Here is a 66,898-nt window from a genome sequence, read left to right on the forward strand (position 1 = left end):
TGCCACTTCCTCTTTATTACCCCTAGCAACTTCAAGTATCCAGGTCTATCCTGGCACTGCTCTATCCTCCCTGTTTGGCAGAGGAGAGAGCTGTTGACCTGGCTCTCTTCCAAGAATCTTACAGCAGGTCGAGCAAGCACCAGGTCTGGGGTTGCAACAGCCCTGGTCTCCACACTGGTCCCAGGGACCTTGCCATCCCAAAGCAATCTCCTTACAGTCTGTTTTTCAATGTCCTCTACAACCTTGGCCTCCAAACTTCATATATGCTGGGATTCCATTGGCTGTTCACTCTGTTCCTCAGAAGATCAGCTAGGTGTTACACCTGTGCACAGGGGGAAAAGGACTCCATTTTCACCTAACTCACCACCATCTTCCTATCTCTTTGTTTCTTGATGAGTCTAGCTAAAGTTTCATCAATCTTATTTGTCTTTTCAAAGAACCAGCTCTGGCTTCATTGATCTTTTGTATTTTTTTGTCCTCTATGTCATTTATTTCTACTCTAATGTTTATTATTTCCTTCCTTCTACTTACTATTGGATTTTCTTGTTGTCCTATTTCTAATTCTTTTAGGTGTTAATTTTTGGTCTGGAAGATCTGTTCCTTGATGTAATTGGGGTGTTAAAGTCTCTACTATGACTGACTTGCAGTCAATTTCTCTCTTGAAGTTCATCAAGGGTTTTTAAAATATATTTACATTCTCCTATATTGGGTACATATACGTTTATAAGGGTTATATCCTCTACAAAATCCATACCCAGAAATTGATGCCATTTGTATACAATAATGGCATCAACAATAATGAGCTCTGAGGAAGAGCAATTTAAAAAGCATCCCATTTACTATTGTAACAAGAAAAATAAGTACTAAGAATAAATTTAACCATGAAGGGAAAAGACCTGTACTCAGAAAACTACAGGACATTGAAGAAAGAAATTGAGAAAGATACGAATAAATGAAAGCATACATCATGCTCATAGATCAGAATATTTCACATCATTAAAATATTCATACTATCCAAATCACTCTATACTTTCAATGCAATTCCTGTTAAAATACCAATGACATATTTTACAGATCTAGAACAAATATTCCAAAAATTAATATGGAACCAAAAGGGGTTCCAGCCAAAATGGAAGCATAGGTAGAAACTCTTTGCTTCCTTCCACAACCAAAAAGAGGATAACAACCAATCTAAGATCAATAAACAACCAGAAGCACCAGAAAAATCAAACTGCATGGAACTCTGACAACCAAGGAATTAAAGAAAAATCAACCAGAACAACCAGACTGGTGCACCATGCAGAAAATATGGTCCAAATGAAAGAACACAGCAAAACCTCAGAACTAAGTGATGGGGACATTGCCAACCTAACTGATGGAGAATTTAAAGCCCTGGTAATCAAAATGCTCACAGAACTGATTGAGCTTGGTCAAAAAATGAAAGATACCCAAAATGAAATAAAGCAAAATATTCAGGGAACCAACAGTGACAAGGAAACCAGGATTCAAAGCAATGATTTGGAACAAATGGAAGAAATAAACATTCCACTGGTGCAGAATGAAGAAACAAGAATTCAAAAAAGTGAAGAGGGACTGAGGACTTTCTGGAACAACCTGAAACATTCCAATATCCAAATTATAGGGGTGCCAGAAGGAGAAGAGCAACAGCAAGAAATTGAAAACTTATTTGAACAAATAATGAAGGAAACCTTCCCCAATCTGGCAAAAGAAATAGACTTGGGAAGTCCAAGAAGCCCAGAGAGTCCCAAAGAAGTTGGACCCAAAAAGGAACATCATCATTAAATTACCCAAGATTAAAGACAAAGCAAAAATCCTAAGAGCAGCAAGAGAAAAGGAGACAGTTACCTACAAAGGAGTTCCCATAAGCCCTGGCTGGTGTAGCTCAGTGGATTGAGCGCGGGCCTGCGAACCACACAATCTCGGTTCGATTCCCAGTCAGGGCACATGCCTGGGTTGCAGGCCGGTTCCCTGCAGGCCAGTTCCCAGCAGGGGATGCACAAAAGGCAACCATACATTGATGTTTCTCTCCCTCTCTCCTTCCCCCACTTCCCCTCTAAAGATAAATAAATAATAAAATATTAAAAAAAAAAAAAAGGAGTTCCCATAAGGCTATCCGCTGGTTTCTCAAAAGAAACCTTACAGGCAAGAAGGGGATGGAAAGAAGTATTTGAAGTCATGAAAGACAAGGACCTACATCCAAGACTGCTCTACCCAGAAAAGTTTTCATTTAGAATGGAAGGGCAGATAAAGTGCTTCCCAGATAAGGTCAAGTTCGAGGAGTTCATCATCACCAAGCCCTTACTATATGAAACATTAAAGGGACTTATCTAACAAAAAAAGTAGATAAAAATATGAACAATAAAATGAAAACAAACTCAAAACTATCAACAAATGAACCTAAAAGAAAAGAAAAACAGCAAAAACAAAAACAGCCATAACAGGAACAGAATCAGAGAAATGGACATCACACAGAGGGAGTTCAGTGGGGAGGGGAAAAGGAGGAATATGGGGGAAATGGTACAGGGAAGAAGAGGCATAATTAGTAGGCATAAAATAGATGGGGAAAGATTAAAATGGTATAGGAAACAAAAGGCTCAAAGAGTCCTTATATGTACAACCCATGGATATGAACTAAGATGGCGGATGCTGAAGGGTTGGGTGGACAGGGTGGAGGGGAGATAAAGGGGGAGAAATTGGGAAAACTGTAATAGCATAATCAATAAAAATACTTAAAAAACACACTGAATAGCCTCAGCAATGTTGAGAAAGAACAAAGTTGGAGGGATCACAATACCTAATATAAAATTATACTATAAGGACACTATAGTCAAAACAAGCTGGTACTGGCATATGAACAGGCATATAGAACAATGGAACAAAATGGAGAGCCCAGGAATAAATCCACACCTTTACAGTCAATTGATATTTGACAAAAGTGGAAAGAGCATTCAGTGGAGGAAAGACATCTCCTTCAATAAATGATGTTGGAAAAACTAGACAGGTACATGCAAAAATAAAAATAAAACTAGACTGCCAACATACACCATACACAAGAATAAACTCAAAATGGATACAATTTTTAAATGTAAGTTGTGGCACCATAAGAGTCCTAGATGAAAAGATGGATAGTAAAATCTCATATTCAACATAGCAATACTCTTGCCAATATATCTTCTCAGGCACTGGAAACAAAACAGAAAATAAACAAATGGAACTACATCAAATTAAAAAGTTTCTGTACATCTAAAGAAACCATCAGCAAGATAAGTAGGAACCTACTGTAAGGGAGAACATTTTGTGCCAATGATACATCTGTCAAGGTGTCTTTAATCTCCAAAATATTGAAGAATTAATACAACTCAAACTCGAGAAGACAAACAACCTGATTAAGAAATGGGCAAAAAACCTGAATAGACACTTTTCTAAAGAGGACATACAGAGAATCTACAGGCATATGAAAAAATGCTCACCATCACTAATCATCAGAGAAATGCAAATTAAAATCTTAGTGAGATATCACCTTAAACCTGTCAGAATGACTACCATCAATAAATTGACAAGTAAGTGTTGGCAAGGATGTGGAGAAAGGGGAACCCTAGTGCACTGTTGGTGACAATGCAGACTGGTGCAGCTACTGTGGAAAACAATATGGAGGTTCCTCAAAAAATTTATAGAACCCTTTTGACCCAGTGATTCCACTTCTAGGAATAGACCCCAAGGATCCCAAAACTCCAGTATAAAAAATATATGCACCCCTGTTATAGCAGCGCTATTTACAATAGCCAAGTGCAGGAAACAGACCAAATACCCATCAGTAGATGAGTGGACAAAAAAGCAGTGGTACATTTACACTGTGGAATACTATCCAGCAGTAAAAGAGAATAAACTCTTACATTTGGCAACAACATCGATAGACTTGGAGAAAATTGTGTTAATTAAGTCAGTAATTGAAAGAAAAATACCACGTGATCTCACTTATATGTGGAATCTAGTGAACACAATAAACCAATGAACAAAATAATAGCAGATGCTTTAGATACATAAGACAGACTGACAGCTGCCAGAAAGGAACAGGGGTGTGATGGGATGAAAGATGATGAAGATATTAACCAAAGAATATTTATACACAACCCATGTACATGGACAACAATATGGGGATGGGTGTGGGGTGGGGAGAGGGTAGGACTGGGTGGAGGTGAGGAAAGGGAGAAAAATTGGGAACTGTAATAGCATAAACAATAAAAATATAAATTTAAAAAATGATAAACTTGCTGGATGGAGTAATTTGGTTTCAGATTCTTTCTTTTCAATACTTTGAATATTTCATGCCATTCCCTTGTGGCCTGAAGTGTTTCTCTTGAGAAATCAGCTGACAGCCTTATGGAAACTCTCATAGGTAACTGCCTCTGTCTTTCTCTCCTACTGCCTTTAAGATTCTCTCTTTGTCTTTAATATTTGCCATTTTAATTATGATGTGTTTGTGTGGGTCTCTTTCAGTTCATCTTGATTGGGACTCTCTGGGCTTCCTGAACTTGTGTAACTTTTTTCCCTCACTAGGTTAGGGAAGTTTTCTGTTATTATTTCTTCAAATAGGTTCTCTATGCCTTGCTCTCTTCTTTTTGTGGTGCCCCTATAATGTGGATGTTGTTTCATTTCATGTTGTCCTAAATATCCCTTAAACTATCCTCCTGCTGTTTTTCTTTTATTATTTTTTTCTTTTGCTACTCTGATTGAGTGGGTTTTTTTCTACCTTCTCTTCTAATTCATTGATTAGTTCCTCTGCCTCATTCAACTTACTGATTATTCTATTCCTTCCAGTGTATTCTTCATTTCAAACTGGTCATGTTTTATCTTTTCTATGTCCTTTTTCATGCTGTTGGGAATCCTTATAACCATTAATTTGAACTCTGGTTCTGGTAAATTGCTCACCTTCATTTCATTTAGCTCTTTCCGGAGACTCCTCCTGTTCTTTCATTTGGGGCCTATTTCTTTGTCTCCCTATTTTGGCTGCCTGTTTGTGTTTGTTTCTATGTATAAATAGAACTGCTATGACTCCTAGACTTGGTGGGGTGGCTTTCTGTAGTATAACTGTCCTATGGGACCCAATGGTGCAGTCTCCTTGATCACCTGAACTGGGTGCTCTAGAAATGTCCCTTGTGTGGATTATGTGGGCCTTCCTATTGTAGTTGGTTCTTGATTACTGTTGTCTCCTCTGTGGGTGAGCTTGACCCTCAGGCTGGTTGATTGTGAGACTCAAACCCAACTACATCATGCAAATTTTTTTACAAGTGTTCAGCATATTGTGCCTGCTGTGACCAGCCTCTGGATGTTCTGATTGTGAAGCCCCTTTGATCCTGCTCCAGTGTTGTCCAAATCTGGCCTCTGATTCTTCCCAAGAAGTTTCTCTGTCAGGCCTCCCAAGAATTTCTCTGTTGCAAGCCAATATCAGATGCTGTTGCTGCCCATCCCCCAGCAAGCATGTCAGAGAGGAGCTTCTGGCAGACCAGCTGGTGGGGCCTCCTGGCCCAGAGGTTGAGTCTGCTTCTAGTCTCACCCTTTGAATGTCCCATCCATTAATATTTTAAATTAAATTGCCCTGAGCCCTTGTAGGGGAAATTTGGCTTTCTCAGATCTTCTCTGGAAATCCTCAGGAGGCTAATGGTCCAATATCCCCACTTGCTCCAGCACCCTATGCTTTTCACATTCTCAAGTTGGCTGTCTTTTGCAATAATTTCCACTGCCTGCCTGGCTAGACTCCTGTGGACACCTGACTCCTTTCCCTTGATCTGCAGCATCCTCCCAGGCTGCTGTGCATGTCTCACTTTAACTGAAAAGTAGAGAAGGTTGGGTTTTATAATGAGGGTCTCTCCACTACAGGCTGCTCCTCCCTGGTCACTTTCTGCCCCTCCTCCCAGCTTCTTGCTCACTGATGTTCTGGTGCACTGCATGTCTCCAAAGGCTGCCCAGAGTCCAACAGCTCCCTGTGCTGTTCTGGCCTTCCCAGACAGGAGCCCCACTTTATACACCCAGAATCTCCCAGCATGTTTTCTTTCTTTTGGGTTTTTTTTCTGTTTATTTTTTTAATTTTATTTTTAAATATATTTTATTAATTATTCTATTACAGTTGTCCCATTTCCCTCCTTCATTTCCCTCCACCCTCAAAACCCCCTCCCACCCACATTCCCCCCCCTTTAGTTCATGTCCATATGTCATAAGTTCTTTACCTTCTACATTTCCCATATTATGCTTGACCTCCCCCTATTTCCTGCCTACCATCTATGCTATTTATTCTCTGTACCTTTTCCCCCTCTCTCCTCCTCACCCTCCCCTGTTGCTAACCCTCCATGTGCTCTCCATTTCTGTGGTTCTGTTCCTGTTCTAGTTGTTTGCTTGGTTAGCTTTTGTTTTTGTTTTAGGTGTGGTTGTTAAAAACTGAGTTTGCTGCCTTTTCACTGTTCATATTGTTCATATTTTTTACCTTCTTTTTCTTAGATAAGTACCTTTAACATTTCATACAATAAGGGCTTGATGATGATGAACTCCTTTAACTTCACCTTATCTGAGAAGTGCTTTATCTGCCCTTCCATTCTAAATGAAAGCTTTGCTAGATAGAGCAGTCTTAGATGTAGGTCCTTGCCTTTCATGACTTGGAATACTTCTTCCTAGCCCCTTCTTGCCTGTAAGGTCTCTTTTGAGAAATCAGCTCATAGTCTGATGGGAACTCCTTTGTAGGTGACTGTCCCCTTATCTCTTGCTGCTTCTAGGATTCTCTCCTTCATTTTAATCTTGGCTAATGTAATTATGATGTGCCTTGGTGTGTTGCTCCTTGGGTCCAACTTCTTTGGGACTCTCTGAGCTTCCTGGATTTCCTGGAAGTCTGTTTCCTTTGCCAGATTGGGGAAGTTCTCCTCTATTATTTGTTCAAATAACTTTTCCATTTGTTCTTCCTCTTCCCCTTCTGGTACCCCTATAATTCAGATGTTGGAACATTTAAAGATGTCCTGGAGGTTCCTAAGCCTCTCCTGATTTTTTTTTTTAATTCTTGTTTCTTTATTCTTTTCTGTATGGTTGTTTCTTTCTTCCTTCTGGTCCATTCCATTGATTTGAGTCCCAGTTTTCTTTCCATCACTATTTGCTCCCTGTGCATTTTCCTTCATCTCACTCAGTGTAGCCTTCATTTGTTCATCTAATTTGCAACCAAATTCAACCAATTCTGTGAACATCCTGATCACCAGTGCTTTGAACTGTGCATCTGATAGGTTGGCTATCTCTTGGTCACTTTAAAGTATTGGCTCTGGGGCTTTGATCTGTTCTTGCATTTGAACCATTTTTAGGGGGGGTCTGGTCAAGCCTGTTATGTAGTGAGAGGCAGAGCCTTAGGTGTTCACTAGGGCAGGACAACCCAGTCACTGGGTTGTGATTCTGTATGTGGGGGTGGGGTCAGAGAAGGAACAATGGCACTTGCTCTGTTCTCTCTTGGATTTCAGTCTCCTCTGCTGCTTCCCACAAGCAAACTGGGCCCTTCTGGTGCTGGTTCCCATGTGGGTGGGTCTCCCCAACGAACTCTTCTGTGAGGCTGGGAGTCTCTCCCAGCACCTCAACCCTCACAAGTTTTCAATCAGTGCTTTTAGGCTTTATTTCCCGCCACTGGGGCCCTGGGTTGCACAGTCTGTCTCGCTGCCTGTTTTCACCTCTTTATCTGCGTACCAATGTGTGACCAAGGTCTACCAGCTGCCTTGTGCGCCTCACTAGGTCTGCTTGTTGCCACTTCATGCCCAGGGTCTGCCAACTGCTGCTTTTTCCTGCCATGACCCCTCTCCACTGGCCACCCACTCCATTCCTCTTACCTCTTCACTGGCCACCCACTCCACCCCTCTTACCAGTCTGGATGAATGGTTGTCGGACTTACATACAGTTCAATTTTCTGTTCGTTGGTTGTTTTTTTGTTTCTAAATTTTTGTTGTCTTTAGTTTTGGTTGTACAAGGAAGCCAAGTGTGTCCACCTATGCCTCCATCTTGGCCAGAAGTCCCCAGCATGTTTTCTTAAACAAAGACTATTCTTGCTGAAGGATGAATTGTGTTCCAGCTTTAAAAAATATTTCATCCTCTTTATTTTTAGTAGGAATTGATAGATTTCCCCTGTTTCTACTCCATACCAGCTATAGTCACAGAGCCCATTACTTAAGCAGGCACCTAGCTGCCTATATAAAGACTACATTTTCCAGCCTCCCTTAAAGCTAGGAATGACCATGTGATAGAAGTGTGGCCAATGGAATGTGAACCAATGATGCACTGCTTCTTGGTTATGCCCTTCAAGAAAAGGGGTGTGCAATATGCTTCATCTTATCTCCCACCCTGTCACACAGACCATGGGCTTAGCACTTGGGGACCATCCTGGGTCATATGGATAAAGGCATCACACACTTTAGGAATTGCAGAACAACAAAGTGAAAAGAACCTAGGCACTGATCCCCTGTGGTCCCCAATGTTGCTACAGACCCTCACAATGTTACCAGAGAGAGAAAAATAATTATCTGTTTGGTTCAAACCATAGTCCATTTGGTTTTGTTGTTGTTAATAAACATCCAAATTTAGATCTTTACCTATAAATTTGCTCTATTAAAATGCACCCATGGGCCAGGGGTGCATGCCCAGGGCCAGTAAGTTGTCATATGTCAGGTTCTCCTAGAAGCAGAGCATCAGGCAAGGGTCAAGGTGTCAGTACTTCATAAAGAAAGTTCTGGCAGAAACCAGTAAAGTAGCAAGGGAAATGGCAGAGAGCAGAAGCCAAGCAACCTGGCATTTGGTCTTGGCCAAGTCTTGATCCCAGGGAACACTGGTGTGTAGATTATACCTCTGAGTTTGTGCCATTTTAAGGCAATGGGGCTGGGCTTTCCTATCGTAGTACTTTCCTATCGTCTCCTAATTACAACACTATCTGGGCATTGTTCAGGTTTCCTCCTGAATCAGACCTCCCCCCAAACTATTCTCGCTAATCTCAGTTAATGCTTGTTGCCTTTTATCTTGAAAGGACCTTATATTTTTAACTTTACAAAATGGCAGAGAGTGACTACCATCTTGGGAAGAAGTCATCGGAGGGGTTTAAGCAAGGGAGAGATGTGATCTGATTTACGTTAAGTAGCAAAGGCTCAGCCAGGTTCCAGCACTACCTGAGGTCCCCCAGACGTTGAGGCAGACCTGGGCGCCCTAATCTGTGCCCCACCCCCAAGTTTTTCTCATTGAGATTCACTGATATCAATCAAAGAGGCAGGCTGGGGGAGGGGGTATTTCTCTCCACTCCATTTCACAACCAACAAAACTGTGCTTTGAAAGAACTGGGGCTTACTTAAGGTCATGCATTAATAGAGGAGAACAAAGGGGCTCCAACAGAGGGTCGGACAACCAGGCAGCCTCTGCCTTTGCTCTTGGGACCCCAAGATAGGCAGGTCTGTACCCACAGTAGTCTGTGAAATATTTCAGCCCAGGAGAGAAACTGAGACCAGGGCTTAAAAGGCAAGCTCATCTTGGCCACAGATGTGCACACTAGGGGGACCACAGGGAATGAGGCTCTGGTTTGAAAGCAACTGTGTGGAGAAGAATGAGTTTGGAGCCTGAGGAACAGAGTGCCTAATGCTCATCATTCACTCTCTGGCACTGCGCATACCCAGGAGGGGTGCTGGAGGTCAGGAGCCAAAGGGGAAAATTTATTAACTGAGTACCTACGGTGTGCCAGGTCTATGATGGGTCTTTGGGTCCTCCAGTGTTTTACTGAAACCATTTGTAATCCTGTCAGATCAGTGTTAGTACCCCTGATTTGCAGGTAAGAAAACTGAGTTTCAGAGAAGAGCTATGACATTTTCAAGGAGGGACGGAGTCAAATCAAGGATGTCTGACCCAAGGGCTGGGAATGGGGGGTAGAAAAAAGCTTCATGTTGGTAGGGGCATGGAGCAGGATCTGAGGCAGAAAGGCACCCATTCGCTTGGCAGAGAAAAGAACATTTCATACCAGATGGCAGAGAGTGACTACTCTGCAGATCAAGGTCCTAATCTGCCTCACCCAAGTTTCTCTCACTGAGACTCACTGAAATCTCTGAGTTTCTGGGCTCACACAGGTCTGCCTCACCATCTGGGGGACCTCAGGTGGGGCTGGAACCTGGCTGAGCCTTTGCCACTTGATATAAATCAGGTCATGTCTCTCCCCTGCTTAAAACCCTCTCATGACTTCCCTTATGCCTGAAAATGAAGTGTAGAGTCTTTGCCATGGCCTGCAGGGCCCGATGTGATCTGACCCCCAAGTAGCACCAGGTTCCCTCCTGCCTCAGGGCCTTTGCACAGGCTGTTCCTGGCATGCTCAATGCACTCCTTGCCTACCTAACTTCTGCTCCTTCTGTTACTGCCATCCATCCTTACACAGAGGCTTCTGAAGCTGTGGGCTATCTACCATGCCCAGCACCTAATAAGAGTCCCAGTCTACCATGCCTCCTTTTCCTTCATGGCACTAAGTGCAGTTTATAATTTTCTTAGCCATCCATTTTCAAGGGAGGCAAAAGTTTGTTCTTGGGAGAGTGAAAAAAACTTAGATGGTACATCTATATGACATAATCTTATTCCTTAGTATTGTATTTCTCATAAGAAGAAATTAAATTTAAATAACTATAATTAAGTTTAATTAATTTAATTCAATTTTTCTCCTTGGGGAGTTATCATTTATTTTTTATTTTTTAATCCTTACCTGAGGACATATTTTTTATTGATTCCAGAGAGAGAGGAAAGGGAAGAGAGACAGAGAGACATCAATGTGAGAGAAACATTGATTGGTTGCCTCCAGTATGCATCCTGACCGGGGACCAAACTCACAACCTAGGTATGAGCCATGACTGGGAATCAAAGCCGTGACCTTTTTGTTAATGGAATGATGCTCCAACCAACTGAGCCACACTGGCCAGGGCTGGGGTTATAATTTAAAAAGTGAGAAATGCTTTATAAAGCATTTTGTGAGTTCACTTCTACTGCAGCTGACACTCTCACATCTGCCAGGGCAGATCCAAGTCTGTCTTAGTCCTTTTGTAGCTACAGTTCTAGAATGCTGCCTGGCACACAGTAGATACCAAATAACACCTCCCATGTGCCAAGCCTTGTAAAGCACAATCCAGACAAGGCTCTGCTGCAGAGTCTATGCTGGGTCTTCTTCCCCTGAACCCCTGGGCATTGGGGACTTTGGGAGTTTGGGGAGCTAGGAAGGAAACAACCTCCAGGGCCAGTGCATCCTCAACCAGAAATTGAAGATGTTGCTGCCTCCCAAGCCTCCTCCCTCCGAGTCCTACCAAAGATGGGTTCAGGACAGGAACAGAGCAGCTCACAGCTTCTGCAAGACTGGTGGTGATGGATGCAGCTAAACCTGGCTGGGCAGGTAGCTCACTGAGCTGGGTAAGGCCCAGGCTGGGGGTGGGGATTGGGATAGGACTTCTGGGTTTCTGGGCTCACCCAGGTCTTCTTCACAGTGTGGGGGGCCTCAGGTAGAGCTGGAAACTGGCTGAGCCTTTTCAGCTTTCAGAAGAACGTGACCGCCCTGGGTATGAAGATATTAATTATCATATTATTTTCTATACAAACAACTGTAAACCTATTTCTGCTCCACCCTGACACATTGACTAAGCAATGATAAACATAGCACAGCCAATGTGTACAGGGTGGAGCAGAAGTAGGTTTACAGTTGTTTGTATGGAAAATAATACAATAATTAGTAAATAATAATACAAGAATCAACTCTGTATTTCATGTACTCACAACTGTAAACCTACTTTTTCCCCACACTGTTTGAGACCCTCCCACTAGGTTTCCAAGAGAATTCACAACAGCTTTCACAAGAAGCAAAGACATGAGCACTTAGAGTGCATTGGAATTTACACATGAGTCCCTCATATCACAGACCCTGGGGAGTAGAACCAGGACAAGAAGAATCCTTGATTCCCCCAGGAACCACAGGTCAACATTAGGAAGTTGCTGAGCAGAGGCAGCAACCCCTGGTGGGGGTATGACTGGGAAGGGATCCATGCCTCAGATGAAGGTGTAGCCAGATGCTGTTAAGTCTTTGCTGGGAAGATACTTCCAACCAAGATGGGGGCATAGATAGATACACTTTGCCTCCATGCACAACCAAAAGAAGGACAACAAATTTAAAAACAAAAAATAACCAGAACTGCCAGAAAATAAAACTGCATGAAAGTCCAACAGCCAAGGAGTTTAAGAAGAAACATTCATCCAGACTGGCAGGAGGGGCAAAGACAGGCAGTCAGGGTGGAGAGCACTTGCAGCAAGGTGGCAGCTGAAGGAATAGGCAGTTCCACATTTGCATGCAGATAAACCAGGAGGAACAACTGGGGAGCAAGAACGACTGCACAACCCAGGGTTACAGCTCAGGGGAATGAAGTCTCAAAACCTCTGACTGAAAAAATCTTTGGGGGTTGTGGTGGTGGGAGAAACTCCCAGCCTCACAGGAGAGTTCATTGGAGATACCCACAAGGTCCTAGGACTTACACAAACCCACCCACCAGGAATCAGTACCAGAAAAGCCCAATTCACTTGTGGGTAGCAGGGGAAATGACTGACAGCCAACAGAGAGCTGAGCAAGCAGCATTTTTGTCTCTGAGACCCCTCCCCCACATACAATGCCACAACACAGAAACATGGGCTGCCCCACACTGACAAATACCAAAATCCCTGCCCCTTACTAACCAAAATCTCTGCCCCTTACTACATAACAGGCATGCCAAGACCAAAAAAAATACAGCCCAAAAGAAAGAACAGATCAAAGTTCCAGAAAAAAATATAACTAAGCAATGAACACATAGCTAATCTATCAAATGCAGAATTCAAAACACTGGTAATCAGGATGCTCACAGAAATGGTTGTGAGCACACAGTAGACTGCAAAATAGATGAAAAAAATGAAGACTATGAAAAGTGAAGTAAAGCAAAATATACAGGGAACCAACAGTGAAGGGAGGGAAATAGGGACTCAAATCAATGGTTAGGAACAGAAGGAAGAAATAATCATTCAACTAGAACAGAATAAAGAAACAAGAATTCAAAAAAATTGAATCTCAGGACAACTTTAAATGTTCCAACATCCAAATCATAGGGGTGCCAAAAGTGGAAGAAGAAGAGCAAGAAATCGAAAACTTATTTTAAAAAATACTGAAAGAGAACCCTAATCTGGCAAAGGAAATAGGCTTCCATGAAGCCCAGGAAGCTCTGAGAGTCTTCAAAAGTCTGGACCCAAGGAAGCACACACCAGGCACATCATAATTACTTTAGCCAAGATTAGAGATAAGGACAGAATATTAAAAGCAGCAAGAGAAAAGCAGACAGCTACCCACAAAGGAGTTCCCCTAAAACTATCAGCTGATTTCTCAAAAGAAACCTCACAGGAAAGAAAGGGTCAGAAAGAAGTATTCAAAGTCATGAAAGGCAAGGACCTACATCCAAGATTACTCTATCCAGCAAAGCTTTCATTTAGAATGGAAGGGTAGATAAAGTGCTTCCCAGATAAGGTCAAGTTAAAGGAGTTCATCATCACCAAGCCCTTATTATATGAAATGTTAAAGGTACTTATCTAAGAAAAAGAAGATAAAAAATATGAACAATAAAATGACAACAAACTCACAACTCTAAACAACCAAATCTAAAACAAAAATGAATGAAGCAAACAAGTAGATCAGGAACAGATTCACAGAAATGGAGATCACATGAAGGGTTATCAGTGGGAAGGGGATGGAGGAGAATGGGGGGAAGGTACAGAGAATAAGAAGCATAAATGGTAGGTACAAAATAGACAGGGGGGTTATGAATAGTATGGAAAACGGAGAAGTTCCCCATACTTCCCCATTTCCAAAGAACTTATATGTATAAGAACTTATATGTATGACCCATGAACTTACATACTTATATACATACTTATATATATGATCCATGGACATGAACTAAGGTGGGGGAATGATGGTAGGCAGGGGCAGAGGGGAATAAAAGGGAGAAAAATGGGACAACTGTAATAGCATAATCAATAAAATATATATTTTTTAAAAAACTCTCTGCTAGGGGGGAGATGACACCAGTCCTGCTTAGTCATTGCCCCTATCTGCAAAGCAGCCAGGGACACGACCAGCAAGAGACAGATGTGGCTGAGGGAGGTACCTGCTGGCCCCTTCCCCCTTTCCTGGGCCAGTTACCAGACAGGCTTTAAAAATTAAGCTGGGGTGCATTTGGTCGGGTGTCATCCAGCAAGGCAAGTGGTCACCAGTTTGATTCCCTATCAGTGCACATGACTGGGTTTTAGGTGTTGACCCTGGTCAGGGTGGGTACATGAGGCAACTGATCTATGTTTCTCTCTCACATTGATGTTTCCCTCCCTCTCTTTCTCCTTCCCTTCCCTTCTTTCTTAAAAACAATAATAAACTAGGGAGCCCTGCCTTCAGACACAGAGAAAGGCTACCCAATGCTTGAGAAACCTCGACCACTTGGTCATTCATTTCTCAGCTTTGGTGCTGTTTGCTGTGTGGCCTTCAGCCAGTTGTTTCCCTTCTCGGAGTACACAGTCCCTAGTCAGTACAATGAGGGCTTTGCCTTGCTCCTGGAGAGCCCTCCCAGGACTGAGCTGCAGAGTAAACGAAACTACAGCCCCCACCCCTGCCTCCAGCTGAATCTTGGTATGGTTCAGGCAGAACCAGATCCCTAGGCCACTGCCCTTGTTCTGCACTTGGTTGGAGGCTAGAGGACACCCTCCCGCCACTTGCCATTTCCTCTGTCATAGCCCACTCCATGCCAGGCTCTGGGCAAGACAGACTCATCCTGGATCCAGAAGAGCTCCCAGTACAGTGGGGAAGGTGGTCAGTAGACAAGAATGTAAATAAATTGCTGACCTAAAAATAAAAGTGTTGTAGACCGCTCTGCCTGGTTTTAGGAATTGTATCTCCATCCCCTGTGGCTAAGGGCCAGGGACGACCTTTGGAATGCGAGCCAAGCCGCAGGAGACAAAGCTTGTCTCTGGTAGCAAAGACTGCCTCAGTTTCCTCTCCCTACCCCCAAAGCTTGGTCAGAAGTCAATGACAGGTAAGACCCCTCACAGTGGGGGGCAACCTAAGCCAGACTTGATCACCTGGGAGACCTTCATGGAAGGACTTGGGGGGCTGCAACAAAGAGCAATGGACTCTCGCCCCCCAACTTTGACATAGCCTGAGTCCCCATGTTCTCTGAGAGAAGTTCTTCCTGGCTCTAATCCCCTTAAGCCTGAATACCTGTTGAGAAGAGGTGCAGCTCCTTGCCTTGCTAGAGCCTGTCCTGGGTGAAAATCTGGCACCACAAAGACTTCCTGATAAACCTGTGAAATCTGCTCTGCTAAGAGTGCTTACATTCATATGATAAGGGTCTGAGAGGAAATGAGTATGTCTCCCAAAGTTTCTGCAACTCTCTTCCTGACAGACACTGACTCATAGTAAGTCCTCAGATATCTTCGAAATGTTATCTACTGTTTGATCCTTGCCACCCTGTATTCCTATGTATTACAACCCAATAAAAGGCTATGGAGCAGGGGGTTTGAGGCCTTTTTCTCCTCAGAGAAACTTGCCGCTACTGGCCTTTGTCTCCCCTGAGAAATTGGCCACAACCCACTTCTCCTCCCTAAACAGATCACACCATGTCTAGGTCAGATTTACTAGTGTCATGGCACTCAGAGGGACTTGCGAGAAAGGCGGTCCCACATAAAAGGGCCTTTCAAACTGAGAGGCAACAAACATTTATTGAGATCAATAAGAATAGCTATCCGAGATGTAATGGTTCAGGCAGAATCCCAAATAATGTCCTTATTAGGAGACAAAGGCAAGGGGGATTTATGAAAAAGGAAAGAGGAACAATTACATCAATAGAAGGGAGGCATTTCCATTGGTGCAGATAACATAGTGATGTTCATCCTAAACAATGTTTTTAATTTTCAGTCAGGTAGTCATCAACCCAGTAGTCATCATAACTGCTTTCTTGTTATTTTTCCAGTTTTTTGAGAAGCAAAGCTGCTTAGGCCCAGTCCAAAGGTTATTTTGACCTGTTTTTAACCTTCCAAGGTTTGAGCATGAGATGTGCAAAGCAGTTCCTCTAGTGTAGCAGCTCTGCCTACATTTTAAAGCAGCTCTATTAATATTATTGTTTACAAAATAAATATGAAGAAAACATGGCAGGGTGAGGAGATAGAGTGATGGGCAGTCAAGAAGGCCTCGTGAGGAAATAGCATCTTAGCAGAGACATCCAAACCAGCCAGCAGGGCATCCTGGGGGACAGAATTCTGGGCAGCAAGGGCAGCTGGGGCAAAGGTTCTGGGAAGGTCTGAGCTTGATGTGTTTGAGCACAGAGAGGCTGAAGCTCAGGGAGCAAATGGGAGAGTCGTGGGTGGGAGGGTGGGTGCAGATGGCACAAGGGTTTTTGTTTTTGTTTTTGTTTTGTACAAGGGGTCTAAGCAATGGGCAGGCTTAGACAGGATTCTGGGGAGAGGAGAGGCTGAGCTAATATTAACAAGGCTGCCTTCCCTGGCCTCTAGGAGGAAGCTGACCAAATCCTCCTCAAGGGCAGTCATCCCACTCTAGACCAGGCTTGAATGTGCCTGGTAAGAAGGCTCTTGCAACAAAGACCACATATCTCTGCCCTTGTCGGTTCACACAGACTCCTTAGCCCCAGGTCTGGGACACATAGCTACCCAGCCCCTGCTGTCAGGCGGGCAATGGAGACCTCTGAACTAGGAGAAGTTCCGGCCTAGCCCCTGTGCCTGTGAACTCCACCTCACAGCCTAGGAACAGGGAAGAGGACCCTGCCATTTTGGCAAGGCATGGGGCAGGGAGCCTTTGCTGGGGTCATGGGTTGTATATAAATTGTCAAGGGCCTGAGGACTGAACAGGTACCTTGTAAATATCAAACTGACCTGTACACTGGCTTCCCCCACTTGGATATCTGGACGCCCTTTGTAGAAGCTGAATGGTCCAGTAAATAACAACTGAACCTGTAAACCACTGGTGTTTGAATTACATGCTTACTAATCTGGCCACTGCTTGGCAAAGTATAAATTAGTTGGTAAACTATAAAGTGGTTTGTCATCCTGTAGAGAGGGCTTTGCAAACTGTAAATTACTTTGTAAATTGTGTTTTGTAAACAGCCTTGCACTTTGCAAAATGCAAAGTTCTTTGTAAACTGTAGAGTTCTCTGTAAACTGTCATTTGCTGGTGTAGAGGCCTGTGCTCCCATGAGAATCTGTGGAGGAATCAGACTCCAGTCCTGTCACCCTCCATAGGCCCGAACTCCCGATGGGGCCTAGACATGGAGGTGGGGGAGAGACGGACAAGATGTGCAGATAGGCAGGCCAGTTGGCTTGTGGTGCAAGGGTAGAGAACTGAGTTGAGTGGCGGGAGCCTCAGCGCAGGACCCTGGCCCACCAGAAGACTCCGACACCTCTAGGGCCTAGAGAAAATGGAGGGAGGAGGAGGGAGGAGTTGGTGGATGGGATGCTTGGAGGTCAAGGCCAGGCAGGGACCAAGGCATACGAGGTCTAACTCGGATTTTTGTCGCCTCCTAGTGGCTGCAGGAGGAGCAACTCGGGCCGCGCCCCTGGAACTCGAGTCTGGCATGCTCTGAGGGCACGCAGGCACATTAACACCCGCCCCGCCCCGCCTTCCCACCCGGGCCAATCCGCGCACGCGCACACAACTGTGCACGCAATCGCGCGCGCGCACCTACCTACACACACACATGGCTTTGGGACTCCTTCAGTCCCTCCTGCGTTATTTCACATTCATTCATCCGTTTTTTTCATTCAACAAAGATTGACTGAGCCCTGGCACTCGGGACACAACAGTGGTAGGTCAAATCTGCCCAGATGAAGCAAATAAAAATTAGCGAGACTGGCAGGACCAGGGCGGGTGGCTGCCCTGAGGCTGTGACTTGGGAGATCCAGATTGTGAGGGAGGGGTTTCCAGGAGGGGGCGCAGTCAGTGCAAATGCCCCAAGGTGAGTATAAGCCTTCATCATGGAAGGGCGGGAGACCGGAGGGGGGGGCGGGGGCGGGGAGGGTCACAAAAGTACCTTGAAACTGTCAAATGCTGTGCCAGGTAAGGGTTAATACGCGGAGGCCTGTGCCAAACTGAAGGCTATTTAGGGACAGCCTGAGCTAAGGAAGCAGGGAGTAGTAGACTGAGCTAGAGAGATGAGCCCCGAGAAGATGCCCCCATTTCCCTTGTAGGACTAGGGAGGCCCTGCTGTTTTCTGAGATGTGGGGTCAACTGACTCACCAGTTTGATCCTGCTGACTTGTGACTGGCTTGGGAAAGAGCATGTGACCCCCTTCCCACGCAATAAACCAACCCTGGGATTTCAGCTGGAGTTCTGGGCCCCTTGGCTAAGCTGGTAGGAGCCCTTGGGTCCTGCCATGTCCCCATGAGGGGAGTATGGAACTGACAGAAAACAGAGCTAAGGTGGACACAAGTTCTATAAGATATTAACTACACTCCTGATTCCAACTGTGCCTGCAGCCACATACAGTTCTGCTTAGGTGAGCAAGTAAACTCCCTTCTGCTGGAGACCAGTGGAAGATGGTTTCTGGCCTCGGGTAGGCCTTAAGGATCACAGAGCCAGACTAGACCCCGGCAGAGGCCTTCCTTGAGCTGCCCACCTCCCCTGGAAAGCCCTCCCGAGGACACCATTGCTTGTCTCCAAGGCTCTCTCTCTGTCTTACAAGCTGTGTGTCTCTGGACAAGTTACTTCTAGTCTCTGGGCCTGTTTTCTCATCTATAAACTGGTCATAACAACATAGTATAACCCGAGACAATTACATAGCACCATTCATGAAATGACAATGTCAAGGCCTGGGACCAGCACCTGCAAATGACTCTGTGCATGAGGCAAAGCACTCTTCAATGTCAGTGGGACAGGTGGCCCCACTAGTGGCTGGGCTTGTGTCTGATGCTCTGCCTGGCACCCAGCACAGCGCCTGGTGCCTCATTGCAGCCTTCTGGGAACCTTGGTGCCCTCATGTCTGACAGTGCAGGGTCCCCAGGTCACAATGCCTGGCCCTCTCCCAGGGCAAGGGTCCTTCTGTGGCCCACAGACCTTCACCAAGAAATGGGCTTACCTCTGTGACAGTCTCACACAACCTTCTGGCCCATTTTAAAATTTTTTAATTAAAATAACAACTGGACAAGTGCCCCAATTCATCAAGGATAGGACCCAAGGCAGGTAATCCTTTCTTCAAGAAACAGAGAAAGAGAAAAGAAAAAAAAAAGAAAATAAAGAAATGTGTGTGTGTGTGTGTGTGTGAAAACACTAAAAGCAAATCCATAACCTGTCAAGCCAGTCCCCAAGGGGAGCATCTCTCAGGTCAGAGAGCTTAAACCCATGCTTCTAGGCCCTGGCTGAGCAGATAGTGTGGGTCTTGGCCTACTGGTCCCCTAGGAGGTGGCAGAAAACTTATCTGTCTCCAAACCATGCAAAAACAAAAACAAAAGTATAACAGCCAAGCCCACATAGCAAAAAGAAAACAAAAAGAAACCCAAAAAGGATAAATTAAAAAATAAAAATAGAAAGTTAAACGACACCCCTAGAGGTGACAGGCAGAGGCTGGGCTAGCTGGTGAGGCCCTCTGGCCAATGCCAGGGGATGCCGCAGAGTGCTCTGGCATCTCCCTCACACGGGGCTCAGGAGGATTCATTGTGGCTTATCCCCATGTCCCCATCCCTACGTCCCCACTACCAATGCTGAAACAGAAATGTGGCGCCTGGGTCAAAGTGTACAAAGTCCAGTCAGTCAAGAGATTAAAAAACATACAACTTGAGAGGCATCCACGGATGGGCCAAGGCAGTGTGGCCTGTGCACAGGTACCAGCTGCCTTCTCTGCAAGAGGCAGCAACATCTGGTAGGGGCATCCAGGCCCCTCCAAGTTCAGGGTCTCAGAGCTGAAGACTGGGTCCTTGGAGGCACTAAGGCACTGGTATGGGACAGAAGCACTGGTGGGGGCCTGTCTGGGCTCAGCAGGAAGCCCTGACAGTCTGGTTCATTGGGTCTTGGGACCAGCCCCCATGACGCCTCCCAGAATGCCCAAGGCCAGGGTGGCAACAGCTTATGGGCGTGGGCAAGCACTGCCCCAGCAGAGGGGACGTTGGGCTGCTGGAGGGCCTTGCCCCCTATGAGTCCTCTCCTAGGATCTCCTTCACAAAAGCAGCGATGTCTGTCTTCTTGGTTTTGTGCAAGGTGAAGAAAGGATGCTCCTAATGGGGGACAGGACAAGGCATGAGGCAGAGGTGCCCCGCACCTCCCCAAACCAGCCCAGGCCCCTGTGTGCTCCTTTTGCCCAGCAAACTCCTGCTCACCCTCCCAGGACCTCCACCCTTGGAAAGCCCTCTCTCTTAGAGACAGCACTGATGGCTCGCTCCCCTGCCCTCCTATCATCACCCTCCAGCCACACCAAACACACTTCTCCCCACACATGCCAGGCCTCTGCCTGTGATGGGAATTCAGCTTGGAAGGCCCTCTCTATCTGTGGGTAAATCCTTAGTCATCCTTCCAGGCTCAGTTCAAATGTCACTTCCCCTATGAAGTCTCTCCTGACACCTTCAGATAAAAGAGTCCACCTGCCTGCCCCATCCCCATCCCTCTGCACCCTCTGTCACAGCACTGCCTATATGCCCCTCCATAGGGCCCAGTAGGGAGGAAAGGGAGCCAGGGAGTAAATGACTACCTGAATTAATTCATGCAGGGGCAAGCCAGGGAAGCTGCCTACTTCTGTGCGTGTGGATGCAGCCCTCTGCCCAGGGAGCCAGCCCAGTGCTACTCCCACCCACTTACCATCAACTCCAGGTAGCTCATACGTTCAGCAGGGTTCTTCCTCAGGCTAGGAGAGAACAGGGCATGCTGGAGCCTGGCTGGCATTGAGGAGGCAAGTCCAGCCCCTCTGTGCCAGTTGGGCCTGCTCCTGACTGGCAGGGAAGGCACACATGCACTCCAGGGGCTCAGGGAAGGAGCAGGACTGCTCTGGAGAGCACCCAAGGGTAGAGTGGGATCTGTGGGTGCAAACTAGAGAGGCTTGGATCATGTTCTTTGCCTCTTAGCTTTCTTGTCTCCATAGCAATCTATGGAACTTCCAATGACTCTAAGATTGAAATGATACTGAAATGCCACCATTAACAATCATATCCTTGGTGTCCTTAATCAGGAGGGGCAATTCCTCATCCCAGGGCCTGGGCAAGGGGAGGCCCTAAGTTAGAGGAGTCAGGGTGACTGATGACTATTCAGGATGACCGATGACTATTTGCAAGCCTCATTTTTCCCAGTCTTTTCTATTTTCTAATAAAAAAAAATACAGGCTATAAGTTTTCCTCTGAGTGTCTCTTTACACACAGCACACAGAAGTTAATGTGTTCGCTTCTCACTGTCTTTCACATCTGAATAGCTTAGAATTTTGTTTTTGGCATCTCTTTTATAACCAAGAGTGAGTCAGAAAAACTTACTTTGAATTTCCATGTGTCTTTTTCCTCTTTTGTTATGGGCTTATTTTATTTAATTATGGGCAAAGAACATGGCTTGTTTGACCTTGCCCTTTTCCCGTCTCCTACTTCCTTTGTAACTTCAAACACAACTTTTATAAGGTTCCCACAGGAGGCATTCTTTAATTTGGTACAAAGTTCCAAACGTCAATAAAAGTTCATTTCTTTATGTTATTCAAACCTCTAAAAGTTTTTTGTTTTCTTTTTCGGTCTCCTTGGGCCTGTCCCCTTTCAGGACTGTATTAAAACCTCCCCAAAAGTCACAGCCTGTCAGCTTTTCCTGTGCTCTTTCCAACTTGCACCTTGTGATGCTACGTTCTCTGGGGGGTTGTTTGCTAAAAGAGAAGACAATGGGACCCAGGGAGGAACTGCAGTCTGGCCAGGGCAGGGTTGGAGACTCACCACTGTGCGGTGAAGTCCACAAACTCAGGAGAGAAACGGTCAGCTGGGAGCTGGGGGGATGGCTCCTCCACCACCTGCTTCAGCTGCTGGAATGGGGTCCCCCAGGACCCATAAGGAAACCGTAGGATAGCCATCTCGATCTGCAATGAGGACATCTGTACTAGTCAGACGTACCCACACTCTCCACCCAGAAGCAGGGCATTTTTAGAACCTGCCCTGTCCTGGCCCAGAGCTTGGAACTGGACTGAAAGGCAGGTCAAGAGCAGACACATGACATCAGGGCAAAGGTGAACACCAGGAGGGCACAGTGGTCGGCTGCTCTGACCAAGTCAGCAGAAATTACAGCTCATGGAGCAGATCCTGCTCTGAGCTGTGACTAGTTGACCATCATTGGGTTCTTAAACAATCTGAATTCAGATTTTACATAAAAATCCAGATTCCAATGAATCTGGAAAAATCAGAGGAGCTGACAGCCCTGGGTCATCTTTCCACAAGGAAGTAGCTGGCAAAGGAACTTGGCCAGGCAACAGCTTCACTGTCCACCAGAGACCACACCCCTCCCTACCATGTCTCAGCCTCTACTGCCTTTGGCTTGGGCCACTGTTGTTATTACAGAAGAGGCAATCCAAGTGTCAGACATGAGGCCCACATCCAATTGGCTCCTTCGCTCTGCAACAACCTGCTCCAGGCCCCATAGGTAATGAAGTTCACAGCACCTCCTCCTCCACAGCTCCCCACCACCCTCCCACTGACGCCCTGGAAGGCCCATTTCCAATGCCTTCTCCTCCAGGAAGCCTTCCCCTCTCTGTCCCTATCACAGTTTCTCCCTGACCCCCTGGACATAGAGCCAGCATGGCCTTGTCAATCCTGCTGAACCTGGACCTGGACCTCCCTGCATGAGACCTCAGGGCCACCCAGGCTCTGCACATGTGCCAGGCACCTAGCCCATACCTCACCTGAAGTTGACAGAAAGTTATTTTTGGGAAAACCTGGCTAGCTTATGACAAACTCTGAGTTCTGATTGTGACTGCTGAAATAAAAAAAATCAGGTCAACCCCGGGTCCTGCTTAAAATAGCAGAGACTTCTTGATGACAGGGAATAATGACCACAATGAACAGAAGAGACCTCAGCTCAAACCAATGCTTCATGTTGGCAACTGGCACCCAAACAGATCACTAATTATTGTGCTAAGCAAGAGCCTTTCCATAAGGCTAAAGGCTTCCCTTTCCAGGCAAGACATAAACACACCCCACAGATGGAGGATATGCTCAACACAAACGGGTGTGGGTGTAATTCTGTGTGTGTGTATTTCACCAGGATAAACTCAGCCTGTGCTTTCCTAGAATGTTCACTAATTCCAACAAGCAGAAGTGAGGAACCTGTATGGGCTGTCCCAGGAGGGCCCAGAGGCCTGTCAGAGTTTATAATTAGAACAAAGGAAACATGTCCAAGACCTTCGCCTGGTAATCTCTTTCCTGGTCATTTTTTCTAAAGAACTTAAAAAACTGGAAAACAAAAAAAATTGCATCGGGGCACAGAGACACATGGGATGGTGTTCTCTGTAATACTGAATATTAAGAAGCAGCCTAAACATCCAGCGTCAAGCACCAGCCTGTCACAGGGTGGTTGAGTTCCCCAGGCAACTGCGAGGCATGCCCTGTGACACCAAATGAGTGTTCACATGACCAGTGCTTGGTCAACACTGATTATGGCCGAGAGGCTTCCAGTGTGTATTCTGACAAATGTTCGGTGGCAAGGGTCAAGTGCCCACAGAGAGCTAGCCAGGGTGGGCTCAGCAAGGACAGGAGAGAGGCTACCCAGAGGGGCGAGCCTGATGTGCAGTGCTTTGTCAGTCCTTCCCCAGGACAGCCAGGGATTTCAAGTCAAAAGAAAAAAACAAACAAGGGAAATGTCCCGAATCAGAAAGCTGGCTGAGTACAGTGGCAGATGGTTGTAAATGCTTTGGAAAAGATGCCTACAGGGATTTAAAACAATCCAGAGAAATATTACATGAGGCTAAGTGAAAAAGCAAAATTAAAAAATATATATATGTATATATACACACACAGATATATATATATACATATATATACATATACATATATATACATATACATATATATATATATATAAAATATGTTTTTTGTTTACAAAGAGGCAAATGTCTGAAAGGAAACGCAGCGTTGGCAGATGACACTGGGGGGAGCTGTGTATGGAGAGTAGAACAACTGTGATTTTTTTCCCTATTTTTCCTCTGCATTTCTATATTGTATTTCTACAACTTTGTAACTATTGCAGCTGCACTTTCAGTGGCCACCATGGCTTCTCCTCCTGGTGCATGCTTGCTAGTGCCCTGTTCCAAAGAAAGGGTCAGTTAAACTGCACTGGCTTGTGACATGCTTTGACCCACACAATGAGGTAGAGTGACACTGCCAACCCCAGGCCTAAACACTTAACAGCACTCCCCTCACGGAAGCCAGTCACCACCACAGCTCATCTCCATGCTCTGAGGACACCCAGCAAACAAGCCTGCCCTGAGGAATCTGGTGCAAGCCCCATGTTTGTAAAGTCTTCTTAAACCTTCCAGCCCATCCCAGCCCTCACTCCAGCTAGAGCCATGTGGAATAGAAGACTCACCCAGCTGAATCCAACCCAGAGTGCAGAAACATATGAAATAACAAACTGCCCTGGCCAGGTGGCTCAGTTGGTTGGAGCATCATCCCACAGACCAAAAAGTCAAAGGTCTGATTCCTGGTCAGGGTAGGTACCCGAGTTATAAGTTCAGTGCCCAGTCAGGGTGTATATGGGAGGCAACCAATCGACATTTTTCTCTCATATCAGTGTTTCTCTCTTTCTCTCTCTCCCTAAAAAAGAAATCAAACATATTAAAAAAAAAAAAAAAGAAATAAACCATTATTGGTTTGAGCCACTAGGTTGTGAAGTGCTTTGTTACACAGCATTTGGTAACTGAACTACATACCTAGCACACACTTTTCTAAGTTCCCCAGAGACATCAGGTCACTAGAATGTGGCTGATCCCCAACAGTGATGCTGGATGGACAGATGGCAGGGAAGGAGAGACAAGGAGGGAGGGAAGCTGGGGCGAGTATATGTATGAAGGGGTCATGAGTGGGGGTCTCTAACATTTAACCACTTGTGTGTAGCCTGTAAATACAGAAAGAAATTGGTCTTATTTTTTTAACTGGGGAGGTGGAAAACTTTCATCTGCAGGGACAGTACCCACCTTTACACTGTAAATATTCCTCTCCACTTCAAAAAGAAAAAATTTTCACTGTAGCATTAAGAAAAATTGAAAGTATCACCACTTCCTCCATTTTTGTCTCTGACAAAATGATTTTGACTTTCATTCTTTCTCAGACATTGTAAACAGACACAGCTTATAAAGTTACAGTCATATGGTGATGGCAAGGATTGTGACAATAACTGCAGCCTCAGTAAAACCTAAAACGTCTCCGCTGACCCTGAACTCTCACCCTGACATTCTCTACCTGTCCCTGGGATCTGGGCCCCTGGATCCCACTGGGCACGCCCCGCCTTGAACCTCCATCCCAGGCCCCCTGCAGGCCCCTCTGCTCCCTTTCACCAGAAGCTCGGCTCACATCACCCAGTCACTCCCCACCCCACTTAACTCTTCTCCACACCCCCTTGCTCCATATATTTTACTGACTGATTTTGATGATTGATTGCACTCTGTCTCCAACACCGGGAAGCCTGAGGGACTGAGGCAGGGAGGATGTTGATACCCCCTTGAAAAATGCTAACAAATCCATACCATTAGTTCCAACGATTGGAATAGAGTGTGGGAGGCAACAACCACTCAGGCCAGTAAGTCCACTGGACTGACTACTGCATGCTGGGGCCACCATGACAGCAACATTCTCCTGAGCTCACAGGCCTCATGCACAAACGTGTGCCCCTGACAGCGTCCTAGTCTTTTTCCTGTCCCTCCAGCCCATGCTCTACACTGTGCCAAAGCAGGCTCCCTAAAAATAGCTAATTAAACCTCAACATACACCTGAGTAGGAGCCAGCACTCTGATGGTCAGTTCTTGAAAAAGACGAGTCACATGGGCCCAGCCCTACCCCGGACGTCAAATGCAGCCACTCCAGTTGAGCCAATGGCTGGGCACCTGCCCCACCCCACCCAGGCCCATCCTACCACACACATAGAAATGCACCGGACCCATAGGCAATATACTTCTTGCTGTGAAAAAAAATTTAAGATTTTTATCATTTTGTTTTTAAAATTATTTGTGTACCAGGAGTTCACTTAATGTGGGATTGGCTATGATTTCTTGACAAGCATAAAGACCTATAGAGAAAGCCCAACAGACAAGTGGGTACAAGGTGTCCAGAACTCTTGGGAAGGGTGCCCTCATCACTCAGGAATGGCTTCATGCCACCTGTAGACATTACCTTTAATATACCATAACTTTGGATGGCACATTTTCTTCTCAGATTGTGAAGCTAACACTTTTTTCCAGGTTCTGAACTATTTGATATTCCCCCCAAAAGCTCACAGACTGGGCATGGCCCCTGCTGGGCCCCACCCAACCAACCAGGGCTGGCCCCTGCCCTGAGTATACCATGGTGATGCCGAGGCTCCAGACGTCAGACTTAACGTTGTACCCCTTCTGGTTCAGTTCTGGGTTGATTCTCTCTGGCTGTAAGAGGGACCAGGGAGACATAAACACCTACTCACAGGAAGAGACCAGAGCAGGGGTGACCCAAGCCCCCAACCTCATCCTACCCCACCTCGTCATGGGACAGATGGTAAAACCGAGGCCAGTGAGGGCCAGTGTCTCATGATGAAGGCCCAAACTTTTCCTTGAAGGACTCCCAACTAAGGGTTGGGAAGAGCACCTTCAGGACACCGGTCAGGGGTAGAGGGGACCTACACAGGCCCCGTGTGCTGCCTCTACATGGATGTCCATAACATGGGTTATCCAAATGGGCGCTTCAGGGTACAGTTAATAGCAATGGTATGAGGGGCAGGCTGGGCCTCAGGGGACACCTCTGGGACAGGAAAGGCAGTACCTCTGGGAGGCCCTATCCCCGATGAACAGAGGACATGACCTGATTGTTATCTCCCAGGCACATCCCCTTCTGACCTGCAGCCATGGCCCCAGACATAGGACAGCAGAGGACTGACTACTCACAGCCATGTAGGGCTTGCAGCCGGCATCCAGCGTCTTGGCCACAGAATCCACCAAGTAGCCGCTGATCCCAAAGTCACACATTTTCACATGCCCCTCCTTGTTGATGAGGACATTAGATGGCTTTACATCTGCCAGGGACAGAATAGGCCTTTTCAACTCCGGGGTCCCTGGCTGGACAGCAGCAGGCTTCTCCCACGCTCCGACCACCCCAGGGGCAGATGCTGCCAGGGCACAGGGAGTGGAGAAGCGACTGAGACTGCAAGAGGTGCCACCGAAGCCCAAGTTCACAGGTTTGGTGACAATGCAATGAGGATGTGCTGCAGCCACTGGCCAGGCCACACAAGCAGGGAAGGCAGTCAGGCCTCTGCTGCTGTACACAGGACGGCATCTTTGTGCTGGTCACCAGCACAGTGGACACAAGGTCCAGAGAAGCAGGCACATCCTGGCATAGGCAGCCTCATGGTGGGTACTTGACCCGCACTTCTTGGCACAACCTCTAGCTCTGGTGTCTTCCCAGGCTGGGCTATGGGGTTCTTCACTGACAGGGTGAGACCCAGAAATGACCCAAGTGCCCAGGCCAAAGGGTGAGCAAATTCAGCCTGGAAGCACATGGCAACAGCCAAAAGCACAGGAGGCCAGTCTGCATGAGAACCTGGGGCCTGGATCATGACTCAAGAGCAATACTGAGCAGGCTGCACAGCAGGGAATCTTCCAGCAAACAAACACACACACACACACACACACACACACACACACACACACACCACATGCTTTCTATGGGTATGTGCATAGCATAGAAATGCACAGAAAAAGATCTAGCAGGTTTCACGCTGAACTGCCAACAGTGGTGAGCTGCAGGTGGGGGTTGGGATGGCCACTCAGTGGCCAAAGGGGCTTACTGTAATTAACTTTGTGGAAAGCAGAACATCGGGTTAAGAGGACTACTCAGAATAATAAAAAGGAAGGAAGTACAACATATACAACCTGGTGGATCTCAGAAACATTAAGACCAGTGAAAGAGGCTGGGCAGAAGGCATATGTGTGTGAGTCCATTTACATGAAGATCAAGAACAAGAAAAAAAGAACCTAATATGGAAAAAACAGAGAAGAAGCATGGGGGAATATGAAGCACAGTGGCCATCCAAGAAGGGCCAAGAGAACTTTCTAGGATGGGGTGAAGGGTGGAAACATACTGCATCTTGCCAGGGGCGGGGGTTACATGAGTGTAAACTTTGAACAGATTCATTGACCAGTAACTACAGATCTATGCATTTCACACTATGCAAAGAATACACCCAAACAAAAACAGTCATGCTCCCAGAGAAAAGATCCATCTAGTCCTTGTTCTGAGTAGCAGCAAACTTAAGAGAAGGTGGCTAGGGAGTGGGACTAGTTCTGGGGTAAAAACCAAGGAAAATGGCTTAGAGAGTTGGAGAGTGGCCTAGACTGAAAAGCAGGCTCAGCACCTGACCCCAGCAGGCTCATCCCTACCCATCACTTCCCTGAGCCTCAGCCAGCTCGTTTGGAAAAGGAGGAGAGGTGCACCCACCCCATGGGACTGGGTGAGACCATGCATGCGGCTGCCTAGGGATCTCCCCTATGGGCCAGGCAGGCACTGACCTCTGTGAATCACGGACAGCTTGCTATGCAGGTGCTCCAGTGCCCTTACAATCTGGCATACAGGACAGAGACATACAACTGGTATTATTTCTAGTCGCATCAAGAACAACAGAGCAGCAAGAACCCCATCCATGTCCATGTGTCTCATTCTCCCACTTACATTCAGCCCCTCTTTAACCCAGGCTTTGGTCTGCATTACAACCTGTGCCCCAGAGACCTGGCAACCTCAGTTCAAACATACCTGGCCTTCTGTTTTTCTCCAACCCACCCAAGGGGACCTGAGTCTTGGGTCCAAGCATTTACCTGGGAAATGATGTACTGGAAGCCGCAGCAGAATCCTCTGGCGTATGACCCACCCCTTCCAGGGGACCATTGCCACCCCCTAGCAGGCTCTTAGGTAAAACCCAGCCCTTTTATGGCCTTCCTGGCTCCTCTCCCTCCCTCAGCAGAGCTAGTGGACTATGTGCTGGAGCTGACACACTGAGGAGGACAGAGTAGGGGAGCCTGAGAAATTACCCCCAAAATTCTGACTCCCTACCCATTACAGCCAGAATTAAAAGCCACGGGTATACCCATTTCCTTTTTTGCTCTGGTTGCCATGATGCACCCAGTGTTGCTGCCCTCCTCTAGCAATGTTGCACCTCAAAAGGCAAACATTTGGATGCTAACCGTTCCTCCAGTTTAGCTGATTCCTCTTTGAGCTGCCTCAGGATGACAAGGTTGTAAATACTAAGTCATTTTTTAAATGGTCCAGGAAGCTTGGGAGTTGCACACAGAGATCTAAAGACCCAGGAGCTGACAAATTTGTGTGGCTCTGGGAGCCCTAGGCTCCAGGGTCTCCTCAGCAAAAAGGCTCTGGTCCAGGGTTGAGGAGCTGGGCCCCTGGGGGGCAGTCACCCAGGTTCAGGGCTACACTGGTGCCTGACTCTGCCCAAAATACCACTGTCAGATTGGGATTTGGGCCTGCTGGGGCCAGGCTGAGGCCTCTGGCATGTACCTGGAAGTCCCAACCCTACCAAGGCTTGAGGCCACTTACAGACACAGCAATCTTCCCCAGAATGTCCTCTGGCATCATCACATTTTTATCAAGCACCTTACGATAGAACTTGTCCAGGGATGTGTCCATGAGTTCCATGCAGATCCACACATCTCCCTGTGGGTGGATGCCCAGAGGTTAGCTCAGGCCCACCTGGGGCTACACCTATGTCTGGGCAGCCTGCCTGGTGCCTGCTCCAGCCAAGCCTCTGGCAGACACATCTGCCCATTCCTCAGCCCTGAGATTTACTGAGCTTCCAGCTCCTCCCCTCCTGCCTCCCAAAAATCTCTTGAACTGCCCACTTCTTCACCTTCCAGTTTTACCTACACTGCTGAAGCCACACACTGGCCTCCCCCAGCCCTGTCATCTCTGGTCTCCCCTATCTGATTCTTGATTTCATAGTAATTTCCCGGGAAAAGTGACTAAAACACAAGGCTACTGTGTCCCTCCAACAGGAACCTCCAGGACCTGACACTCAGCCCCTGACCCAGCCCTGCAGAGCCCTCCTGCCTCAGCCCTGACGCCCCCCACACAGGACACGGCTCACCCAGCTCTGGCCCTGGCTGGGGGCAACTCCTTCACCTGCAGTGCTCTACCTCCTCCACCCATTCCCCAGCAAACCCCTGCATGTCCTTCAAGACAGCCCTCTTGGGAAGGCTGGGTGCAACATCTCCTTGGGGCAGCCCCAGGCCCCCCAGCCTCTCTGCCAGCTCTGACCCAGCATGCAACAAGGTCTGGATGTGTGTCTGTCTCCTCAGCAGCAAGGGGACAGACAGCCTGAACCTAGCACACAGTGGGCACTTAGACATGTGGCTGACAAGGCACTGACTAACCCACCACTGGGTCTGGCCCACCAGCACGCTTGGGGATCCACAGGTGCTCAAAGAGGCTGGGATGGGAGAGCCCTGACCTTGCCTCTGAACCCCAGGTGGTAAATGACCATCACAAGCCAAGCCCATCTAACAGGGGCTCTGGTCTCCATTAACTCCATACCAGCACTTCACGCTGTCCAGCAGGAGCCCACCTGCGGCCCCACAGGTCGAGCTCCCTGGGCTTCCCCAATTCCTCTCGCCCCACAGACCCAGAATCACATCTGCACACCTCCACAGGGGCCTCCTGGCAGGATAAGGCAGGTGGTCACACAACCTTGTGGCACACTCACTATGTGCCAGACCCTGGGCCACATCATTTCATCTTCATGACAACCTTGTGAGGTGGGTACAATCACTCACTGGTCTCATTTCATAGACCAGCAAACTGAGGCAGGAAGCAAAGAAGCCAGGCATTCAGGCTCCTGGGCCTGAGCTCTCAAGAGCCCTGCACTTCTGCCTCTCAGGTAGGCAGGGCCTGTTTTCATACCTGTGCCCAGCACCTGGCCCTCACAGACACTCAGCAAGTGTCTGCTAGGGGCCCAGAATGATTGAAATTAGGCTGCAGACTAGGTGAATGGGGCAGGTGTACAGACAGAAGGTAAGGGCAGGGTGGTCTGAGCCCCTAGCCCCTAGCCCAGCACCCACCTCCCACCCTCCTGCCAAGGCCACACCTCTCTGAAGAGGGCCCCATAGAAGGTGACGGTGTAGAAGCAGTCAACTGTGCGCATGTTCACATCCAAGTCCATAAGCAGACGCTTCTGCTCCTGGGAGTTCACGGTGGCCCGGATCCGCTGCAGGGGAGAGGGCTGAAGGTAAGGGGCCAGGCGGCAGGAGGGGAGCACCCCCCCATCTCTCATATGAGGGCTGGGCATGCTCAGCCCCATGCCGGGCAGCATCCTGGGCGCCCTGAGGCCCAGCACTCCCCGGCAAGGCTCCCTGCTTACTTTAACAGCCATGATGGTGCCACTCTGGGTGTGCCGTACTTTCTCCACCACCCCATAGGCTCCGCGCCCCAACTCCGAGATGGTCACCAGGTCATCAGCCTCTACCTCAAAGTTCTTGGGGTACAGAAAAGAAAGAAGATCAAAAATCAGGAGCTGGCCCTCACCTCAGTCAGTGGAGATGGCAGGGGCACTGTAAAGAGAAGACAGCCAGTGTTTCAGACCTGAGCTCAACTCCTGTACCAACTACTTCCTGCTATGTGACCTGGGTCAAGTCACTTAAAAAAGTGAGCCTCTATAAAACAGGCACAGCACCCAGACCCAAGGGCTATTGCAAGGTGTAAATAAGACAACCTGTGAAATGCCCCCAGTGGACACAGGGAACTCAAGATATCCCCCTTCCCTCCTGTTCTCCAACCCACTCAGGTGTGTAAGCCAAATCACTCGTTCAACCAGTATTTACTGAGCACCTACTATGTGTAAGTCTGTTTTAGGCACTGGGAAAATAGAACAAAACAAGGGTCTTGCCCTCACAGCAGCATGGCCCTGGGCCACCTACTTTCTCTCTTGCCCTTTATTTCTGGAGGCAGACAAATAAATAACTAAATAAATAGGCAAGTAGGTGACCTGCACATCAAACAGTGACAAGGGTCAGGGGAAAAAAATAAGCCTTAGAGATGCCATCAGCCAAGGAGAAGCCCCTGGAGTAAAAGCTCTGCTGGGAGCCCCTCAGTGTTGCTGGTGGGTGAGGTTCAGCCCCCCCGAGCCAGGAGTCTCAGTCCCTGCTGCTCAAGCCAGCAGAGCTGCATGTGGAGAGCAGGCTCCCAGGCATGGCCCAACAGCTGGGCTAGGAGTCTGCATGTCCCACAGACTGTAGGGGGCCAAACTCTAAGGTCAAGAAACTCAGCAAGGCCCCATGAGGCAGGCCACTGTCCCCATTCCATATGGGAAGGTCAGAGAATAGAAGGCCCAGAGCCCAATAGCCAGCCTCCAATGAGTGAGACTACTCCCCAAAGCCACCTCTGCTTGATACCCACAGTCACCTCCCAGTGGCCCTAGGGAGTCAGCTCAGGCCCATGTCAGATGAAACTTCATGAAGCACCCCCAGGCTGCAGCCAGCACCTACCCTGTCTCCAATGGTGATGAAGGCCCGGGAGTCAAGGTTCCTAGGGGGGCTGTGGGGAAAAAAACAGACCTCCTGAGCTTCTGAAGGAACCATACCCTTCCCCTGAGAGAAAGAGCAAATGGCCTGGCACCAGGACCAGAGGCATGTCCTGTCCCCAGGAGGCAGCATGCCTCAAGGCACCTCCATCACTGAGCATGCGCTGTGCCAGGGCCACAGGGCCTGACCTTACCGTCTCTGTGATGGGTTGAGAAGAAGCCCAGCTTGCACACAAGATGCCTGCAGCCCACCTCCCTTCTCCCTACCCCACCCCCAACTCGACAGGCTCACAGGAGGCTCAGCCTGGTGCCCAATCCCTGTGACTTGCTCTAGTCCCCTGAGCCACCTCCAGGAAGCCTCTGCAGGCTGAGCCAGAGGAGACACCGAGGCACACTCACGTGGGGTTGGGAACAAGCGGCTTGGACACACAGGATATATGTAAGTCCTTCTTCCTCTTGGATTTTCCTAAAAGGGAGAGATGGCGAGGTGTCTGTGAGACAGTAAGGCTCTGGGAGGGGCCCCAGCCTGGGGTGTTTTGTTTTGGTGGCCTCCGGCAAACTAAAACAGATGCCCTCCCCACTGGGCACTGACCTCAGTGGGCACATCTGAAACCGAGGCAGCTCCTTTCAGTTCCCAACTCTGCCACCCACCCCTTCTCTGAGCCTTAGAATGTACCTTAGAACGCAGATGCCCACCTCAGGGGTGACTGGGAGACTTGGCGCAGACTCAGGCTGGGAGGCCCTGGCCGAAGCCCAAGACTCATTTCTCTCTGCCTGAAGCTCTTGCCTTTGCTGCCCAGTCCAAGAAACAGCCCGGAAGCCCACTCCCCTCATCAGGGTGCCTGGTGGGCCTGAGTCCCAGGGCAATGCCTCTCTGCCCCTCCATCCTGAGGACAGGTGAGGGGCTTGGCCTTCCTGAGCCCCAGTGTGGGGTTCTATGCTTCTCAAACCAGCTGAGTGTGGCCAGGTCAGCATGTGACGCAGTGCACCAGTAGCCTCAGCACCGTGGAGCACAGGACATAGCTGGGGCTGGCACAGTGGAGGAGGAAGCTCTCATCAGGACTGCCCTTTGAAGAAGACAAAGCGTCCTGTCACAGGCAGAAGGGCAAGGTCTCGAGACAGCAGGGATCCCTTCAAGGAGTGAGACGGGCTTGAGTTCACAGCCCCTGCTGCCAGGCGCCCAGATTGGGGACTCCATTTCCCAGAAAAGGTAGGTGATCTGCCCAGGTTATAAAGTGTGTGGGTGGCAGAGCTGGGACTCAACCATAAATCCCCAAAACTGCTCAACAGAAATGGTGATGCTCAGGCTCCTGTTCCTGCAGGACAGCCCTTCCTGCCTCTCCGCAGAGCCCTGCCACCAGCTCTGCCCTCCCGCCCACCGTACACCACCACTGCTGACACGCTCTGGCCCCCCAGGGAGCTGAGAACCACGCAAGGCTCGCCATGGGTGTGTACAGAGTACTGGTCAGTCCCAGCCCTGAAACCACCTCGGCACCAGGTTCAAACTCAGCCTGTCATGCCCCCCTGTGTGACCTCAGTGCCTCACCTGAGAACCTAGCACAGGGGCCTGCACACTCAGGCCCGGTGGCCAGGCTGACTGGCACCAATGTCAAGGGATGGGATGAGGTTATTATTACCTCTGGGAAGACAGGGCCTGGGTCCAACTGTTCTCAGAGCTGATGAAGAACAAGGAAACAGAGCACACGGAGGGATTGGGCTCCCCGTGTCTGTGCTGGAGTAGTGGGCACAGCACAGCAATCTCTCCACAGAAGCCACCTCGGAGACCCTCAGATACCAGGTCAAAAGTTTGGGCTCTCTCTGCTCTAAGATCAAACCCCACCTTTGCCCCTTATAGGCTAGGTAACCTCAGGCCACTCTCCATGGCTCTCTGAGCCTCAGTATCCTCCTCCATGAAACAGGGATAAAAACAGCACCTATTTTGTAGTTACCAAGGAAAGCACTTAGTGCAGCTCTCACACTCAGCCCACATCAGAGCTGCTGCACTGTCCAGGCAGGGCCTGACCCAGAGGCCTTGGGAAACAGCAGCTTCCACAAACAGTAATAACAGTGGCAGCAGCAGTAGCAGCTATACTCACTGAGCACCCGCCATCCACTCCCCACTGCATAGGGGTGCACCAGTCGCCTAACAATGACCTCATGTGAGAGGCATCTTCACCCCCTTTTAGAGATGAGACAAAGCTGATGATTGTCAGGGTGTGGGTGGGTCTCAATTCAAAGCTTTCGCTCAACAAAGAGGCAGCCTATCACACATGTGGCCCCATCTCAACCCTAAGGGAAGAGACCTTAGCCTCACTTTATTTGGGGAACCTGAGGCTCAAAGGTGAAAATGCTGCACAGTGAGTCAGGGGTCTGGCTAGGGAGCACACCTGGGTTTGTTGACTCGGAGACCCCGATGGGCCAAGCCGGTGGCTCACAGTGAAAGTTCCTAAGGAACTTTCAGAGGAACAGGCCTATTACACTCTCCGACAGGAAGCACGGTGGCACCTCCTGCTGACCAGGAGCCCAGAGGCCTCTCCAGGTCTCCTTGGGCCCAGTACAGCCCACACAGCAAGAGGAAAACAGAGAAAAGCCAAAGCATGCAGGACCATTTATTCCTGAGGCCACTTCAGTGCTGCCCCTAGTTCTTCTGAGGTTACCACTGGGACAGACACAGGGGCCCTGGGTTGCAGGCTGCTGGAGGCCGCTGCCAGGCTGGTGTACCCAACACTGTCTGCTATGTGGCAGCCCAAGGAAGTCCAGCTCTGCACCCTGGCTGAGACCCCTCATGGGACCCTCCTCTCTGTACCACAGGTGCCAAACCACAGAGGAGAACCTCAGAAAAATGCCCAACTGACTGCCAAGATGAGGTCTCATCTGTAAGGCACTTGGCACAGGGCTTGGCACTCAATAGGTAGTCCTACAAGGGACCAGAAATAGTTACCACGATCAGCGTCAGCCTCTCCACAGAGTTGAAAAATTTCATCCTAAGTAATGAGAACTATGGGTAGCTTTTATTCTTGACTTGATGTTTTTTGTAACTAGGAAGTAAAATATTTTATGTTAAAGTAGTAACTCACTCAGGGTTTGGCTAGGGCTCAGCCACCCCTCCCTGGCACTAGTCTGCTCTTGGCCCCATCTACACCTTTCTCTAGCTCCATTCTTCACACCCCTCTCCTGCTATGGGATTGAAGACTGTCACAAGGTACACTCCCCTCACCAAGCCTCAGTTTGCCAACCTGTCAAAGGAGCTCCTGCACCTGTGTCCAGGCCAGGTAAGGACCGTGTGAGGAGGCACGAGACACTCGGTGAAGGCAGGCTCCCACCTGCTTTCACCTCGGGCCTTGGGAGGGGCAGAGGCTGCTGTGAGCACATGCACTGAGTGGATGGGAGGAGCATGGTCGGCCTTCTTGCCCTCCTGGTCATATGGTGGGGTCACCAGGCCTGCATCTGGAGTGACATGGTCTCCCTGGGGCAGCCATGCCAGCTGTGAGAGGGAGTGGGTCAGGCTGCCATGGAGACAGCCCAGCAAGAAGCCACAGGCCACCAGCCGCTGCCACGATTTGCCATAGCCATCAGCACTGGGCCCAGATAGCCAGGCAGCCCAGGGCTGCCCAGGTACAAGGCTACTGTGGTGACCATCACCACAACAGAGTTTCATAAGCCACCATCACAAAGCACAAGTGTGCCAGCCTCTATCTTCAGGGTCCCCAGTGCAGAGGGGCACAGTACCAGGTGTCTATGCATCCTCAGCCTGCACTAGCCTCCCAGCAGTACCACAGGCAACATGCAAAGAACAAAGAGAGGCACTCTGCACGCAGACACAACTCCCACCATTTTGTCAGCCCTGCCTCTGTCACCTCCCACTCACCATTTCTTGAAGAAGCCACCTTCTTTCCCACCTCAGGGCCTTTCCACATTCTGTTCCTAGTACCTAGAATACTCTTCCCTGAAACTTCGTCCTAGTTAGTATACAATCCTCACCTTCTACCTACTCAAGGAGGCTCTCCTGGTTGCTCCAGCTAAGTCCCCTTATTACTGGCTGTTCTAGTGTCCAACTGGCTTCCCTCCTGTCACTTCTCATAAGTCACATTTGAAGTTACTATCTGAGAGGCAAATAGCAAAATGTACTGACTCTGGAGCCAGGCAGCCCGAGTTCAAATTGTATCTCAGCCACTTCCTAGCCATGTACCCTCAGATATGTGAGCATAGTGACTTAACCTCTCTGGGCAACATGGCCTCAACTGTGAAATAGGAATAGCGGGCCAACCTCCCAGGATTATCAGTATGTCCAAGGAGCTTATTGCCAAGCCTTAGCAGTGCCTGACAGGTGGAAGATTAGATGAAGCCATCTGGAAACCCATGGTACCCAAGATAACAGGTCTCAGCCCCAGGTGGCTACTCTCTTAATACTCTTAGCAGCCCCATGAGGGAAATGTTTTCTTATGTCTCTTGTACCAAGGGTCTCAGGGTTTATAAAATCCACAGACTGGCAGAGGAGTGGCAAGGGTCTGGTGGGCTCCTCAGCAAGAAGGTAGGGTGAACACTCTGTGGATGAGGGCAAGTTGAATCCCAGGTACAGTAGGAACAGGAGGAGGAGAGAAGAATTTGTGAGGGAGAGAAGATGCTGGTCTCCTCACAGAGGAGCCCAGGAAAAGCAAAGAGCTATCTTTTTGTACCTTTGCGATTCCTAACCATGGGCAGTACCAGCTACTGAAACGTAAGTAACTTAAATAAAATAATAAGAAAGAAAGAGACCCTACTTAAACTCTGTGTCCTAGGCTGCTGTAGGTCTGTGTCCTCTTCCAGATGGAGGCAGCTGGGCAGCTGGGCTTCCTGGTATCCTTCTCAGGGGCTCCTAGCAGCAGGACCTGCTCAGAACCGGTTGTGCTGAGACCATCCAGTGCAAATACTGAGCCAGAGGCCTAGGGAACTTGTCCAGAGTCACACACCAGGGCAGCAGGACAGTCAGGACTTGAACGCAGACCACAAGCTAACTGGACCAGTGCTTCTCCCAGGCCACCACATCCTGGCTCCCCACACTTCAGCTGTGGCCATGCTGTGTCCCCCACCCCCAAGCCTCCCTGGCAGAGGCTGACAGAAAATGAGTGAGGAAGAACAGGCTTTGGCACTAGGAAGTCTGTGCTGCTATGTGACAATGAGCAAGTCAAACCCCCTTTCTGAGCCTCAGTTCCTCCCTTGACAGTCTGCAGAGTGTAATGGCCTTGACCTCCTGGAGAGAACAAGCCCAAGTCGGGGTTATTAAGACAAAGCCCAGCTTGAAGATAGATCTGTGTGACCTCAGTAAGCTACTCTCCATTCTAGGCCTACATACTCATAAAACTCAGTGATATTCAAGGGGGAAAAACACACCCATGATGCTAGGTAACTGGGAAGGCTAAATGAGATTCTGCATATTAAATGCCTGGCACCAAACTGGGTTGGATTACTGGCTACCTGGACCCTTGTCCAAAGACCACCAGTTACTAAGGTGAATCCTCAGACTGCAGAGTGGGCCCCCAGAGGGTGAAATGGGCCTCCAGACTGTACAACCCAGGTTCCAGGCTTCAAGAGGCTATGACTGGAGAGGGATATTCCCTGAGTGACACCACACCTTTCCAGGGCCTCAGGAGGAAGGGGCCCTCCTGGTGCCTAGGCTCCTGGGCTGATCTCCCGCTGTGTGGGGGGCCAGTGCAAGGTTATTCAGGCTCCCCCACGCCACCTGGGAGCACTGATGGTCCCCATACTCCTGGCTGGACAAAATGGCAGAAGTGCCTTTCCTTAACAAATGCCATTTTGCTTTTATTATCATTAGCATTAAAACAAAGGCTTACCAAACACAGTTGATAGAAGAAATACCTAAAAAGGTATTCTTAGTGGTAAAAACACTGATATGTAGCTCAGGTACAAATTAAGCACTGATTGGGCACCTAATGTACCCCCAGACTTGACAGGTGTCATGCTTCTCACCTTCAACAGCAGCCTGAGAGGTGTGTGTGTTTATTCCCCTGGGTCAGATGAGAACACTGAGGCTCAGGAAGTCACAAAGTGAGTCAGGACACAGATAAGCTTAAAACCAGCCCCTCCCACCTGGAAGTCCCCACAGACTCAGCCTTGAGCATCCAACCACCATCACAGGGCCTGCCCTAGGCAAGCTGGGATGGGCAGCAAGCAGCGCCAGTAGCAGGAGGGTGTGGGGCAGACCAGAATGCCAAGTCACTGACAAGCAGAAGGCCAAAGAAGGCAGGGAACATTTTCCAATCCTGTACCCAGAGCAGTCATGAACAGGCATCCTGCCCAAGCCTCAACAGCCCACAACCACCAACATTGACAAAGCACCTGCATCCTGGACGCTCAGCAATGCTCCCCAGTTCCCCATTTACTTCATTGTGCCCAAACACTGCCACGGACACCTAAGGCCCTATGCTGATCAATTCACACCCACTGGCTAACACAATCCTTAGGACAAGTCTTTGGAGCTGTATCATCAGCACAGTCACATAGATGAAGAAAGTCAGGGCTGTCAGCACAGCTGCATGGGCCAAGCACTGCACAGTGAGAGCCCGGGAATTTAAGAGTCACAGCAACAACAAGAACAGCTGCAAAACCCTGTATACATGAACTCTAAGCCACTGAGTTCTCAACCGTGCAGTTTAGGTGCAAGTGTCATCTCCCATGATGCAGGTGAGGAAATGAAGGCCACACAGCTCCTGAGTGGAAGACACAGGCCTGAACCTGGCTGGCTGGCTCTAGCCTCTCCCCACCACCACGTACCAGTGCTAGTCCCATGGACCATGGTGTGGATGTGGGCCTGGGGATTCTGCAGAACAGCAAGCTTAAATATACCACATGTAAGGAAGAGCTTGATTTTAAAAAATAATAAAGGGAGAGCATTTGAAATCTTGTTCCTGGCTTATCAGTTTTTGTCAGTTTGGCTCAAATAATCTCCCATACACATTCTCTACAGGTTTGGATGTTTCACACATTGACGTTTACTTGGCATAGTGAGACAGGATTTAAAATAAGCCCATCCGGGACCACCCGGCAGACCAGGACCTGGTGCAAGGTACAAGCAAGAGTCCATTGTGCATCACCTGCTCCCTGCTCCTCCTCAGGTGAGCCTGCATGAGTCTTCTCTCAGAATTCCAGGCCTCCTTGCTGTAAGCAGCAAGCCATGACTTTATTAGAGCTATTCTTAGAAAACCCTTGAGATAGATGAGGGCTAAGATAACCTAAGGAAAGTGGGAAAAAAATGGGTTGCTGCTTTTAATTTAGGCTTTTTACCTGGATTGCTTACTGACAGTCTGAACAAAACTCTGCTGCTTAAATGAGAGGCTGAGATCTCTTTAGCTCCAAAATAGAAAAGACACTTGCTTCCCCAACCCAAAAAGTGGGATGACGATAGTTGTTTTGACCCACGTCTAGAAGGAGTGGTGGAAACAGGTGCCACGAAGTATCTCATGAAATAGTACAGCCAATCCCAGAGAAGCTTGAAGGAGACACAGGGGAAAGGGCAGGGAGCCCTGGGACAGGTTCACTCCAAGAGGAGCCTGTGCCTTGGAAAGCATCACGGTTCCAGTGTTGTCAGGTAAGCTCTTGCTAGCCCTTGCTTGGGTATTTTTAGGTAACAAAAAATCTTTGTGCAATTGCCTAAGGAAAATTCCCTGTAGGGTATAAAGCAGTCCTATAGAAATATTCACCACATGGCTTGTCTGGAGATATGCATGCCAGGGCTGGTTTTCTCTAGAAGTTTGCTCAGGCTACGGATCTCAAAACTGGCATGGGAAATCCTGCCTCCAAGGCTGTCAAGCCCCAAGACAGGGAGCCTCCCATTACTACTAAAGTGACTGGGATGAGGATCTTCTGATCCTTCTAAATTAATTTTGTGTACGTACAACTAGAAAAAAACAGCTACAAAATTAGGCAGAATAAAAAGGAAGGAAGGAAGGAAGGAAGGAAGGAAGGAAGGAAGGAAGGAAGGAAGGAAGGAAGGAAGGAAGGAAGGAAGGAAGGAAGAAAGAAAGAGAGAGAGAGAAAGAAAGAAGAAAGAAAGAAAGAAAGAAAGAAAGAAAGAAAGAAAGAAAGAAAGAAAGAAAGAAAGAAAGAGAAGGAAGGAAGGAAGGAAGGAAGGAAGGAAGGAAGGAAGGAAGGAAGGAAGGAAGGAAGGAAGGAAAGAAAGAAAGAAAGAAAGAAAGAAAGAAAGAAAGAAAGAAAGAAAGAAAGAAAGAAAGAAAGAAAGAAAGAGGAGGGAGGGGAAGGAAGGGACTATTACTGTCTCAGAACTTAAAATGGCCCTGACTGGTGTGCTTCAGATGGGTGGGCATCATCCTGCTGACTGAAAGGTCTCCAGTTGAATTTTCAGTCAAGCACACGCCTGGGTTGTGGGCCAGATCCCAGTAGAGGGCTTGTGAGAGATGACCTTTCTCTCACAAATCAGTGCTTCTCTCCCTATCTTTCTCCCTCCCCCCTTCTCTAAAAATAAATAAAATATTTTTTAAAAGAACTTAAAATAGCCTTTTTCCTCAAGCTAAACTATATTAAAATTTTACCAAAGAAGAAGAGAGCTTAAATTTTTTTAAGATAAATGGATCAACTTATAATGTTGTTTAGGTGTCAACCCTATTCTTTAAAGTATTAAAACTGGCTGTCCTTTTTACACCTTCCAGCCAAGATAGATGCATAGGTAGAACCACTTCTCTTCCTTGCACAACTGTAAGAGGGATAACCACTAGCCTCAAAACAAAAACCAACCAGAACTGTCAGAAAATTGAACTATATGGAAGTCTGACAAGTAAGGATTTAAAGAAATATTCATCCAGACGGGTAGTAGGGGCAGAGAGGGGGGGCCAGAGCAGAAAGGACACAGTGTGGCAGGCAAGTTAGTGGGATGGGTGGTCCCACATTCACATGTGGAGATTAAAAACCAGGAGGGACATCTCCAAACATGCCAACATCCAAATCATATGGATGCCAGAAGGAGAAGAGGAAAAGCAAGAAACTGAAAGCTTATTTGAAAAAATAAAGAAAACTTCCCTAATTTGGCAAAGGAAATAGACATACAAGTCCAGGAAGCACAGAGTCCCAAACAAGTTGGAACCAAATAGGAACACACTAAGACACATCATAATTAAAATGCCAAAGGTTAAAGATAAACAGAGAATCTTAAAAGCAGCAAGAGAAAAGCAGAGAGTTACCTACAAAGGAGTTCCCATAGGACTGTCAGCTGATTTCTCAAAAGAAACCTGGCAGTCAAGAAGGGGCTGAAAAGAAGTATTCCAAGTCCTGAAAGGCAAGGACCCATAACTGAGATTACTCTATCCAGCAAAGCTATCATTTAAATCAGCGGGCAGATAAAGTGGTTCTCAGACAAAGTAAAGCTAAAGGAGTTCATCATCACCAACCCATTATAATATAAAATGTTAAAGGGACTTATTTAAGAAGAAGATCAAAACTACCAACAATAAAATGACAGCAAAGTCATAACTCAGCAACTAAATCTAAAAAACAAAAACAAACTAAGCAAACAACTAGAACAGGAACAGAATCACAAAAATGGAGATCATATGGAGGGCTATCAGCCAGGAGGGAGAAGGAAGAGAATGAGGGAAAAGGTAGAAGCATCATTGATAGATAAAAAATAGACAGGGGGAGGTTATGAACAGTATAGGAAGTGGAGAAGCTAAAGAACTTATATGCACAACACACGAACATGAACTAAGGTAGGGGGGTTGGGAGGAATGTCAGAGGGAAGCGGTGTACCAGGCAGAGGGTGGCAAAGGGAAAAAAATTGGGACAACTGTAATAGCATAATCAATAAAATATACTTCAAAAAATGTCTGTCCTTTTCTTACAAGGAGGAAGGTCACTTAGAATTTAACTTGTCAGGAACAGATATAAATTGTAAATTCCTCCAAAACAGAATTTGGACCCAACTGTTCCCTGTGTCTGTCTGTGTAAGTCTATGTATGTATGTTTAAGATGTGAAATAATTTTATATTTCCAGAGGGTATTATTAAAATTAATTTAAAGGCAAGCACTTGTAAGAATTGGATATTCTAAAATCCTTGGAAATATAGAAACTAACTGAAATGTTTTCCAAGTTCATGTGATCTAAGATTAACCGTTAGTAAATAAAATCTAGCTTAAGTTTGGTGGTTTAAGTAAAACAGACATGTCTCTATTTTGCCTAAATTTTACAAAAATAAAATAATAATCCATGTTAATAATTGACTTTGATGTGTATGAAATATGTTTCTAGAGGTTAAATATTTAAAAAAATGAATAGTCAGGGCTATAGAAACCCTGACTTTCTGGCTCCCCATTTTTTCAATGTTTACATTCCTTTATGCACGTAAGCTGGAATTAAATTAGATATAGAACTTATGAACTGATGCTTTATAAAGGAAACACCTTACACTATTGTCAATGTGTGATTAAAATCACTTCGAGGAAATGCAAAATAGGTAACTGCCTATTTTCACAGCAGGCTTGCAGGATACAAAGACTTTAAAAATCATTGACTGCCACCTGTTGATTCTGTTTCTGGGAAAAGACATCAAATAAAAGACACTCTCCAACCTCATTGGAAGGGACCTCAACAGGCACCTAACCATGAATGGACATCCACCCCATCTCTGACACTGGCCTCTACCTACAGGCATCAAAGACTCCTCCAGGAGAAGCTGCTGACACCACAGGCAGACAGCTGTCCCAAGACATCGAAAAGGCCTGTATGCCTATGGATTGATACTGAACTCAGAATTCATTTTGTATGATTGTCTTTACCTGTCTGCCAAAGATTAGTCATGATAGTTATACTCGTCCTTTGGGTTTTTTTATATAGTCGAACAATTCATGACTACTGAACATGTGTTAATGTTATACTAGATGCCAAATGCAAAAAAATGGGACAGAATGCAAAACTCAGATCATGAGAGTCCACAGGACAGAACTGATCCGGAGTGGGTTTTCTGTGTGTGTTTTGTTTGTTTATTTGTTTGCAGTGAAGGCATGACTGCCTTCCATTTACCTGTCCTTCAATTCAGACCCTATGGTAACAGCATTGCCCCATCCCCAATAGTCAACAAGATGAGGTCAATATTGAGACTTCCTAAGAGTGAGCCTTCTTAGCCCTGTGAGACGACAGACAGTATCCAACCCAAAGGCTGGTCATCAATGCATCCTTCAGATTGATTTATGACCAACAGGGGGACTGTGGACAAAAAAAGGAGGGGGGGGTTCTATGGAAAGTAACCTCACAGGATGCTTTGATCATAAATATGTCCCAGGCATATAACTTCTTTACTAAAAGGCTTATCTTTTCCTGAAGCAAGCCTTTCCCATTGTTCCCATACATCTAAGTGAACACACCTGTGAAATGCCCCCTTTGAGACCCTCCTAAAATGGACCACCTTCAAGAGAACAATAATCCTAACTCTCTTCTAATGCCATCCCCACAGTGTTTCTCCCACCCTCATGTTATCACCCTTACATCCCCTCCTTAATTCCAAAGGCACAAAAGAAGGTGCAAAACTCATTCTCCACAACATTTAAGATCTTGTTCCCTGGCCTATGTCATCAGTTTGGCTCAAATACACTCTTATAAAAAAATTTTTAAATAGATATAAATAATTTAAAATGTAAAAGAATGATTAATTTAAGTCAGGACAGTTGTTGGGGAGACACAATTCCAGGGAGTCTTCAGGACTTCTTTAACTCAGTATTGGGTACACTGAATTAATTTTATTTTTATTCTCTAAAATAGAGATACATTCTATATATTCTTTTGGTGTCTAAGATATACATACAATTAAAAAATAATAGAAAGTCCCACATGCTGGGGTAGGGCTGGGCCAGGATGGGTCAGCACAGCAGGGTACAGGCCCAGCCCAGACATGGCAGAAGGTTGGTAGAGAGCCACTAGGGACAGGCCACCAGCTGGGACAGGGTCACAGAAGCCAGAGTGGCTCCTGAAATGCCAACTCAGTCATGATAGCCCACAGAGAGACCCTCAGAGCAGGAGGAGAGTGACAGGGACCTTGTGACTTAGGGTGTGGGGGAATCCCGATGACTCTCTCCGAAGTTAGATGTGGACCTAGACTTGATGTCTGTGAGCTGCAAGGGGGCCTATCAGACTGCCACTGTCTGATCTTCATGCCCTTTCCATACAGCTTTTTGGGTTTCCATGGCTGAGCAAGCAGGCCTGACTTAGGTGGGCGATGCCCCAAGGCTGCGAGCCCCAATGTCAGGAGTTGAGTTCAGGGCAGGCCTGCCTCATCACTGCCCCATCTGGCTGGCATGCTGGCTCTCCAGTGTTCTTCCTCTGGCACCAAATGGTGACACTCCCCACCTGAGGTCAGCCCATGGTTGCTGAGGCCCTACACACCTCAGGCCCACCAGCATACCTGGCCTTGGGTCTGGACTTTTAGAACCATGATTTCCAAAGCCTCTTACTCCCCAGGAGGAGTTCTTTAAGAGTTGTGTCACTCCCCACTCACCTATAAGTCCCTTCAGCTAGCACTGTTCCTGGCACTAATGCAGTTCTACCAACTGAGGGGCTGGCTTTGGAGGCTCCTGCCCTCTTGATTCACCATCCCACACCTCCCCATGATGCTTTGGGAGGGGCAGACCTGTAGCACCCACTCCTCTCCGCTCCCCAGCAGCCTGCCCAAGTAGGCCCAAGAGACCATGGGAGCCCCCAGCTCCAGCTTAGGACCAGTGGAGAAGAGTCAGGTACATTCTGGGTGGCAGTACAGGACCCTGAAGCCTGAGAACCCTCATGTCACAGAGATTACTAGTCCGTCATCAGACGTCCCAGTCCTGTCTATTCATCCAGCAATGAACAACTGCCATCACCAGAGCAATACAAAAATAATAACAAATGCCATTCGTTTAACAAACACTATCTCCAATCTTGACCACCACCCTGCAAGAAACAGGTGTTTCCTCCCACTTTACAGGAGAGGAGACAGGATCAGAGAGGGCATGTGAGGAAGCAGTGGAACCAGTCAGAATTCAAATCAGGCCCACTCACCACCCTCTAAGCTCAGGCTCTGCATAGCGCCCCGCTGTCACTTCCTGTCTTGCAAGAGTGAAATGAGTTTGTCTATATCCACCTTTTTGGCTGCCAGCAAGACAGACAGGCAGGGCTCCCATTCCCATTCTGCAAGTGAAGAAACCAAGGCCTCTCATCAGAAATGTGGGCCAGGCCCAGGGGACTGAAAGTATTGACAGAGTACAGTGAATGTGCTACACAAGACTAGTCCCAAGTCGCACAGCAGAAGAGGCGGGGCTAGGATTTGCCTGCAGGCACCTCCCTATACTCCTGTCTTCTGAGCTTAGGCCAACCCAGCACTACCTTTGCTCCTCAGCCTCCCAGAGCCCCCAGCAGTACATCTGAGCCTGAGGGAGCCCCAGGGCCAAGGGCAGCAAACCTCTGCCACCACATGCTCCTGCTCTATGAGCAAGAGGAAGCAGGGCCCTTGCCTAACAAAGTAACTTCCGGGGTGTGTCAGGCACCAGGCCGGGAGGGTCTGCCTGGAAGAAAGGGGTGGTCCCAACCAAGGCTGAGGTCGAAGAACGGAACCACCTCTAGTGCCCAGCTAGGGCCAGAGGCTGACCTGTGAGGCTGGGACTCCCAGGCTCCTCACCCACCGGCTAGCAGGCCATTACCCTTTTAAACAGCAGCCAGCAGTATGGCATGCCCAGAGGGTGAGTCAGTGCCCAGTGCCTGCTGACTCACCCACCAGAAGCCTCCCACTACCCTGGCTTGGTCCCCACAAAGGCAACTGAGACCTTTGCTCCCTTCAGGCCCTGGGCCACAGGCTGGCTGATAGTTTCCTATGTATCACACCAGAGATAGAGGAAGTCCCCAAGGTGCCACCCTCCAGTCTTTCCAACAGTGGGAAAGAGACACGACAGAGGGTGGAGGCAGGGCAGTGGCCAGGGCAAGCAGGGCACAGACAAAGACAGTGCTCCCTGATGCATCAGTGTACCATGGGGCATCAGAAGCTACGTGAAGATCAACCATGAAGGGCCCGCATGGTTGCACATGGGCAGGGGGCAGTGGCATCCCCAAGGACAGATGTAGCATGAGGCAGCAAAACAGGACCATGCAGACTAAATGTGCCCCTGCCCAATGGCCTCAGTGTCAGCTGTTTTTGGCTTCTGACCCCAGCCAAAGGTGGCATATGTGAGGAGGCCAGGGAAAGCCAACGAGGCTGTGGGGCCTGGGGCCTCGAGTACTCATGGAAAACTCCTCAGGCCAGTGGCACAGAGGATGAAGCAGGGCACCCACTGCAAGGCAGGAAACTCAAAGGTAAAGTTCCTGTAAGGTCTAGTGCCAACCACACCCTGCTTTGTTCAAATTCCTCTGAGGAGCCAGAGACAAGCACCACACTGGGGCCCTAGGCCCAGGATGGGGAAGGCACAAGTGAGCACCAGCTCTATGAACTTGGTCCTGCCACACACCCCTCTGTCTGACCTTGGTTTTGCCATCTGTCAGATAGGTGGGACTGTAATGAGTACAAAGTGTGCCAGTTGTAAAGGGCTGTGCGCAGGAGACTTCTCCTCTGGCTTAATCCGCCCTCCAGGCTGGGACCAGGCTGGAAAAGACACCTGTGCTAGACGCAGGTGTAAAGCAGTGAGGGGGTGTCCCACCAACTCAGCTCAAACATCCAGCACAGAACTAGGCAGAACCCTAGCTATATCTTTCACAGCAGTGTGACCTTGGGCAAGGCACTGAACATCTCTAATGCTCAGTTTCCTCATCTAGAAATGGGGCTGTGAGGGATACACGAAGAGCTCATGGCCCATGAAAAAAAACACTTGATAAATGGGAGCTTTTGGGACATTTGGTGAGGGGGCATTGTGGCTCCCCCACCACCTCCTTTCACAAATCCCAAAAAGGCTGACAGGGTTCTGGGCCTTGGGGAGGCCCTCCATCTAACTCACCCAACATTACCTGTTACCTGAACTCATTAACTGGAAATTCATCCTGGTCTCCCTCCGTAGAGCTCAGGGAGGGCAAAGCCAGGACCCAAGTGACACAGCATAGGGGGATCAAGTAGTGTCTCACCAAAGTGCATTTTCCCTTCACACACCTACAACTTTAACTTTTATTTTCATGAGGCCCAGACCCTGAGCTGGAGAAAAGTTTCTGATTTTCCAGGTCTCCAGAGTGGAGAAGTGTATGACTTCCTGGTTCCCAAGCTGCACAAGGTCTGTGCAGTGCAAGTCCCTCCTCAGACACCACCCTCCTCAAGTGCCTCCTGAGTTACTCACAGTGGTTGGGCAATGGCCAGGGATCTGACCTCCCACTTATGTAAGATGTAATTAGCCTGCCCACCTCCATCTGGACTCCAGCTCACAGCCACCATAGCCCCTCCCCAGGACTCCACATACCCTCCCACTGCCTGGGCCCCTCCAAAGAAAAAGAGGTAGGGACAACCCCTAATTAGGGGCCCACTAAGTGCCAGCTGTTACTTTCCTCCCCCCTCACTCCAACCAACTCTGCAGTTGCAACCTAAGCAGAGGCAAGGCCTTGACCCCACATGGCTGAGCCCTTTTTAGCAAAAATAAAAAAATAAAAATAAAACAGCTAACAATGGTAACAGGGCTGCACAGCAACTATCCCTTCCTACTATGCACCAGGCACCATTGGGGTCTTCACTTCATCACTCACTCTTGCTTAAAACTTTTTAGTATTCACTATCTCACATCCTACCTGAGTCCAGAAAAGGTAGGTGCAATTACTCCCATTTTACAGGTAAGGAAACTGAGACCCACTGACACTCCTGCTACTGGAGTGAGGCAGCCCATTCACTACAGCCATGTCCAGTTTGGAAATCTCTCACACAACCCAGTCTGCTGAGACAATGACATGCCAAAAACATCTTTCCTCTTCCTGCAAAAAAATCTCCCTTTTGCCCTCCAAGTTTCATTCCCCTCACCCCCTTCATGACAAATCCTGCCGCCACCACAGCACCGCCACCTCACAAAAATTTCCAGGAAGGCTGGCTACTTGGAGAAGATAAGAACAAGCCAATTGCACAGCCCTAGGCTGGCAACTGGCCCAGAAACCACAGACAGCAGGGACAGACCTGGTAGCAATCAACTCCAGAGACACTGGGGCTGAGCAAGGGGTGACAGTTGCGGGGAGAGTTAGCTTCCCAGTTCCCCAGTTCCCCAGCTCCCCAGTGCAGAAAGAAGCATGCAAGTCATGACAAGGAGGAGACCATGTGCATTATTAGGGAGGGGTGGGAAGCCAAGAGAGGTTCCCAGTGGACAGGGATGCAGGACAGGATGCAAGACAGCAGGGATGGGGCCCTGTGGGGTCTACAAGGATGGCGAGAGCCAGGGAAGAAGAGGACTGGGAGTTCTGGGCTGAGGTAGAGCCAGGGCAACCCATGGGGTGGGTGTGAGGGCGTGTAGCAGTTACGGTGAGATCCGTGGCAGGGGAGCCCCGCTGGGGCCCAAATGGGGAGCCAAACCACAGCATGGATACAGAACGGGGACCCAGGAGTGGAAGGGCGGCTGGGTGCAGGATCAGAGTGAATCCCACCTGGACTTAGCTGGGTTCAACTGAGAGACCCAGATTGGGAGAGTTCCTGTCCAGGGTGCAGTTCTGGCCTAAAGGAGGTTAGAGTTCCTGACCTGGGGAGGATAGATCAGATCGCAATCTTAGACTGAGTCTGGGCCTTGGGTGCAAAGCCAGGGCCTAAATTGGTGATGCAGGTGAGGTCCCAGACCGGAACTCGGAGGAGGCCGGGGTACTACCCAGGTCCGGAACGGGCTGGGATAGGATCACACAGAGTTCGGGTTCGCCACCTGGGCCCGTATTCAGCACGGGAGTCAAACCGAGGTCCTCGCCAGCTGCTCCTACCTTTGGACTGGGGTATGCCAGCAGGTTGGCTGGAGGCGGGGGATTCCATGGTGCGGGAAGGTCCAAGGGCGGCAGCAGGGACTAATTTAGAGGGCAGCAGGCTCGATCCGGGCAGAGCACGCTCATGTCTGCAGTCAGGCAGCCCGGGTGCAGCAGAGGAGCAGAGGAATCCGGAGTTGCGGGGACAGCAGCTAGGACGGGTAAGCAACAGGGGTGCTGAAGCCAATCTGTGCGCGCGGGTGGCAGCTCGGAAGGCGCTGACCCAGCCCCGCTCCCGTACTCCCATTGGCCCCCGAGTCTCCGGGCCGGTTCACGGCCTATCAAACGCCTGCCTGGCTTTGCCTGTCAGGCACAAGCCTCGCCCTTAGCTGGCACAGACCCGGCTCCTCCCACTGTCAAGCCCTCCGGCCAATTGAGAAGCCCAGGTCCAGTGAGGCTCCGCCCCCTCCCCTGGGAGACCCCTGTCCCTCACCCGGCCTGTTTGGACGCCCATCCGACTAACTCCCAAACATGAAGCCCGGCCCCCTCAGGTCCCCAGCCCACTGAGCCCCTCCAGGGCTCTTTGGGGGCCTTCCCCGGGTTCGTAATCTGAAAGAAACCCAGATATTTTAGGGTGGCTCTGTTGGGGCCCTGGGAAACGGGAAGGTCGGGTGCTGCGGTGGAGTTAAAAGTGCGCCGCGGGGTTCAGATCCCCACTCGGCTACTTTCTAGAGGGGTGACCTTGAGCAATTCAGGTAACCCTTGAACCCCAGTTTTCACCTCTGTAAAAGAGCGACCCTAACAACCTCTTGGCGCTGCTGATGAGAATGGCACCAGGCTTTTGATAACACAGTTAAACGTTTGACTGAACATTGTAAAGGGCTTAGCACAAGCCCAGCAAAGGCGCGTTCATTTCTTGCTTCAGCGAACGGCCACTGAACGCCTGCACTGCAACCGGCACTGTGAACGCTGGCGGGAATACAGTGATGAACTTGGTAGTACCAAGGTAGAAGCCGGTAAATGTAGCTCCTACATTTTCGACACAGCGACTTTAATGGTTGTGTCGCTATTGCCGTCCTCCACATGGGGAAACTGAATCTCGGAGTAAGATGATGTTTCAATGCATTTTACTCCAGTCTGTAAGCCTTGACAAAGAACTTATCCTGACTGTCTCCTGCGCCTTTGGTTGTCTCCTCTCCTTTTGGGGTCTCAGTCTGTTCATCTGTATAATGGCTAGGTGGGCCATTCCCTGCTTCTACTCCCACATGCAGCTTTGGTAGATATGAGGAGCCACTGATCAATCTGGTGCTGGGATCAGGTGACTCAATTGAAAGCTACTGCCTAGAGAGGGTAAAAAGCACCTGGCAAAGGTTAAGGGGTCAGGCCTTTGCCTCAAGACAAGCATGAGTATGTGACCTGCCAGGCACCTTACAAGATGGAAGTAGATTCCACCACCTGCTAGAAATGCTTGGAGCAAGGATGCTGACCTCTGCTTGCCCAATTGTAAAATAGGGGTGATCCCTGCAGGACCACACCCGTACAGTGATGGGGAGGTCCAAACGAGATAAGAGAGGGAGAACTTATAATTATCATTATTCTTTTCCTGTGTCTCTTGCTTACCCTTTCCAGGTAGTGGGTGGAAAGTCATGAGATATAGACTCAGACAAGCATAGACTCAAATGTGAACTCTGCCCCTTAGTAGAAGTCACTGAACAGCTCCATCCATGCTTGTTCCATGGGGACAACGAGGCCTTTCCAAAATCAGTTCAGAGCTCAGGCTTGGAATTGACTACCTCAAGGTCTGGCACTCACTAAATGCCCAGAAAATGTTTGTAAACCCACTGTGGGCCACCTCCTACAGGAAGCATACAGGCCTTACCACTTCTAGGTGGTGGGAGTGGCCCAAAGCACTCTGTCCAAAATGGACCACGTGACCTTGGGCTAGTCATTTCCCCTGGAGACCTGCTGCTTATCCACCTGAAAATGGGCACCCAACTGCAATTACCTCCCTACCAGGACTGCAAGGTTGGCCCAGTGGGTTTTCTGGGTTCAGTCTCCTGCTGACAGCTCCTTCCATTCCTCCCATTGTTACAGAAAACAACTCAGCCGCTTTCAGGTGTATGGAGTGGAACTTTATTTACGCATGTGGACCCAGAGGAGTCAATCTCCAAATCCTGGGTCCTGAGCTTGGGCAGGGGCTTGTTTTTATAGTGTTGCATGCAGAAGCAATTTTACTAAGCCTACATGGCAGAAGCAGGTTTACAGAAGCAAGAAAGCAGGGCTGCTGAGAAAGCAGGGCTGCTGATAGGGTCATACAGTGTTCTTTTGTTCTTACTTCTTACTTACTTAGTTGCTTAGTTGCTCACCCCTCCTTACCTTACTGGCTCAGCAAAGGGACCATGTCCTTCTGACTTGTCTGGGCTTGTCTAAGCAGGTCTCCTGCTACATCTCCCCCCTTTTGATGCTTGACAGTATCGTTAACTGGTCTAGCATCACTACAAGGCTGGCCTGTATATCTTGGGGTATCTTGTGATAATGATGCCGCTGAAGGGACAGGATCTTGGAGGTTGTTCTCCAAGTTACTGTAGCTTCTAGATTCTGGACTATAGTCCATAGGATACAGGGGCTGAAGCTTAAAACTAAGCATGATTAGTGGCCCAGGAAGGGTAGTATCTACTGGAGCCAGGCCTGGGGATTTAGTCCCTAATTTCTCTAATTGTAACTTTCTGTTTCTTTGGTGCAGCGGTTTATATTCTCTCTGATTTCTTTAACTTTCTTTGCTATGATCTCTGACTGATTTACATAGTAGCAACATTTTTCTCCTAGGAATATACAGGTCCCCCCTTTCCCTGGATTCAGAGCATTAATGAGATTTCTTTCCTCATCATTTTTCTCCTCCTGTGATTTACTATTAGGGAGGGGTTCTGAGATTCCTTTCTCCTTCCGGAATCATATAAGTGACAATGGACGAAGGTCTCATCTTATAACTACTTCCAGCTGGACATGGACGTCGTCCTACCTACCCTTGGGTCAGGGATACCCTGAAAGGGCGGGGGGTGCAGCACGGAGGGAGTCCTTCCTGCAAGGGGAAGGACCTTACAGGATCCTGGTCAGTTGGATGTCACTAGGAAGTCGTGGGCTTGATGTCCAAAGGTTGGCATTACTGGACCATTGGCCTTCTGGTCAGGTCATATTCTGGGGGTGACAGACTAGGCAAGAAATTGGAAGCACAAAAAAATCATAACTATTAAATGACAAAAGCAGGGACTTCAGTAAAGAATGGCTTATCTGGAGGAAGGTGTACAAGGCATGCTACACCTATTCAAGACTCCTTGTGGCCCACTATACCTCACTTGGGCTGACAGGAATACATTATGATTTCCCTCCTTTCAGATTTCTGAGCCCTTTCTGTCCAAGCTATCAAGACAGAAAAGGGAAAATCAGTTCTAAAGTGAAGCCCATAGACTACCCCAACCCTTTATCAACCTAACTACTTAGTTCAATCAAATCGTTGAGTCTTGGGGGTTGGGGGGGTGATGACGAAGATGGGCTCCTTAAGTGAGGCCTATATTGCAACCAATCACTCATGGGCATAGGCAGGTCATAGGCATACGCCCTATGAAAACAGAAGAACACACAGGTTAATTCACACAATAATCCCCAATAATCCTCAGTCTCTGAGCCTGTGAGACTGTCTTTCAGGAAGACATTCCATTGCAAGGTCCTTCCTGCAATGACATTTAACAGTGGCAATTTGACAGGTCCTTTGCACCTGTAAATTGTACATCTCTGGTGACATCACAAACTGGGTTTCAACTCTTAAATGAAAACAAACTTTCAAAATAGTTAGCTGCACCATTCTGATGTCCAATACTGAGCATAGTGATTTTCCTTGAACCACAGTTTTTCTCCTTAAGATCACCCTCACTGTTATTACAGGCACTACTTTGGGTCTCGCTTTTGATTTTGACTGTTCATTTGCACATACATGCCAAGAGCAGCCTGGATCACTTATTATCCTTAAGTTCGCTTTGCTGGAACTCACACAAGGAACCCTTAGATTGACTTCTCAGTCCGCCCCTTGGGGCACAGAAGCATAGCCACACATCTGCCATCTGGCTTTGCCTGTACCAGTTGTTTCATGCAAATCCTTGAGCCTCCTTTGTGCCTATAGGCTCCTTCTTAGCCATCTTTCAGGAAAGCAACCTTCATTCCTTTCATGGAAAGACTGGCTCGAACCGCACAACCAACCAAAGTACTCGGCTTTTCTCGTGGGCTTTTGCTAGCTTCACAGGTCAATCCCAGTTCCTCTGAGCTTTCTGGTAACAACCAGAACCCATACATGCCTCCTTCAGGCATGACATTCCAGTCAAAGTCCTGCTTAACAAAACCACTATTAATGACTGGTCTTATTGTTTTTATGCAAAGAAACATTATATCATGATTCATTCCTTCAGAATGCTAAGTTCTGGAGGGATCAGGTAGGGAGAAAAACACAAGGCTTGAAGGAGAATCTTTTTCCTTCTAATACCCAACAAAATGCATCTCCATGCCTCATACCCTCTATTACTAACACCACATAATTTCTTTCCAAAGCTTTCACATTTCCATTTATTTTTATAACTTCCCACAGACTTTCTGCAATATTCACAAACCTTCTATAGCCCTTTTACCTATCCAGATTTATCCATAATTCACTTTTAATCCCTGTTCCTTTACCACACTGGGAAGGACTGCACTTGAACTCAGTATCTGGCAGCTAAAAGTCCCTAGCACTATAGGCATCTTATACTAAAAGTCCCTAGATTCGCAGGGACATTTTGCACCTTTCTAAAGCTTAGACCTTGCAAACACCCTATAAATCAGCCTTTGGACCTCAGTTCATGACCTTCAAAACCAGAGCCATTCCTATCAGAACCCGTTACACAGAGAACCTGACTGCTGCAGTGTCCACAGAGCAGCAGCATACAGCTCATAATCTGAAGAGAAGCTTTATTCAGTTCCAAGATGGCAGCACCCATGCGCCTGGGGGTTGTCCAAGATGGCGACGCCCATGAATGCTCTGTCCTCCATGGTGGAGCACTCATGTGGCTCATCCATTTTATCCAAAATGGCAGCACCCCGACTCTGGTTCTGCCCACCTGTGTTGGCAACCCCGAGGCTCTGGCTCCAGTCTCCAGAGCTAAGGAGGCCCCAGAGGACCCCCAAGGGCCCTGGTGCAGCAGGTGAACAGAGCCACTCACAGAGGCTGCGAATCCATGGTGGAGACTTCTCCCACTTGCAGGATGGGAGAAGCCATAGTGGGCCTCACCTCCCCAGAAGGCAATGTCACCACGGAAGGTCTGGAGTCCCCCTTTATCTATTCTGAGGATGGGAGGAGGTCTCCCAAAGACTAACTATGGGGTGTAGCCTGAAGGGTTAGGGCCATTCCTAATCCTAAGTAGTGCCAGCGGCAGCAAATCAGCCCAAGGTAGTCCAGTCTCCTGGTGGAACTTAGCTAGAGTTTCCTCTAGAGTCCGGTTCATGCGCTCTACTTTTCCTGAGCTCTGGGGTCAGTATGCAGTGTGCAATTTCCATGTGATATGGAGGAGCCTTGTTACCTCCTGTATTATGTTTGAGACGAAAGCCGGACTGTTGTCACTCCCAATAGTCAGGGGCAATCATTACCTTGGGATGATTTCCCTCATCAGGGCCCGGGTGACTCCTCGGCTTTTCTCAGTTCTGGTGGGGAAGGCTTCTACCCACCCAGAAAAGGTGCAGACGAAGACTAAGAGGTACTTATACCCTCGGCTGGGTCTGACTTCGGTAAAGTCCACTTGCAAGTCCTCGAACGGCTGCCTCCCTGAGTGTGTATTCCTGGCTTTATCCCTGGGTGCCCTGCTGCATTGTTCCGGGCACACATAACACACTGTGTCGCTGCAGAGGCGCAGAATGCAGCCAGGTTAGGGAAGCAAAGCTACCTTTTTAACAGGTTTTCTAGGGACGTCTTGCCCACATGAGTGAGGCTGTGGCACTGCCTCACTAGATTGCTGGCTTGCCCCTGGGGGACATATATTTTCCCTTCTGGCAACTTCCAATTCTCCTCAGCAGTTTCCTGTCTCCAGCTTGTTGTGCCCACTCTGTTTCAATTTGTGCCCCTTATTTAATGACACCTGGTACTGTGTCTTGGTTAGCAGTTCAAACACTGGCAAGGGCCCTCCCAACACCTATCTCAGGTTGGTGTGGCTGAAAGGAGGTCATCTATACACCACGGTATCACTGGGTCAGTCTCCTTCTCGGTGAATGATTTTAGATCTCTGGCCAGGGCCTCTCTGAGGGGAGTGGGAGAGTTTCTGAAGCCCTGTGGCAGTCTGGTCTGGGTCTAAGACAGCTAGGCTGAGGACTGTAGGCACCTGTAACCCTGGTCTTTGTCGCCTGCCAGTGGGCTTTTTCTTTTTCCTTTTCAGAGCAGATATAGAGCAAAATCCAAAACACAGAGTTTTGAAACAATACACAGGTAGAGGCATTCTCTCGCACCAATGCGTCCACTGGTGCCTCGCAGAGACATGCTCCTTCAGGCCCCATCTCATGGCAGAGACATGCTGCTTTGCCTCAGGCTGAGACACTCACTCATCAGCCCCAATTGACCCTTCCTGGGTCCCGGGTGGCAAAGGCACTCTCTCCAACCAGCTACAGACAACCTTTCCTAAGTCTTACAATACAGATTTCTGATCAGAAACAGAACCACATGTGAGAAATGTGCTCTTTACCCACGGAACCAGAAAACAAGCAGTTGAGGTTCCTTTATCCCAGGTTTAAAACTGTCACATCCTTTATACAGTCGCTCACACACAAACACACAGGCAAACATCCGAGAGTTTGTACAGTCCCACCCAAGTAGGACTGCCCAGGTGGGGATACATTTCCCCTTCCAGATGGCCAGTTGGCCTCCAAAGGACTTACAGCTAATTGCCTGCCTGAGACGTGATCACTCTCTCCTTCCACTGCAAGGGGTGGGCTGGTCTCGGGCTCTGGTCCACAGGGCACTTACCTTCGGTTCAGACAGTTCCAATCCACACCCCACCTGCCTGGGTCGAAGAGCAGTCTGGAGGATGACTCGGGGTGTCTGGGACCTGAAATCACCAGGGCATGCACTTCCCTTCCGCCGCTGGGCTCCCTCTTGGTCACTCCCCCGCTGTCTTCACCAGAGGCAAAAAGGCCTGCTTGCGTGAGTGTTCCCAGTCACGGAACCAAAATATTACAGAAAACAACTCAGCCGCTTTCAGGTGTACGGAGTGGAACTTTATTTACGCATGTGGACCCAGAGGAGACAATCTCCAAATCCTGGGTCCTGAGCTTGGGCAGGGGCTTGTTTTTATAGTGTTGCATGCAGAAGCAATTTTACTAAGCCTACATGGCAGAAGCAGGTTTACAGAAGCAAGAAAGCAGGGCTGCTGAGAAAGCAGGGCTGCTGATAGGGTCATACAGTGTTCTTTTGTTCTTACTTCTTACTTACTTAGTTACTTAGTTGCTTACCCCTCCTTATCTAAATGGCTCCGCAAAGGGACCCTGTCCTTCTGGCTTGCCTGGGCTTGTCTAAGCAGGTCTCCTGCTACACCATGTTCTCCCTCACCCTTTCTCCTCCTTGCTATGTTCAAGGGTCACACTGCTGTCCCTTGGACATATCAGTTCTGATCCTGCCCCAGGGCGTCCTCTCCCTGCTATTCCCTCTGCCTAAAACATCTTTCCCTCCTACCCTCTCACCATAATTCCTAAAGCTGGTTCCCTTTAATTCTGCAGGCCTCCTCTTAAATGAACTCTCCTAAGAGGCCTTCCCGTTATGCCCCACATAAGTCTTAATTCTCTCCACAGCATTCATGCTACTAATGCCTGTCTTATTTACTGTTTTTAATCTGTCTCTCCCTGTATACTGTCGGTCCCTCCTGGAAAGGAATCTTGCCAACTCATTCCCTGCTACATTCCTGATGCAGAGCCCAGAGTCAAGCACATAGTAGGTTTCTAACAAATATTTGAGGAATGAACAAAGGAAGGACAGAAAGCATTCCACAGACACTGCTAAAAAACTTCTAGTCTAGTGCTAGCTTCCCAGATGCTTATATGACTCAGGTCCTCCAATTGGAGGAGTTGACAAGGTTAGTCAGGGAGTATGACAGAAAGCCCAAGAATTACAAAACTCCATGTGGGGTGCTATAAATACACGCATGACCAAGAGTCCCAGGGAGGTGCTAGACTCCACCTGGGTGAGCTTAGGGTAGGCTCCTGAGAGGAGGTGACTTTGAGACTGGACCTTTAAAGATCAGTAGGAGCTTGTCAGGCAGAAAAGCAAGAAAAAGTTTCCCTGGAAAAGGTTGAAGGTACAAAAGGGTCCAGGCTACAATGCAGAGCTGCATTGCTGCTGGGGCGAGGAACACCACCAGACAGCTACTTTTTCTCTTCTGAGCTGGCTGCAGAAGCATCTATCAGCCTCCCTCACCTCTAAGTAGTTCAGTGAGGCTGGGGAACTTACACGATCACTCAGAAACCAGGAGAGTATTTGATGAGGTCACAACAGGCTGCCTCTTTCACTAATTCCTAGAGGAAAAGTCCCAAATACCTCTCTCTGCAAACTCATGGAAACTGAGGTACAGGTGGAAAAGAATATGACCAAAGTCATGATGTGGGTGTGAGCTGAGGTGGGCAGGACCTGGGGTGACAGAGGACTAGAGAGAGGGTGGTCTGAACGCAGGATCGAAGAAGCTCATTTATTCATTCAACAACTATTTATTAAGCACTTACGGGACTTCCACCAAGATGGAGGCGTAGGTGGACACACTGTGCCTTCTTGCACAACCAAGTTTAAAAACAACAAAGTTTTAGCAACAAAAATGCAGCCAAACCACAGAAAATTGAACTATATGGAAGTCTGACAACAACGAACCTTTCAGCCAGACCAGTAAGAGGGGCAGAGCCAGCAGCAGAGCAGGGTCAGGCAGGAAAGATCCACGTGACCGACCCAGGCACGTGACCCAGGTGCACCGGCACCTTGGGTGGATCCCAGGGGTGGAGTAGCGGGCGGACCCACTGAGGGCACAAGGAGGCAGAACCACTGAGGGCTGACCGTGGTCACACATTCTTGTGCAGATAAACTTGTGAAGGAGCGAGCAGTGAGACAGACCATGCAGGCCCCAGTGGTGGGAAGCAGCAGAGGGGACCGCCATTGTCCCTCTCTGACCCCACCCCCACATACAGGGTCACAAACCAGTGACCTGGGTGACCCCACCCTGGTTCACACCTAAGGCTCCACTCCTTATACGTAACAGGCACAAACAGATCAAAACATGGCTCAAGAACAACTCAGAGCCCCAGAGCCAATAAATTTAAGTGACGGAGAAATAGCCAACCTATCAGATGCACAGTTCAAAACACTGGTGATCAGGATGCTCACAGGTTGATTTCAGTCACAAATTAGAGGAACATATGAAGGCTAAACTAATTGAAATGAAGGGAAATGCACAGGAAACCAATAGTAATGGAAAGGAAACTGGGACTCAAATCAAAGGAGTGGACCAGAAGGAAGAAAAAAATGACCTAACAGAAAAGAATGAAGAAACAAGAATTCAAAAAAATGAGGAGAGGCTTAGGAACCTCCAGGACATCTTTAAATGCTCCAACATTCTAATTATAAGGGTGCCAGAAGGGGAAAAGGAACAGCCACCAGTGGAAAACTTATTTGAACAAATAATAGAGGAGAATTTCCCCAATCTGGCAAAGGCAACAGACTTCCAGGAAAACCAGGAAGCTCAGAGAGTCCCAAAGAAGTTGGACCCAAGAAGGAACACACCAAGGCACATCATAATTACATTAGCCAAGATTAAAATGAAGGAGAGAATCCTAGAAGCAGCAAGAGATAAGGGAACAGTCACCTACAAAGGAGTTCCCATCAGACTGTCATCTTATTTCTCAAAAGAGACCTTACAGGCAAGAAGGGGCTGGAAAGAAGTATTCCAAGTCATGAAATCCAGAGACCTACAACCAAGATTGGTCTATCCAGCAAAGCTTTTATTTGCTGAAATGAAAAGTATTTGGCATGTGTTCAGGTCCGCCACACCTAAAACAAAAGCAAACCAAGAGGACAGCTAGATCAGGAGCGAACCATAGAAATTAAGATCACATGGAGGGTTAGCAACAGGGGAGTGGGAGAAGGAAAAGGAGGGAGAAGGTACAGAAAATAAGTAGCATGGATGGTAGGTAGAAAATAGATAGGGGGAGGGCAAGAATAGTATGGGAAATATAGAATCTAAAGAACTTGAGACACATGGTCATAAACTAAAGGGAGGGAATGGTAGGGGAGGGGGTGTGCAGGGTGGAAGGGAATGAAGGGGGGAAATAGAACAACTGTAATGGCATAATCAATAAAATATATTTTTTAAAAAGGCACTTACGGTGTACCTAGCACAGAAGGCACAACACTGAACAAGACAGACACAACTCTCTGCCCTCAAGAGGTGATGGGCTGGTGGGTGAGCCAGACAAGCAAAATGCCTAAGTGAAATTATAGTCTGTCAGAGCACGATAATTACTATGGATAAAGGAGAGAAGGGGACATGGAGTATGTCTAGGGGTGGGGCCTGTAGCTTTAAAGATAGAGGTCAGAAAAGTCCTCACTGGAAGGTAATGTAAGCCTAGACTGAGGAAGGAGTCATGAGGATGTCTGGGGGAACACATGCCAGGCGGAGGGAATGGCACGTACAAAGGCCCTGAGATGGATGGCTCGTAGGAGAATAAAAGTATGGCTGGAGTGGTGGGAGATGTTGGAACCCCTGATATTACCTGTGTGCACTCTTGGTCATTCAAATGTCTTTGCACAGTGCCAACACCACAGGACCCCTTTTAAACCTGTATAAGTCCACACACCCCAAATACATACACACACATTCATGAACACAACAGGCACACAAGCGTGTACAGGCACATGGAGTGGCCACAGGCTCAGGTACATTCGTAGGTGCAATCCATGGTGCTGGACAGGAGCTGGCCACTCTATGGACCCCTGGGCAGCATCAGCAATCCTCTCTGCCCCTGCTCCTCTTCTGTGCTTCCTGCCCCCAGTTCCTCCACATGCAACCAGAGACAGCCTTTGAAAATGCAGAGCTGGCCAAGCTCCAAAACCTGCCATGGCTCCCTCAGTGGGGAGCTGCCCCAGATATGTCCCCAGTCCAGCCACTCCCAACGCATGTTCTCCTCCCCGAACTTTCTTTGCAAAAGCTGTTTCCACACTCAGGAATGCCCTTCTCTTCCTCCTCCACCTGACTCATTTCTATCTCCATCAAGAAGGACCCAGGAGGGGAGACTTTCCCTGGAGCCACCATCTCTAAGTGGCCCCATCCTGGCCCCTCTTATTAGGAACCCCAGCTCTGCCAGTGGCTGCATCCCCAGCTGCCTCTCCATCAGACTTGTGCTGCTCCACAGCAGGGGCTGGGGCTGGTTCTTCAGGCCCAGCACTGGGCTGGCTGAAGGTGGCGCTCTGGGGCAGTGAGAAATCACCTTTGGAGAGTTGGAGGGAGCAGGAGCGTCTCACTCAGGGTCAGGCTCTGAAGTGACAGTACACGGAGGAGAAAACTGCAAGAGAATGCAGCTCTCACTTGCTCTATTTAAACTATAACCACTCTCAAGTTTCAAAGGGTGAATTCATACAAGTTAGATGTTTCCACTAGCAAAACAGCAAGTACCATTTTTAGATCATCCACTGTATGCTAATTCCTCAAAGCACATCATCTCATGGACTCACTCCAGTGCAAGCTGCATGGGAGCAGATTTTGCTTTGGTCACTGAGGTTTTTCCAGCACACAGCAGGTGCTCAGTGAACAACTGTAGAATGGAGGAAGTCTCACTTCAACCCAGCAAGGTAAGAAACAGATGGGAAAATTGAGGCTCAGAGAGTTGCTACTGGTAATGGCAGAGCCATTGTTGGAACAGTCAGATGGACATAGTGTTTCCTACCTTTTCCTATACCAGGTTCCATTGAAATGGTTTGCATCACCCTTCTTCTGAGTAAAACAAAGCTGCCTTCTGGAAAGATGCCAGGCTCTTTGCTTCTGATGGAGCCCTCATATCTATTCTGCCCCATATGCAGCAGAGTTGCAGAGACACCCAGGAACCCCCAGCTCAGAGCCTGCCTGTTCCTGGTCTGGTTCTCACATGGGGCACTTTCTGCCTGGGAGGTGGGTACAGGCATTGATTGACACCTGATGCACTCTAAGATTGATAAGGCCAGGAGGTTATACCTTCATCTCACAGACAAGGAAACTAAGGCCCAAGGCTTCAAGCAGCCTGCCCAGGTCCCACTGCTAGGAAGGATGAATCAGGTCTTTAACCCAGGTCATCAGAAAAACCTATTGCATATCAGGCATTTTACTGAAAGGCTCTTGCTTGTTATTTGGAATTCAGGACCTCAGAGTTGTTGAGGAAGTCATGGTATGGGGCAGACGTACTTCAAATGCTGAGACAAATAACTTACCCAAGATCATACGACCAGAGCAAGGAAAAGTAGAACTGCATGTGGACCAAGTGACTCCACGACCTGGGTGCATCCCAATATCTGCCTGCAAAGGGCTGTTTTCAAACCTGAGGGGAGTCCTGGCTCCTGCAAGAAGTAGCCAAGTGACCTTGAGGCAACACTTGTCTCTTCCAGGCCTTGCAAATCACCACATCCATTTTCATCAGTGTTCCTGCTCCCTTTCAGGCACCCCTTGCCTGGGTTTGTAGCCCTCCCACAATGAGGGGCTCACCCTCTCATCAGCAGTGTCTTCCACCCCCTGGAAACTCTATGACCAGCTTCTTCCTTATGTTATGCTGAAGTTTGTCTCATAGCTCAAACCCATTCAGCCACCCAACATAAATTCCTGAGGATCTATTTTTGCCTGACATTATGTCAAGTGCTGAGGGGACAGTGAAGAACAAGACATACACGCTTCCTCCCTTCATGGAGCCAACCTTCTGGGGGAGATTGAGGAAATGACAAATATATCAATGGAAGTAAATATATTAATTTTTTTTCAAATAGTGATAAGGGCTATGAACAAAAGTCAAGAAGGGTGATATGCAGCGGCACTGGTGTGGCTCCATTAGATAGGGTGGTTAAGAAGGCCTTCCTGAAAGAAGTGCCCTCTGAGCTCACACTTAGGTGAGAAAAAAGACCATGTGAAACTTGAGGTAGGGACTGATATAAAATACCCATGGCACACAGAAGGCACTCAGAGAGAAGGTGAGGGAGACTTTTAATTAACCATGAGCTGACTAAGATTATTTCTCCACCTTCCCTCCCAAACCCCCATTAAAATGACAGTAAATTTTAATTTTTTTATTTTTTAAATTGTTTATTTTTTATTGTATTTCTTTCATTACCATTTATCCCCCTTAAACCCTCTCCAACCTCCACCCACTTCCCTCACCCCTGAAATTAAATCACTACACTGTTGTCCCTGTTCAAGAGTTCCTTTTCTATTCTTTTTTTTTTGCTGGACCCTGCCACCCAACCCCCCAACCCCTGCCCAGACCTGTCAGCCTGCTTTCTATCAAATGACATTAAAATTTTAAAACATTGGAGACTTCCGCCAAGATGGGGGCATAGGTGGAGACGCCGTGCTTTCTCACACAACCAAGTTAGAGACAACTAAATATTAGCAATAGAAAACACAGCCAGAATACAGAAAATTGAACTTTTCGGAAGTCTGTTTACAACAAATTCTTCAGCCTGACCAGTAAGGGGCGAAACCAGCAGCTGGTGGAGTGGGGTTGCACAGGAAAACTCGGTCAGATGGACTCAGGCACGCGGAATTCAGGCTCAGGGTTGGACCTAGTGAGCGACCGAGCAAGCGACCAAGCGAGCAACCGCGGGGAAACAGCGAGGGAGCAGGGCTGCGGGTTGACTATGGTCACGCATTCACGGGCGGATAGACAAGCGAGGGAGTGGACAATTGGACGGGACCCAGCTGGTCCCCACCATGAGCAGCAGCGCAGGGCGCCGCCATTTCCCTGCTCTGACCCCGCCCCCACATAAGCGTCATAACCCAGCGACCTAGGAGTCCAAGGATCCGCTCCTCATACTTAATGAACGCAAACAGACCAAAAATGTCTCAAGAAGATCTCAAAGCCCCAGAGCCTATAAATCTAAGCGATGAAGAAATAGCAAAACTCTCAGACACACAGTTTAAAACACTGGTCATCAGGATCCTCACAGAACTGGTTGATTATAGCCACAAATTAGACAAACATATGAAGGCGAAACTAATTGAAATGAATGGAATTACACAGGAAACCAATAGCGATGAAAAGGAAACTGGGACTCAAATCAATGGAGTGGACCAGAAGAAAGCAAAGAATGACCAAACAGAAAAGAGTGAAGAAGCAAGAATTCAAAAAATAAGGAGAGTCTTAGGAACCTCCAAGACATCTTTAAACGCTCCAACATCCGAATTATAGGGGTACCAGAAGGGGGAAAGGAACAGCCACCAGTGGAAAACTTATTTGAACAAATAATAAAGGAGAATTTCCCCAATCTGGCAAAGGCAACAGACTTCCAGGAAATCCAGGAAGCTCAGAGAGTACCAAAGAAGTTGGACCCAAGAAGAAACACACCAAGGCACATCATAATTACATTAGCCAAGATTAAAATGAAGGAGAGAATCCTAGAAGTAGCAAGAGATAAGGGGACAGTCACTTACAAAGGAGTTCCCATCAGACTGTCAGCAGATTTCTCAAAAGAGACCTTACAGGCAAGAAGGGGCTAGAAAGAAGTATTCCAAGTCATGAAATCCAAAGACCTACATCCAAGATTGCTCTATCCAGCAAAACTTTCATTTAGAATGGAAGGACAGATAAAGTGCTTCTCAGATAAGATCAAATTCAAGGAGTTCATCATCACCAAGCCCTTATTGTATGAAATGTTAAAGGGACTTATCTAAGAAAAAGAAGTTAAAAAAACATGAACAGTGAAAGGACAGCAAACTCACAGTTATTAACAACCACACCTAAAACAAAAGCAAACTAAAAGGACAGCTAGATCAGGAGTGGAAACATAGAAATGAAGATCTCAAGGAGGGTTAGCAACAGGGGAGTGGGAGGAGGAGAAGGGGGGAGAAGGTACAGAAAATAAGTAGCTTAGACAGTAGATAGAAAATAGATGGGGGGGCAAGAATAGTATGGGAAATATAGAATCTAAAGGACTTGAGACACATGGTCATACACTAAAGGGGGGGTAATGGTGGGGACGGGGGGTAGGGTGGAGGGGAATAAAGGGGGGAATAGAACAACTGTAATGGCATAATCAATAAAAAAATTTTAAAAAAGAATTAGCTAATATGTTGTGGTGGAGTAGGATTGTAGCATAAAAGACTTAGAGATCATAATAGATTGATTTTGGCCTTTCTTGTTATCCATATTATGTGCTATATAAAAATTTTCATTTGCAAAAAAATAAAATTTTAAAACATTAAGGCAGAAACTCACAAAGGCAAAGAGAACAGGAAAATCAATGACAGGGACAAGAGGAATCTACAAAATTTTCAAAGCTGGAAAATAAATGTAAAAAATAGTAACCGATTTAGCAGAGTAGAGGGAAGTGAAATCAAAGTGTGCAGAGCCAATCTAAGGCCAGACTACCAACACAACCAGCCCCCTGGAAACACTCAGCCTCCACTTCCTCCTCCACTTTTAGAGGTACCAAGTTCCTCTGGAAGTGGAGAAGCAGGTGAAAGTGAAAACAAAATGAACTGAGACTTTGTAAGCCCTGGCTGGTGTAGCTCTGTAGATTGAGCACGGGCCTACAAACCAAAAGTTCGTGATTCAATTCCCTGTTGTTATACCCAGCTAGGAAAATTACAACTAGGGCATTACCCAACCCAAATCTGCAGTTCCTGGAACAGGGTAATGAACAAACATCAGGGAACAATTGGGTTTAAAATTCTAGCCAAATAAGGTAACTAACCCGGCGCCAGAAAGTGCCCGCCAGCAGCAGCACCCACCAATCAGGGACCCTTGCCGTTTTTAAATAAGCCAATAGCTAACCGCCACCTCTGCTTCTGTATGCCTTTGCTTGCTTTCTAGAAAATATAAATACCCAGTAGTCTGTAAGCCAGGCGCGACTTCCATCTGGTAGCTCTGGGTAGCTGCGTGGCTCCGATCACATCTGGGAAGTTCGCCCCTGCGCAGGTAAAGCTTGGCCAAAGAATTTTTTTTGATCTGACCCCTTGACAAAAATTAAATTCTTTTAAACTAATTTTTGGCTCCGAGAGTGTATACACCCGCCGGTTGTCTACAACACTGTCAAGGCACACGCCTGGGTTGCAGGCCAGTTCCCAGCAGGGGATGCATGAGAAGCAACCATACATATACAATGATATTTCTCTCCCTCTCTCCTTCCCTTCCCTTCTAAAGATAAATAAAATTTTTAAAAAATGAACTAAGACTTCATAAGAGGAGGGCTATGCCTTACAACCCCTCAGACCCAAAGGTAATGAGCCTCCAGGTTGAAAGGATCCCCAGAGTGCCCAGCTTGATACCCCAAAAAATAAAAACACAAGGCAATAGTTAACTCTTAGAAAAAAATAGAAAATGTAGGTTTAAGTACTGAACAGCTTAGCTGAAAACAATGTTTACATAATCATTACATTGTAAACACCAAATACTGATGTATCCGATATCTGATGAAATGAGAGTGGGGGAGAAGTACAGGGATCCACGTGTTAAGAGAACTAAAGCATCACCTGTAGTAGGAGCCATCAGATATTGTGTAGAATTGAAAAGAAAGAAAAGAAGTAGCAATATAAGCACATGATTGAGAAATACGGAAGGAAGAGCTAAAAGCTGTGGTAAAAAGCTGTGGTAGGGTAGGGACTTCCTCCACTTGGGTCACCGCTTTATTCCCAGTGCACAAACAGAGCCTGGCACCCAGAAAATGATCAATTTCTTTGTCCATGGATGTGAGCAGGTAGCTGCTGTTCTTTCATTGTTCTTACAAACCTTGTAGTGCTGTTTGGCTTTGAACACTATGTGCATGTATTAGTTCAATAAAAATAAAAGGCAAACTTTAAGGAGAAACTAAAAGGCCAGTGTCCTGGAGCACAGCGAGCGGAAGCAGGACGGAAGTGCAGGAGTGGGAGGACAAGAGGTTAGGAGGTCGTCAGGACAAAATAGTGGAAGGCCAAAAATGGAACATTATTAAAGGATCTTAAGTCATTCGGGGATTCTCCAGCCTGCCAGGCGCA

General features: G+C 47.9%; 1 protein-coding gene across 1 annotated transcript; it reads right to left on the reverse strand.

Annotated features, from left to right (window-relative positions):
- Positions 1-19,208: 19,208 nt before the first annotated feature.
- MAP2K3 (mitogen-activated protein kinase kinase 3) lies at positions 19,209-49,923 on the reverse strand. Its single transcript, XM_037163216.2, has 12 exons — positions 49,677-49,923; positions 33,197-33,263; positions 32,763-32,811; positions 31,640-31,753; positions 31,367-31,486; positions 29,824-29,940; positions 28,788-28,839; positions 27,168-27,295; positions 26,595-26,672; positions 21,988-22,127; positions 20,888-20,933; positions 19,209-20,310 (listed from the first exon to the last, which is right to left on the reverse strand). The coding sequence occupies exons 1-12, from the start codon at positions 49,723-49,725 to the stop codon at positions 20,227-20,229; spliced, it is 1,044 nt and encodes a 347-aa protein (XP_037019111.1). The 5' UTR covers positions 49,726-49,923; the 3' UTR covers positions 19,209-20,226.
- Positions 49,924-66,898: the final 16,975 nt, after the last annotated feature.

The sequence above is a fragment of the Artibeus jamaicensis genome, unplaced genomic scaffold, assembly GCF_021234435.1.
Source record: "Artibeus jamaicensis isolate MK-2021 breed Jamaican fruit bat unplaced genomic scaffold, CSHL_Jam_final contig_419, whole genome shotgun sequence".
Classification (NCBI taxonomy): Eukaryota; Metazoa; Chordata; class Mammalia; order Chiroptera; family Phyllostomidae; genus Artibeus; species Artibeus jamaicensis.

What these genes read in the sequence shown, in the direction of transcription:
- MAP2K3 (XM_037163216.2), bottom strand. Translation starts at nt 49,725, where the DNA reads ATGGAATCCCCCGCCTCCAGCCAACCTGCTGGCATACCCCAGTCCAAA. An exon ending in GCTGTCCGTGATTCACAGAG is followed by an intron (nt 27,296 to 28,787) that starts GTCAGTGCCTGC and finishes TGTCCCTGGCAG; the next exon opens with ATGTAAAGCCATCTAATGTC. An exon ending in GGAGCCTCGGCATCACCATG is followed by an intron (nt 22,128 to 26,594) that starts GTATACTCAGGG and finishes TCCTCATTGCAG; the next exon opens with ATCGAGATGGCTATCCTACG.